This window comes from Mytilus californianus, unplaced genomic scaffold (genome assembly GCF_021869535.1).
Source record: "Mytilus californianus isolate M0D057914Y unplaced genomic scaffold, xbMytCali1.0.p SCAF_56, whole genome shotgun sequence".
Taxonomy (NCBI): Eukaryota; Metazoa; Mollusca; class Bivalvia; order Mytilida; family Mytilidae; genus Mytilus; species Mytilus californianus.
Genome location: NW_026262708.1, coordinates 1,043,558 through 1,115,646, shown reverse-complemented (window position 1 = coordinate 1,115,646; position 72,089 = coordinate 1,043,558). Strand labels below are relative to the sequence as shown.

The 72,089-nt window shown below is 35.1% G+C and overlaps 2 long non-coding RNA genes across 2 annotated transcripts; one reads left to right on the top strand and one right to left on the bottom strand.

Annotated features, from left to right (window-relative positions):
* Positions 1-4,921: 4,921 nt before the first annotated feature.
* LOC127703926 (uncharacterized) lies at positions 4,922-11,166 on the top strand. Its single transcript, XR_007983129.1, has 3 exons — positions 4,922-5,213; positions 9,298-9,389; positions 11,134-11,166. It is a non-coding gene; the product is annotated as an uncharacterized LOC127703926 (long non-coding RNA).
* Positions 11,167-42,811: 31,645 nt separating this feature from the next.
* On the bottom strand, positions 42,812-45,231 carry LOC127703925 (uncharacterized). The gene is made up of 2 exons (XR_007983128.1): positions 44,695-45,231; positions 42,812-43,098 (listed from the first exon to the last, which is right to left on the bottom strand). It is a non-coding gene; the product is annotated as an uncharacterized LOC127703925 (long non-coding RNA).
* Positions 45,232-72,089: the final 26,858 nt, after the last annotated feature.

Sequence of the window (72,089 nt, the reverse complement as noted above, 5' to 3'; positions counted from 1 at the left end):
AAACTCTTTACGAGAACAAATTAACAATAAATACAAAAGGTAGGCTCTGTAATAGGGGCGTCCGGGATAAAGGTCGGAGAAATTTAGACTGCCACGGGAAATGAGGGTATATTGGATAGAGACGGAAATTTAGCCTTGCAACAGGTCACCTACGGACCCCTCAAAGAGTTGTTGCAAGGGTTCTTAACGTGCAAAGAGCGTAGCACTATCTAAACACGAGGCATCAGATTTAACGTCCCCATTCTGACCGGACGTGGCTGCAAATTTGTACATCCCGCACAGCCAAACGGACGCCCCACTTTAGCAAGGGTTTTACTGCCGGTCGGAGGAAGACCAATGGTGACCATACTTCTATTCCCCAGTCACCCTTGGGGGTCATTTTTATTTAGGGGTCAGCTTATGCTTACCTTCAGGTGCAGGATTTCCATTCTCAATTTTATCAACAGTCTTGGGCATTTATCTATTCCAATTATTTCAAGGTGATGCTTAATGAATATATAATTTTTCTGAAATGCAAATCACTGATCAGACTTATTGAACTAGTCAAGAAACAGGTCCTGACAGTCATATGAACAATGTATGAAAGGAAAGTTAATACTATCTTCAATAATTCAAGTATAAGTATTGAGTAAAAAAAAATTACAAGTTTTTCAGGTCAATTAGAATGTTTCACCAGTCTTGTGCATTTATCTACACCATGAACACCAATTATTTTAAGTATATATACTTAATGATGAACAACTAATATCGAAGGACTAGTCTTCTAAAGGAATTTACTTAGCAGCTGTGCATATTCAAATGTCTTTTTATTATGTAAAGATAAAAGTGAAAACTCTCATGTAGAGATGTGCTGAACCAGCATGGATTGATTGATTGATTGTTGGTTGCTTAACGTCCAGTGGCAAATATTTCATGCATAAACAGAACGAGAACAAATTAACAATAGGTAGGTTTTGTAAGAGGGGCGTCCGGGATTAAGGTTGGAGAAATTTCGACTGCCACGGGAAATGAAGGTATACTGGATAGGGACAGAAATTTAGCCTTGCAACAGGTCACCTACGGACCCCTCAAAGAGTTGTTGCAAGGGTTCTTAACGTGCAAAGAGCGTGGCACTCTCTTTACACGAGGCATCGGATTTAACGTCCCCATTCTGACCGGACGTGGCTGCAAATTTGTACATCCCGCACAGCCAAACGGACGCCCCACTTTAGCAAGGGTTTTACTGCTGGTCGGAGGAAGACCAATGGTGACCATACTTCTATTCCCCAGTCACCCTTGGGGGAAACCAGCATAGAGGAAAATATAAATTTCTTATTGGCAATCAGAACTCGTTGTACATTGTATATATATAATTTACTCTATGTTTAACAAATATACGTACATGTATATATATCATGTATATTACATAATCGATAAGTTCTTTCAAGATCAGTGAAATTAAAAAAAAATGAACAGAAAGTTATGTCATGACTAGCATGACTTACCTATTTATGAAATAGTATGGATAAAAAAAAACTTAAACAAGTAAAATCCTCCTTGTGCTTACATGTATGTTCTTTATACTAGAACACTGTCAATGACTGTGATATTTTGTACTTGACTGTGTTATCAATGGTAATACAAATTTCAAACCAATTCTTATCCTTTAATAACATCTGATTTTGATAAAAAAAAAAAAAAAAATGAAATTGACATTTTTAGTTTGTATCATGAGAGAAGATACAAATGGTAAGTTAAAATAAAAGAATTGATGAATCGACATGATTGATGGTTTTTAATGCCCAGTGGCATAGTTAGGACATGTAGGACTCGACAATAATGAGATATTTTTTCTGATTCTGCTTCTAAATAGACTAACACCCTGAGCTGGGTTTTAATGTATTACAATTTTGCTGCGAAGAGCTAATTGTATCCTTGCTTTCTTGTTTTACATATCTTAACTTAGTCTGTGCCAAATTTCCTTTGGTAATTGAGACCACAAACCCCTAATTCCAGTTATAATATCTCAATATTAAGAAGTACAAGAGAGGTAAAAATAGATTAATGTTTATAAGTCCCCCTACCGACAATCGAGGGGGACCTTAGGTGTGCACTCCGTCGGTCTGTCTGTCCATCAGTCAGTCAGGCCAATCAGTTTACCACACTTTTTTTCTTTGTGCTTGTAGATATTGATTTGATATTTTCATTATGACAAGTTGCAGATCAAGTTTCAAGTGTGTTCTGGTCTGATGATTTTGGGCCTTGGACTAAGAAAATTCACTCAAATAATCAGTTTTCCACACTTTTTTGTCATGTTTGATTGATTGATTGATTGTTGGTTGCTTAACGTCCAGTGGCAAATATTTCATGCATATTCAGGACGAGAACAAATTAACAATAAATACAATAGGTAGGTTCTGTAATAGCGGCGTCAGGGATTAAGGCCGGAGAAATTTAGACTGCCACGGGAAATTAGGGTAAATTGGATAGGGACAGAAATTTAGCCTTGCAACAGGTCACCTACGGACCCCTCAAAGAGTTGTTGCAAGGGTTCTTAACGTGCAAAGAGCGTGGCATTCTCTTTACACGAGGCATCGGATTTAACGTCCCCATTCTGACCGGACGTGGCTGCAAATTTTTACATCCCGCACAGCCAAACGGACGCCCCACTTTAGCAAGGGTTTTACTGCCGGTCGGAGGAAGACCAATGGTGACCATACTTCTAATCCCCAGTCCCCTTGTCATGTTTGAAGATATTGACTTTATATTTGATATATATTTTACACCATAACAAGTTATAAATCAAATTAGCATTTTGTCCTAGGTCAACGAATTCTTAACTGGTAGGGGACTGTGCATTGCTATGCAATACTCTTAGAATGCTTGTTTTATTTTTAAAATGCATACTCCAACACTTACATGAACATGACTTAAATAATTGATTGTAGTTAGAAGAGTAGAGAATTCCTTTTGAATTTTAGGCCACAATGTTAAGTCAATAAATATATATTTGTGTTAAAAAAGTGTTTAAAACTGTCAGTGACTGTTTGAAATCAAATCTTTAAAGTTCTGCACAAAAAAATAAAAGAAAACCATATACCATAAGGTCAAAAGAAGCTTAACTGAAGGTTATTTGATTTAGATTTTGAAAGAGTAACTCTTTTTTCCCCGTTTGTTTACTAAATTGATTTCAGATCACATGTCAAAAATTACATGAGACATCAGATTTGAAAAAGTGTAAATAACATGAGAAATCCTTATTCTGTAACTCACAACATGCTCAAGAAGTAGTTACCTTATTCAGCTGCATTAAAAACTTTTTAAACATTTTTTCATATTATGCAGTTTTTTAACATTATAATGTGCAGAGTGTTTCCTTAAGTTTACAACTTTGTTTTCAGATGAATTTCCTGAATCCACTTTTTTTATCACTTCTTGCTGATCAGAATGACAATTTATTACATTAGCTACATTTGTACTACTAAGAAACATTTGCAATGTCTGCTGTTGAAAAATATCACATGAAAATATTGAAAGATATCTGTCGCCTATGTAATGGAAGCATAAACCAAAGAAAACGTTACCATAAAATAAAATTTGCTGAAGAAATCTTTGTTTTAATGAGAATAGATGTTAAAAATGAAACTGAACAAGTTCATCCACAATTCATATGTAACAATTGTTCTCGCAATTTGTATAGATATAGAGACACAAAAAGACATTAATTCAGAACTTAATTTTAGTCATAAAACATTTGTACCACATTCTGAAGAATGTGAAATATGTAATTCAAGAAAATTTCCAAACAGAGGTCGTCCTAAAAAACGGAAAACACAGGATGCTTTATTCGATCCAGTAGAAACCAGGATAAAATCAATATGCAACAAAAATGATGACATAACAAGCAGTCCAGTAGAACAACAATCTTATCAGACAAAAAATGATGTTAATTTTGCTTACCAGACCATTATACCTGATGCTATATCTCAGAATGAAAGTCATTGGACAGATGTTGAATCATTTTATCCAGCCGCTGATGTACCTAAAAATCTGAAAAGCTTATCATTGATACCAGAAGAAACGTGGTTAGCACCCCAAGCAGTAAGAGTCTAGACTTAATAATCACAGCAACAGGATAAATCAGTCAAATGATACCGATTTTGCTTACCAGACCTATATATCTGATGATCCATCTCAAGAAGTAAGTTTATGGAGTTCTTTGAAAACGTTTGAACTGCCCGTGTCAAATTTACCAACAGAGCCGATAACTTCAAGCGGTTTGATTGGAGCGGATAACTTATCCCTAATTGGTCCTGTAAATAAAAAGAAAACCACAACAAATGATAATCAACTCATTCAAAACAGTGCAACTGAAATGAAAGATCACTTTGGTCAATCCACTTTTGAATCGAAAGATCCTTACGTTGCAGAACCTTTTGGCAGTTATTTAATAGACCTGATAGAGGGGGGTGAATAAGAGAACAAGTTTGACAGCAACATATTTGAAACAGAAAATATATAACCACATATTGATGCTGGTAGTTTGAAAGTTCTAATTTTGAATACACCAAAGAGTCAAATTGAAAGTCTGCTTTTTAAATTGTTGGACATGATGCCACCGGAAACAATGACTGTACTATGCAACTGCATAGGCAGAAAACAAAAGAAGAATATTTCAGCAGACGCTGAATCATTTTCACTGCTTTATAAGGACATGATTGCAATGTCAAACTTCAGCATACTAAAATGGTTAACTCTTCGAGATAAGAGTGTTTTGTCATATTTGTTAGGTATTCTTGGAAATGAAATTTCAGAAAGCGCGCAGCGATGTTAAGGCAATTTCGATAAGATTTTGTCAGGGGCAGATAACCCCGTAAGGACCTCATTATGTATTCATATATTCATTAATGGCGAAGATTCCGTAAGCTTTGTCTATCGATGAAACTGTATGAAATCAAATTACATACATGCCTGTTAACTAAAAACGGGTATCCGTATGATGTAATTTGTTTATCGAAACACGAATATTGTATGTTTGTGCTTTAATTATTATGGCAAACAGTTGCAATAGCTGTTTTTGTTGACGAGATTGTCGGCTTGTGGACCCCGCCTCCTTTTGCAGATTAACCAATCAGTAGACGATCGCCGTCAAATAGATGTTTGTAGTTTGCAGAATGGAAAGAACCTTGCAGCGAAAATTATTTTCACTTCTATGTGAAAATCTAACCAGAAAAGTAAGTGTGAGCCTCCAAATATGTATTATTTATGAAACATACGTTGCTTGTTTTGTTAATCATTCGCTTCAGAAATCAAAAAAACTGTATACTTATAGATAAAAACGAGTTCAGTGTTGGCAAGCATGATATACACGTGGTCATGGTGGTCAAAACGAAACTAGACTGCAACAGATATCTGAAATTTGAATAATTTATCGAATCCCGTCAATAAATGAACAGAATATCGAATGAAACAAGATCCCTCCATTATACCGAGAGCCCATTCTCAACATTTATCCTGAAATTTAATAGTTTCTAATTTTCGTTTAGCCATTCGGGGAAAAGGGGGGGGGGGGGGGGGGCGTTCCACCGTTCACCTCTCTCCGGCACCCACATTGCTGGAGCCATGAACCATACTTTCAAAGCATGGAGCTCTTAATTTGTAACACAGGGCACACAAACTTGCTCAAAAGGAAACCTTGCAAGACGTCATAATTATTTGGACTACCTCCCCCCTCTTTCCAATTTCTACTCCCACCATTTAATCAGTGTGAAGTCCATACTATATTATTTTCTGCTTAGTGCTGTTGGTATAAATCAACTTTTATTTTAAAAGGGCGGTAAAGGGTTAATTTTATGCAATGTTTTCTATTTACCCAGTGTTTATATTTTATTTCACTTGTTTTCGTGTTTTGACGTTTGACCTCTCAATACATGTATCTCGTGTTTTGTTCGATGTGCGTGCTACATGTTTCCCCTTATTTATTTCCATGTTTCCTGTTGTACAATTTATTTCTCATGCTTGTCAAAAAAGTTTTACAATTCTATTGAATATTTATGGTTCATGTATGTGATAAAGAACTTCAATTCAAATTTAAATGTACTATAAATAATAATTTTTTGAAATCGGATGCAACTTAAGCTTTTGAGGAAGTTAAAAGGTGACAGCAACATGATTACATCTTTATGTCCATTAAAAATGACTACAGAAGGCTGAGTATCTGGGTAATTATTTGGAAATATCCTGGACAGTGCGTCTTTCTCTGGAAAAAGCCTGTGCACCTTGAATAAATTATCTTATTATCTGTGAACCAGTATTTTTTAAATCATTACCAAGTCAGAAATATATATATAACCAATTGCAAGTTTATGTACTTAAATTGCTGGCTAAATAGAACAATTTTTAATACATAGTCAAAATAATATTATAATTTCTTGAAAGGCTTTGTGAATGATTAACTGGGACGCCTTCCTCATGTTCCTATGACCGTCATTATTAGGAAGGAATCGCAGCAAAAAATTGAAGAAGCTTTTCATGACACAATAATATTATACAAATTAATATGTAGTTTGCTCATCAAGACTGCCCACTTTGACATAATCTTTTTATATATATGTCTTATATCTTAAAGTGCGATGGTCACGCTAAAGTGCAATGATCTACGCTAAAGTGCGATCAGATGACACGCTAAAGTGCGATGGTGTAACAGGAATGGGATTCAGGCGATGGTTTTTGTTTTTTGCTGTGTTCATATTAGTTTTTCGTTTATTGTATTGTTTCTAAATCATGTCGTTATTCTCTTTTGAATTGTTTTACACAAGTCATTTCGTGATCCTGTATAGCTTTCTATGCGACGTAAGCCAAGGCTCCACATTGAAGGTCATAACGTTAACAGGTGCATACATCAACGATATTTGGTGTTTGGTGGATATTTGTTCGTTGACAATTACACCACATCTTCTTATCTGTTTTTTTGTTTATTGTTTATTTTGTATATTAATCAGTCCGTTATCTTTCTCGTTTGAATTGTTATACACTGGTCGTTTTGATACTCTTTGGTCGTTATAGAATACTATCTGCAGGGTTAGCCATACGGTATTCTATAGTTAATTACATTAATGACATTAGCATTGGATAGCGACTTGTCGCATTGGCAATCATATTATGATACTACACCTCTGGTCGTTATGTTACTGTCTTGTTGACGAGTATCCATCTCTTTTACAGACATGACGAACCATATTTTAAAAAATTGTTTTGACAAAATAATTCAATTAGAAAGTTAAAAAGTAGCTTTTATTTCACGCAAGTAAAAAATAGAAAACAAAAGTTTAATAATTTCATGCGTCCGAAGCACTTTTCTGGATTTACCTTCATCAGGAATGCTCAATGCCAAACATTTGAAATCCGAGGATGTATAAGTACTGAAACAGTTGAAGAGCTATATGCTTTTCCAGTAAATGACATGGGACGAATTAAATACTTTGACACTTGGTGTATTTTGCCATTTTCTCTCTCTTTTATGATATACACCTTCCCCTTACTAATGTCAGTTTCAGTCTATGTTTATGAAAGTATTTTTTTTTCCAGTATACTGACAGAATCATGTTTGTCCCCGCCGACACAGCATTTGTTTGTACAAACGGCTTGTAGCGTCATAATGCGATTTAACGTTGCAAACGTCAATACTTTCGCGAACAAACGCACTTTAGCGTATCGCGGCATCAGTCTATAGCGTGTTCCATTAAATGGCACAGACTATCGCACTTTAGCGTATCAAACCATCTCACTTTAGCGTGACCATCGCGTTTCAGCGTCCCCATCTCACTTTAGAGTCCTACATATATATATATATATAAGTAAAACAGTATTTAAATTGAATAGAACACTGCATGCATCATCGTTCTAAAAATAGAGTATTACATAAAATATCTGAACTGTATCCCTGTTGGCAGGAATTAAATCCATTACTCGAAGATATATCCCCGGTAAACAGAAGGGACCCATTTATAAAATTTTCTTTGGGAGAGCACTAGTCAGAGAGGCAGAAAAAAGCCCCATTTGTAATAAAGTCGTTTATTCTGTGACAACAGACCAGTTTGTGGAATCACTAAAGTACGCAAATCACATAATCAATTTATAAAAGGAAAAGGCCACAGCTCTGTAGGAACCCATAGATTAAGGGGGGTCTTATATTCTTATTGCTCTTAAAGTAAGTCTACCACCAACTGCTGAGAAAAAAAATTACGACATGTACAAGTGTTATGGACCAACTAGCGTAACGGTTAAAATGAACCAGACACCATGAACACAAATTAAACAAAAATTGATAATCATAAATTAAATAACAGCTATCACACATATTTGAAAGAAATGTATTTTTATTTGGGGCAATGCCTTGCTGATGAATCATTCAGATGATTACTCAAAACAGCTTTCACCAATCTTCATGAAACTTTGGTGAATTGTTTAAATTTATTGACATAAGTTTCCTTTCCATTTCTATTAGATATTTTTGATACCTGGTTTTGGAGTATAGGGACTTTATTCATATTAACGGGTCGAAATTATCGCGTTTTTTGGACAATGTCTCAAAAACGCTTAAACACATTTTCATGAAACTTGCTGAAATGTAACGTAAGCTCCCTTACGATTTTTAATATATTTTAAATTTTACTTATTCCAGTTATTGGATTGTATTCATAAGAATTATTCATGAATTGTGCCACTGTGCACAAGTTTGGTTTTTTTTAATTTTTATACCCCACTTTTAGTCTTTAAAAAGTGTTGGTGGGTATACTGTTTTACTTCTGTCTGTACATCCTCAAGTCAGTCCGTCCGTCTGTCCCATGAATATTTTTCTTTGCATCTTTCTCAGGAACATTACAAGGATTTCTGAAATTTGGTTTCAGGCCATCAGGGTTTATATGTGTCAGCTATACCGTGTGATGTACCGTGTGATGCTTTTTCAGATTCATCACTCAACAACCTTTTACTTTAAGGGTATGGGGGTATATTAGTAGCTCACAGATTCACTTTTTTGTTTTAGATTTTTTTTTGGGGGGGGGGGTGGGGGCTGGCTTTTTTTTTAGCACAGCTCTTTATTTAGCATAGGATGCAGCAATTCTAGAAATCCAAGAAAAAATAGGCATTTATATATCTATGGAGGAAATCCTGATATCAAATTAGGGTTGTGTGGCAGACGTAATTTCTTTATTTTAAAAATTATATGAATCATTATACATATGTTTATGCTCCTTATTTTAAATAAAGTACCTTTATGTAATTAAATAATTACTTTCTCTTATTTTTTTTTTTTAGCTCCCCTGTCAATTACAAGATACAGTATGCCATTCCAGCTTTGATGAAATAAAGTAATGGTTTGATTTGGAGAGCTTTATTATTATAGACAGGTAAATTGTTTTATCCTGATATCAGCTAACTATTGTACAATGAGACAACTCTCCCCAAGAGTCCAAATGACACAGACATTAACAACTATGGGTCTTTGAATGGCCTTCTACAATGAGTAAAGCCCATTCTGCATATTTGGCTATTAAAGGCCCCAAAATCACAAATGTAAAACATTTCAAAGGAGAAAATTAATGGTCTAATTTATGTAATCAAAAATGAATGAAAAAGAAATATGTAACACAGCAACAAACGACAACCACTGAATTCCAGGAACATACATTGTACATACAGAATGTGGATGGGTTAAACATGTTAGCGAGCCTGGCTTTTCTTCCTGTTTTATAATTTGTGCAAATAAATTTCTGTTCTTACATCATGTACATTGTAAGAATATTGTATGATGTAAACTCAGAAATTATTGCAATGTTTTTATGAGGCAACTTTGAATATCGCAATAAAAGGAACTCACATTCCGGAATCTATACATATAACTGTACAAGTATGCAGATTTTTCTGAAATCGCAATTATAAATCTCACATTTTTGTCCATTCTTCAGAAATTGCAAAAATAAATGTACCCAATAATCATGATAATTTCTTAATTTAATCAATGTTAATGAAGTATCTGTACCAGCAACAAAATTTATTTACACAGACATGACAGATATTAATACAATAATATACTGAACTTGCTAGCAAAATTGTTTTAGCTGTGGATTACTGATATTGATATTGAAGTATTCCTGTCTTAAAAGGAGATACAAAACAAAGTAAATTAACATAAATACATCAATTTGAATATTAATTACAGAATACATCTTATAGGCACATCTGGGTTTCTGTCTCGCCTTGACGGAGTCAAAAAGCGAGACATAGGTATGCTGGCGACGGCGGCGTCAACAATGTATTGGTTTGTGATTAGGTCTAGTTCATGGTGGTAGGTCAATGATATTTGGTATGCAGTTGTATTAGCATTGGCACATCTCATTCCATGGAGATTGTTTAGCCATGTACCTTCAGTCATGGTTCATCGACTTTGAATATTTGCATAACTTACATGTTAAAGTATTGCTATTTTAATTTCAACATTTGCATTATCAAAATTACAAAAAGGCCAGACATATCTATGTGATAACAGTTTATTTTTCATTTAACTTGAAGTTTTATAAAGTACATGTAGTGCACCTTATTAAAATGTGTGTAGAAAATTAAATCCTTGTTCAAATGATGAATGAAGACATTATTGTTGTACGTTTATTTTTCCAAATTGGCAGTAGAGGTATAGGGGGAGGGTTGAGATCTCAAAAAACATGTTTAACCCCGCCGCATTTTTTGCGCCTGTCCCAAGTCAGGAGCCTCTGGCCTTTGTTAGTCTTGTATCATTTTTAATTTTAGTTTCTTGTGTATAATTTGGAGTTTAGTATGACGTCCATTATCACTGAACTAGTATACATATTTGTTTAGGGGCCAGCTGAAGGACGCCTCCGGGTGCAGGAGTTTCTAGCTGCATTGAAGACCCATTGGTGGCCTTCAGCTGTTGTCTGCTCTATGGTCGGGTTGTTGTCTCTTTGACACATTCCCCATTTCCATTTTCAATTTCATTATTAAATAAGGACAAGGAAATTATTTTGTTAGCATTTTAACAGTAACTTCTTGAAGAAATATGTTTGCACTAACTTTTGATTACTTTTCACATGTTGAAAATTTCATTTAATATATTATATTTGCTTTTTCATATTTCAGGGATGATGACCTGCAGTAGAAAGTTCCTTATAAATCATCATGGCTATTACAGCAGATCTGATTAAAATTTGTTTAGAAAGCCACCAAATATGTCCATGAAAAGTAGAAAAAAGACAGCAATTCTATATAATGTACATATATGTACTAAGCAGAAGCATTGACTGTTTCAAGACCAAATGAATTGGAATTTAGTGTTTTGATGCTGAGAGACAGAGGAAAATTAACTAGACAATTTAGCTTCTTTTTCATCATCATGTATCACTGAAGTTGATGTTTACCATCTTAAAGAGCTTTTACCTCAGTTAAAATGAATACTAAATACGGACAGTTTGGAGATTTGTGAATTTTCTTACAATTGGAGTTTCAAAAAAGGATTTCATTTAACAAAATTATATTTCATGGATGTAATTTGTCGTTTCTTTCATGAAATATTTGAAAAATCTGCAATACATTTGTATCTGACCAAGTGAGAGATCTACAAATAGACATATGATATTCAGTTGAACTGTAAAGAAGGAGATATTCATTTATAAGACTTGTATGAGTGTTTTTTTTTTTATGGCAATTACGGGGAAAAAATAGTAATTGATTTAAACATTAATCCTACCTAGATATACATGAGATATACTATCATATACATGTAGGCATACAATTCACTGATGCACCACTAATGGAGTTACATGTTATTATAAAACTAAGAATATGACATATGATTGCCAATAAATTAACAACTCTTCATCAGAGAACAAATAGTCATATTATATATTATCCACCAGCATGACCAGAGAACAAGAAGATTATATTATATCATGATTTATATTTCAATTTCATTTCATTTCATAACAGTTAACACAAAATAAAGGTATACAATAAGTTCAGAAGCATAAAAAAGTGTTTTAATTGCAGTTGTTGTTCATCTTAAAGTGACTTAGTCATATTGATGTTGGCCTTCAATACTGAGCAAGACCTCTGTAACAGCCACAGAATGTTTGAACAAAAATATTATCTATACTTATACATGTTATATATTTGTCTATACTTAGAAATCAGATTTTTTTTCATTTCTTGTCTAAATTAAAATAGGTTATACAATTGTATACGTTTGGCAAAAAAAAATATAAATTTATTTAAATGATGGTATTATTTGTATCCAGGATTTTCTGAAACTGCAATAATTAATCTCGCATTTTTAATTGTCCTTACATTGTTCAATAATTGAAATTATCTTGGGAATAAATTTACTCAGAAAATTCTGAGTCTTTTTGACATGTTTGAAGGATATATAAACTTGGAAACTTGTGATGGAATATTTTCACAGTTACTGTTTTAGAGATTCTTATATCTAGCATGTTTAGCAAAAGATGTTGGGTATACATGTATGGCAATGAGACAGCATCCCCAAAATAGACAGAAATTGCTTTGTTCTCAGTTTGAAATTGCACACATATTTTTGTATTACAGCTAGAATTTGATATATAATAAAAGATGATCTGGTATAATTGCCAATGAAGTTTTGATTTACAATTAAGTAATTTTTTTTTTACTCTTGTGACTGGTTCAGGTAAATATTAACCACTGATTGTACCCTTGTCAATGATATTTGTAGGCAGTAGTTTTATAAGCATTTACACATCATTTTAATTTCCATGCTGACTAGTTTGTCCTGTCCACTATGTCATAAATTATTCACCTGACACTTCCTGAAACTTTTGGATTGTGTATATATGTATTAATTGTGATTGAGTTAGTCATTTCTGTGTATTTTTATTAAATATGGTACATAGAATTTCTTTTATTCTGACAGAAAAGAAATACCATTCAGTTGCCTCCAATCTCAGCAGGTGATGGGAAATAAGTTTTCTGATTTTGACATGTTTGAGATGAACCTTAAAATATTATGGCACTTGATAATGAAAAAACAGTTGATTGATTGTGCTGAATGTCATGTAAGCACTTTTGGCTGTCCATTTGTATTGGTGAACACTGGTAGGCAGGGATTTAATATGAAATGAGCAGCAGAAAAAAATAGGTCACTATTTCCAACTTCATGGTATAAAATTAAATATAAACTATAAGGTTGAGAAATTGATTGATTGATTGTTGGTTGCTTAACGTCCAGTGGCAAATATTCCATGCATATTCAGGACGAGAACAAGTTAACAATAAATACAATAGGTAGGTTCTGTAATAGGGGCTTCCGGGATTAAGGTCGGAGAAATTTAAACTGCCACGGGAAATGAGGGTATATTGGATAGGGACAGAAATTTAGCCTTGCAACTGGTCACCTACGGACCCCTCAAAGAGTTGTTGCAAGGGTTCTTAACGTGCAAAGAGCGTGGCACTCTCTTTACACGAGGCATCGGATTTAACGTCCCCATTCTGACCGGACGTGACTGCGAACTTGTACATCCCGCACAGCCAAACGGACGCCCCACTTTAGCGAGGGTTTTACCGCCGGTCGGAGGAAGACCAATGGTGACCGTATTTCTATTCCCCAGTCACCCTTGGGGGGCTTTGAGAAATTGAGATGATATACATGACAAGGTTGTTGATTGAATCATTGGTACATGTGCATGTATCTGAAACTAATTGGATGTGGGTTTTTTTATACAGATGCGATTAAAATTAGTCGTGTATATATATGCATCCGATATTTGTCGAACTGGTTATCGCTTTATGATATAGTGTAAGCATAAATAATGAGAGCTCAAGGTACATTTTTTTGAAGTATGGGGTACTCAATGCTGTAGCTTTTTTTTATAAAAAAAAGCAAGCCATACAAAATACTGGCCTGGTAACTGGTGAAAATTCATATTCATTCATTGGCAAAAAAATTACTCTACCCCACCAAAATAAAATTCAAAAAGACCTCCCAATCATGATTTACAAATTGATACCAGTCACACTTGAGATACAGGAGATATTTATCTAGTAAAATGTAAATATTTATATGCAGGTAGGAGTTAATATTTATGATTTAAACATTGTCAATGACAAAGAGCAAACCAATGAATTTTGGTATAAAGTTCTGTATGAAAATGCAACTTTTTTCATTAAAATTTTAATGGTTCCCAATATGCAAGCACTAGAAGAGACTTTATAGTATACTATTAATTATACAATGAACTTGCATTTGCAAAAATGAGAACTGCACTATGAACCCAGATGCGGATTCCGGATTTTGACAAAAAAAAGGGGGGGGGGGGGGGGGGGCTGCGTGTCCCAACACTAATCGAAGTTATGGACATATAATAAGTGTATACATTAACCATAAATTGGTTGATACACAAGGGATCAGAGCCCACATGAATCCGTCTCTGCCATTTCAGCCATTTGCGGTGATATACACAAGAGGCGGAATGCAAGAAGAAGTAAATATTCTATTTTATGAAAGTCCAGCCTGTCACTATGAAAATTCCCTGAAAAAAACCAATACTGAATAGGAAGCTTTAATAAATTAAGCAAGCAATAAGAGAATATTTGAATATTTGTTTATTCGCTCCAACATGACGTTATTATTATATGAAACGCTTCACGGTGAGTACAAAAAATACACTGAGTTTTTCCGTCAGCCGATCCGACTACTCCAGGGTCATTCAAACGTTTTTCTCTCGCATTTCAAGGCGATAATGGTACTTCATGCTAAATTAATTGAAAAGGGCAGGTGCAAGAGCTATACCAACCCACTTGATTCTGGTATTGGTAGAAAGAAAAAACTAGGCACAGCACTTTTCCAGTAAAATAAGTTTTCCTGATTACAGGGAGCCAAAAACCAGGGCGATCGGATTTCATCTTGCACCTGCCCTTTTGAATTTTTTAGGAAATGTCCTTACTTTCAGTTTGAAGTCACGTGACACTAGTGTATTTATATTTTTCTATAAATAAAAGTTTGGAATGTGATTCAGAATAGACCCTTTTCCCTCTGTTTACGCTTTTGACGTGCATTTTAACCTTTAAGCAAAGAAAACTAACTTTGAGTTCAATATGATTTCTCCTGTGTATAAAAATGGGATATTTCTTGAAACGCCCTTAACGTCCCTGCACGTTCCTATTGATCTTAAAAGGTTATTTTCTTCTGATCTCTTTTTAGTTTCACGTGCATTGGAGCAATTGTATGCTTTAAGTGATAAGAAACTGATATCACCAGTTTCTTTTTTAATGAGTATATCAGCATATGCATTCACAGGGAGCAAAGTAGTTGTTGATATGATTGGTAACACAAATCCCTCAGGTCATTAAAAGACAATTGCAAATTTGCTGAAGTACCAAGGAAATCAACTACCAGTAATACCAGCCTGTGATTTAATGAATGTTTTTGATAACGAACAAGTCATTGGCAAGACCTATTCAATAAAGCCACGAAATAAGGTTGCGATATCTGTTAGTACAAACAAAGGATATGTCCAATTACTCCCCAAAGAAAATATGCAATGTAAACCAGATTTAAAACCAGAAATGATAATGAAGCCACTTTTAAGAGATACTGACCATACTGAGGAGGAACCAGGAGAAAAGACACAGGAGAATGACAAACTGAAGTCTATCATTTCAGACATGATTGACCAGGATGGTGAAGACTTCATAAAAATGGAAACAGAACACAATGAACAGTTGTATCATCATATTAACCATGCAATACAAATTGTTTTAAAAGATCAAACAGAGAATGGCGGAAATTTTACAGATTCGATAGATGATTTAGTAAAGAAGAATGAGAAACCAAAGTCAGATTTATCTCCTCATCAATCCAGATGGCGCATAGCTTAATGCGGTCCTTATCAGCTTCCTGCTGATAATCCAAGGCGTTTGTTTACAGTAATTTATACCAAGTCTGCACACATATAATATTTATTTCATTAACAATTACCCACTATTTGCTGGTGTACACATAATTATCAAGTTATTCTGTAACCATTTTTTTATTTTCATCACAATGTCTAATTATGGTTTATGGAGTCTCCCCCAATTAATAGAAGAATTAAGAATGATGAAAGCAAGAATTTCTGGATGTAAACATGAATTGATAGAAAGGTAAATATCAGATTTTATCCTTTGATTTTTTTTTATTAGAAATATTATCAGGTTTACATGTAATCTTTGAATTATTATTTTGTAAATAGAAGTATCTACTCTTTTTATTTAAATAGATATTTATAATTGTTTCATTTCTTTATGTATAAATTTACATTACATATTTTTAATACTAAACTCTCATCTAAAATCTGAATCATAAAAATCATCACCAGAGATATATTACAGTAAAAAAATATTCCCAATAAAAATATAGTTGAAAATTTCTAAACCAAAATTTTTAATTGTTTTTGTTTAGGCTTGAGGCATACGATAGAAACAAAGATTTTGGAAATCAGGATAAAGTTGGGGAGGAGTACTCAATGACACTTCCAGATTCTTTCCTTTACAAAGATTTCAACAGTGGAACTGAATTTGTTGACTTTAAAACGGAAACTATAGAAGTGTATTTAAAACCAATGGAAAAGGTTCTAGATTCAAATGCAAAAAAATTGTACAAGAGGAACCCTGTCCATCCACATATATCAGATCAAAGAACGTAGACACAAACCAACAAATTTTTCTGACTGCAGAAGATTCATTTAAGAGGCTTATATCGGTCGTTGATTGGCATGCAAGATGTTGTAAAGAAAAACTTAAACCTACAAAAATGTTGAAAAAAGCAAGTCTAAAATGTAACAATAAAGAGACACCTCATGTATTTTCTTGGTCCTCCTCTCCTTATTTGCCAACAAAGGATTACTTAGTGAACAGTAGAGTGAATCATGGGATTACATGTAGTGGAATAGTGCCTGCAGTCTACAAGAGATTTCCACAAGGATCAGGAATAGGGGTTATAAGTGATGAAAATCGTACATCATTTTTCAACGTTCACAGTTAGCACATACAATAGGAGTATAAATATTCAACTGACATAGCACTTTTACAAGAGATAGCATCTTATGAAGAACTTGATAGCAAGATAAACATTATGAAAGATGCAAGACACGGCTGGCGTAAGAATGCAAAATATACAAGTGTTGTTTGCATTGGAGAAAAAAAACACATAAAGTTATTAGTTGTGAACATGTTACGAAAACAATGAACCCTGTATCTCAAAGACATGAAAGACTTGGGACAGAGAAGATTGATTGATTGTTGGTTGCTTAACGTCCAGTGGCAAATATTTCATGCATATTCAGGACGAGACAAGTTAACAAAAAATACAATAGGTAGGTTCTGTAATAGGGGCTTCCGGGATTAAGGTCAGAGAAATTTAGACTGCCACGGGAAATGAGGGTATATTGGATAGGGACAGAAATTTAGCCTTGCAACAGGTCACCTACGGACCCCCCAAAGAGTTGTTGCAAGGGTTCTTAACGTGCATAGAGCTAGGCACTTTCTATACACGAGGCATCGGATTTAACGTCCCCATTCTGACCGGACGTGGCTGCAAATTTGTACATCCCGCACAGCCAAACGGACGCCCCACTTTGGCAAGGGTTCTACTGCCGGTCGGAGGAAGACCAATGGTGACCATACTTCTTTTCCCCAGTCACCCTTGGGGGTGGGACAGAGAAGATCTTCAACTATTTACATGAAAACGATGTAACAGTGAATGTTCATTGCCATGACAGGATTTTGTGAAATGAACAAATATGTAAGGGAAAATACAGAAGCAATCAATCAGAACGAAGTTTGGCATTGTGTTAAGTCTGCAAAATCAGCATTAAAGGTGTCAACTGGATCTTAATCTTCTGAGGGAAAAACATGGTCATTCCAGTTATCGGACATGGTTGAACCTGTGGCTACCCACATGCATTGGGCTATCCAGAACTGCAACCAAGATGAACAGAAACTGCGGAAGAGTTTATTAAATATCCTTGATCACTATAAGAATATTCACACTGACTGCCATGAGAGTGCCCGGTGTAAGGTTGATGCCAAATATGAACCGTCGCGAATTGTAATAACCTCTCCAGTTGCTGAAAAACTTATTTTAAGTGTTATACTTAATGCAACTGTATACAAATATGCAAAGGATTATGTTCTTGGAAGGGATATATTTTATGCTGAAAGTTTTAACAATGTAACAAATATTTATCAAAACAAAAGAATTGCGTTCGGTGATAGCCAATACAATGCCCGAGCCAACCTTAGTGTAATTCACTGGAATGATAATGTTGATAGAGACTTTACTTCAGTGTCAATTAAACAAAATCATAGGATGCCAAGGAGTAAGAAAAGGAAGAACCACAAAAGAGCTACATACAAATTTAGAGACAATATTTGGTCAAGATTTATGAAAAGTATTAATTAAAAAAGAAATCGTAGACAGTAGAACAAAAAAAGTGTTTTAAATGTGATGTTTCAAATAAAATTCATTTTCTGCAGTTTTCAAGACATTTGTTTTTGTATTTTATTAGAAATTATCACAGCACTATAAATTTAATACTGTGTTATAGTTTCTGTAATTTTTTGTATTTCTATTTCTTTAATTATGATTTAGGTATTTACTGTAAATTGTTAATACATTTTAATTTTCATCATTCAGTGGAATTTTAATTATATTTACAAATGTACACGTCTGTTACAAAGATACATAAAATTTGTCATTCAGATACAGCCATGTGTTATTATTGTAAACAGATAATGTGTATATTTATAAATAGGATGTTGATAACAACAAGCTCATTCTCCCCAGATAGGTTTTATTGCTTACCACCTGGTAATTTTTATGGGTCAAGTCAGGTGTTTAAAGATCCCACCATTTAGTTATTGTTCTATTATAATACCATTTTATTATTGTTCTATTATAATTTTGAAAATACTTTGAACGACAAAATTATGATACTCGCGTAGTGGTATTAACAGTATGTGGATTCTTAATAATTCTAAAGAACTTCCGGATAATTTCAAATCGCGGTCTTTTTCTGAAATTAGTTCTAACAAAAACTTTTGATTTTTCAACCCTGTATACCACCATTCCCCATGTGAAATTATAATTTTGAAAATACTTTGAACGACAAAATTATTTAATATTTCTTCCTGCGTGACGTTTACATTTTCTGGCGTCAAACACGCGACTCTGGTCTACTCTAAGAGTAGATGTGAATGCAGTCACAGGACTTTAAATATTTCAATCCTTTATGGGTTGATTTAAAATAAATATTTAAGTAAGCAATGAGTGTGGTTGTTAAATTTGATAGATGCTTTTTGAGCTTCTTTGTTAAATGTTTGTTTGTTTTGAGATTGTGACACAATGATGACTGCTGTGCCTATATTTTGACAAGGTTACCTATTATGTCTGTTTTGTTCACGCATCGTTGTAAATATAATGGAATTTGATGCGACTGTCACACAAGTTAGAGGTTTAGCGCTATAAAACCAGGTTCAATCTACCATTTTCTACCTTTGAGAATGCCTGTTCCAAGTCAGGAATAGGACAGTTGCTGTCCATTTTTTTGGTGTGTTTTATCATTTGATTTTGCCATTTGATTAGGGACTTTCCATTTTGAATTTTCCTCGGAGTTCAGTATTTTTGTGAGTTTACTTTTTAGCTGTGTGGATGGTCCGTAAAAACCGTGATATATCATTTTTGACATCAAAGATGGATTTTCTTCACAACAGTTAAGCACCTCAACAAGACGATTATATAAATTTCCCATAGTTAGGGCAGTAGAACTGTCATCTGATGATCTGTTTAAATATTGTTCCGTAATAATTTTTGATATGATGCCCAAAGCTCTGCACATTGCCAATATTCTGTCATCTTTAAGTGCAAAATATAACGGTATGTAAAATTTAGTGTAGCTTTCAAAGTACTGTACCAAGTTAGAAGCTATATAAAATGTCCCTGCTGCATTAAAAAACAAAACGTTAATTCCGTCTCCTCGAAAAATCATTACAGGATTTTATCCCTTTATCCTGCATGAAAATTGAGGCATATAAGGGATCCCCTGACCCATCTTTGTTAAAAAGTTTGTAGACCAACCTGAGCAGTTTTTGAATACGAAAAACTTAGAATCTGACGCAGCTCAAATACCAAATGTTAGTCTCAAATTTCATAATTTCTTCTTGAAAAAATGTATAAAACATATATCATGCTATATAACAAGACAGTTATAACTAAATATTAAGTAAGATAAATACTTATCAAAGGCTTATATATAATTTTTCATCTGCAGAATTCCATGAATCTTCATTAGTCTGTTCGGTGAAGATTCTTTCCAGAGCCCATTCCTTTTCATTACTTTGTAAACTCTCTGCTGTCTTGTCTAAGCTTTTGTTATCAGCTGCCATGTGCAGGAAATGAGCACGTGTCACGTTTGATTCTGCCTGCAGTAATCTGAATAGCTGTGAGAAAAAAAATTGAATGTTTAAAGAAGATATAATAAAATTAGATTAGTACTATAATTTTGAGTTGAATTAACATGGTAGCTTGGTAATATGAATCTTGGTAGCTTTGACCTGTATTTTTTGGCTAGAAACATTACTGTTTGGAAAAACCCATTGCAATCAACAGAAAGCAATATTAAATTTAATTAAAAAAAAAAAGTAATAAAAAACAAATAAAGTTAAATTTGACTACCTTCATTAAATAAACAGATTATTATTGTAATGTGATGAAGAATCATTTTAAATATTATCAATATTTTACATAAATATTTAACAAGAGTGGATACAGACCAGCATGAATAGTATTTAGCATTCTTAGAGTATTGCATAGCACTATGATTGATTGATTGTTGTTTGCTTTACGCCGCATTAGCACAGAAAGGCTATATCGCGGCGAGAGCTAATTCAAATATTATAACAATTTAAGGTATATTTTTAAAATCAGACAAAAGGTCTTTCAATAAACTAAAATTCTAGACTAAAGCAAATTGATTATTTACAAATAAAAATCAACACTAAGATAACGTGATAAAAATTAAAATCGTTTTAAATATAACAACATTTTTATATTTTATAATATATTCCAATTTCTTTTAAGAATGAAACAATATTTGTAAATGGAATATTATTAAATAAATCATACATATTATTGACATTGAAATGCTTCTTCCGAATATCAGCAAAGTCAATACCATTGATTAAAACATGTTTAATAGTATACTTGCAGTTACAAGGTATACATTGTGGTTCTACTTCATTTTTTAAAAGATATTCGTGTGTTATTCTAGTATGACCAATACGACATCTAGAAATAACACACTGATCTTTTCTGCACATAAAATTATTGAAAGGTTTACATAAATTAGGTTTAATTTCATGTAATTTATTACCATCTTTTTTACTCCATTCATTTTTCAATATATTAAAAACATATTCTCTAATATTAGATTTAAAATCGGTATATGGTATATCACAGTTAGATAAAGGGTCACCCAGGGCATTCTTTGCCTCAAAATCTACAGCTGTGTTTCCAAGGATTCCAACATGACTCGGCACCCATAGAAATAATATTTCTTTAAGAAGAATTTTTAAATTCCTCATTACATATAAAATTTTGAGAACTGTTGGGTTTTTAATTTTAGTATTTTGTATAGCTTGTAAGAATGAAAGTGAATCAGAACATATAATAAATTTGGATTTATCTGAAGAAGCAATAAATTTCAAAGCCAAAATTATTGCTTCTGCTTCAGCAGTAAAGATCGATGCTTCAGATGGCAAACGGAGCATTGGATGATATTAGTCATGTTTTGTTAAAAGACGGGCGAATGCTATCGAGTTTGCCAGCATTCTTATTTCGCTCACCCTGAGATTGTAATTTTTCGGGTGGCGGAACACTTTCGATTTCCATTTCTGATTCGTCATTAAGTGTTGAAAATCTGTTGTGTGAGGAGAGTCGTCGATCTCCAGGACCATGCGCAGCTGGTTTTACTCCGCCTCGACCCCTACCCCGCGACCTCGAATCAGAAGACTTCTGAGAGGATGTATTTGCTGGCTTCTGTGGGACATCCTTCTGTTCTGGAGAACGAAGAGGAGACGGGGCTTTAGAAGACTTTGTACTAGATGCAGAAGATAAACTAGTTTTATTAGATGCAGATGAAGGAGGACTATTGGAGATGGAAGAATCATCAATGTCACTGGGAAGATCCCAGACAGATTCACCGCCCCAACTGTCTGATTTAACTGTATCTTTTTTATTTGATTTCTTTTTTTCATTTTTTTAGATGATGACATTGAGCTCTGTAAGGAAGATTGAGTTGACTGAGTACTGGTTTTAGAAGGTGTTGGTTTTCTTGGAATTAATATTTTATCGTTAGGTTCTGTTTCAACAGGCAGCATTGTAAATGTCTCAGCATCAATTGGCCAGGTCATGCGAGTTTGTGTATGCTCGTGACTGAATGAGCGGACAACTTTGCTGGCGTACGATGGTCTGTTCGAAACAAGGAGATCATTCGAAACAGAAGCTATCTGTTTAGCTTCTGGGTAACTGATGTTTCTTTCTGTTTTTATTTTGATAATATTTTTTTCTTTAAGGTAAACAGGGCAGTCCCTAGATGATGAAAAATGGGATTCACCACAGTTTACGCATTTAGAAGATTCAGAGCTACAGGTTGTTCCCTCGTGTCCTTCGTCAGAACACTTGAAGCATCTCTGCGTACCACGACATTGTTTACTTCCATGACCAAACTTTTGACAAGTGAAGCATCGAATTGGGTTAGGGATAAACCTGTCAACTCTGATTCCGAAGCAACCTAAAGTAATAGATGGAGGAGGAGTTGGAGTTCTAAATGTCAAAAGATATGTATTTAATTTGATTATATTTCCATTCTTTTTTATTTGAAATCTAACAACATCAGTTACACCTTGGCTTGAAAGTTCCTCACAGATTTCTTCCACGGTAAGGTCACCAAGGTATTGACTTCTGTCTCGAATGATCCCCTTACAGCTGTTCAAACTGTTGTGAGGAGAGGCAGAAACAGGAAAGTTTGTAATTGTTGTCAGTGTAAGCAAATTTGTTGATTGACTTTTGTTGGAACATTCAACCAACAAATTGCCTGATCTCATTTTTGAAACTTTTTTTACAGTACCAGCAACGCTTTGAATCTGTTTGTGAATCACAAAGGGAGATATTTTGGAAATTGGTTTTTCATCTGTTCCTTTTATTACAATAAATCTGGGCCAACTGTCATCTTCCTGACAGGGCACTGAATCATCACATTTTCTTTTTTTATGTATTAAAGCTGATTTAGGGGGTTGGTTTTGTTGTGCCATAGGAAATGAGAAAGATTCACCATTCTTGTCATCCACCCACCTCGGAGTGCCTACAAGGGCGATGCTGTGTTTCCGTGGCGAGCCGGGGTCAAGTGCTAATGCTGAAAACGAGCTCCAAGTATAACATGTATAACGTAGCTGGTCCCCAAAATTAGCACCCAAGATCCACTGCGGAAAGCACCAGATGTTCCAAGAATGGTATACTCAAGCAGAGCGTATCCATCAAGCGAAATAGAAAGCGTACCACTTGATTGACCCATGAGCCATCGCCTTCTTCAGTTATCCGAAATATAAATAGCTTTATTTAAAACACATGTGTATATCATGAAAATTGTTACATGAAAGCTTATTGTTGAGGATTAACTGAAGGGCTCGACATGACCAGCCGATCGATCGAACCGGGTCCATCCGACCTATGAGTCAACTCACTATCTAAAGGATACCCCACATCAAATATTTGACAATATTTCAATAATCTACCTTGAAATATTGAAGACCAGGATTATTTCCCTTTATGCATATTCCTAGGTTGTGTACTACACTTGTGTAAAGTTTCATCAATAATGATCAAGCTGTTAAGGAGAAGTTGCTCTTACAAGACATGTTGTAACATATTGCAATTTTTAACTAAGTTAGTAAAATTATCTCCTTAGAAATATTTCAGACCAGGATTATTTTTCTTCATGCACATTCTCAAGTTGTGGACTACAACTGTGTAATATTTTCATTAATATTGATCAAGTCGTAAGGGTGGAGTTACGCTAACCTATTGCCACATTTTTATGCTCCTCCTTCGATAGTAGGGGGGCATTATGTTTTCTGGTCTGTGCGTCGTTCGTTCGTCCGTCTGTCCCGTGTCAGGTTAAAGTTTTAGGTCAAGGTAGATTTTGATGAAGTTCCAAGTCCAATCAACTTGAAACTTAGTACACATGTTCCCTATGATATGATCTTTCTATATTTAATGCCAAATTAAGAGTTTTGACCCCAATTTCACGGTCCACTAAACATAGAAATATAGTGCTAGTGGGGCATCCGTGTTCTATGGAAACATTCTTGTTTTTAATATTAATTAAGTTTAATTACCTCCCTTGAAATATTTCGAACTTGGATTATATTCCTTTAAGAACATCCTCATGTGTACTGCAACTGTGTCAAGTATTATCAGTATTGGTCAAGACATTGCTTACAAAAGGACAGACATCTAAACTGATGAATGAACAGGTTGATACCTATATAACCCCTCCCCCCCATTATTGGGATATCAAAAATTTAGACTCCTCCCTTCCTAGACCCTTGCTTTTTGCTGCTTGCTTTTCCTTAAAGCATTAAGGAGTAAAAGTAAAAAACAGTTGGCTGCTAGAGTTTGAATAACGTATGTGTAGGGTAATTTGTCTTTCTGTCAAATGTAACCTTGTGAACGACCTGTATTATTACCATTGTATTTATGAATACAATTAGAAAAAAAATAGAATTAAACAAAAAGGGAATGTATGTGTCAATGTAACATATAACATTATAAAGGGGCATAATTTATAGGTTTTATATCATTTGAATAAGGCAAACTAAAGTTAGAGAACGGAAAAAAAATTAAACAATTTTTCCATTGATAAAGGGGCACATCTGAAGAACGGTAAAAGTGACGTCATCCAAATTGGAACTTGATCTTGTGTTATGTGGTAATAAAAGCATTTTGTATAAGTTTCATTACATTTGGTTGAGACTAACTAAAGTTGGAGAATGGAGTCCAATTTTGGTACGTATAAACAGATATGGGTAAACTTACTGCTTCCTGACCAAGCAGTGGGGGCATAACTAGAATACTGAGAATTATAATGGGCCCTGGTGCAAATATATCATTGAAAGGGACATAAAACCATTTCAAGTGAATGATAGGTGAATTGTCAACTTACAATTTCCACATAATTTTGGGAAAAAAATATACAAAAATTTTGCACACCAGACACATTATTTCTTTCACCAGTGATGATCGAACCTAAAAAGTTACATAGCCAAAACAAGTATAAAAGTTGAACAGCATTGCATGTGGCCCAATAATTCCAAAAAGACTTTTATATACAGTGTACATGTATACATGCTGATGCTTGTGGAATCTTTCTGTTTGCGTTGAGATTAATTTCTTAATACAGAATATCTTAGCACATAATTCCCCAAGGGTGACTGGGGAATAGAAGTATGGTCACCATTGGTCTTCCTCCGACCGGCGGTAAAACCCTCGTCAAAGTGGGGCGTCCGTTTGGCTGTGCGGGATGTACAAATTTGCAGCCACGTCCGGTCAGAATGGGGACGTTAAATCCGATGCCTCGTGTAAAGAGAGTGCCACGCTCTTTGCACGTTGAGAACCCTTGCAACAACTCTTTGAGGGGTCCGTAGGTGACCTGTTGCAAGGCTAAATTTCTGTCCCTATCCAATATACCCTCATTTCCCGTGGCAGTCTAAATTTCTCCGACCTTAACCCCTTAATCTATTACAGAACCTACCTATTGTATTTATTGTGAACTTGTTCTCGTCCTGAATATGCATGAAATATTTGCCACTGGACGTTAAGCAACCAACAATCAATCAATCAATCGAATGATCCCCTTACAGCTGTTCAAACTGTTGTGAGGAGAGGCAGAAACAGGAAAGTTTGTAATTGTTGTCAGTGTAAGCAAATTTGTTGATTGACTTTTGTTGGAACATTCAACCAACAAATTGCCTGATCTCATTTTTGAAACTTTTTTTACAGTACCAGCAACGCTTTGAATCTGTTTGTGAATCACAAAGGGAGATATTTTGGAAATTGGTTTTTCATCTGTTCCTTTTATTACAGTAAATCTGGGCCAACTGTCATCTTCCTGACAGGGCACTGAATCATCACATTTTCTTTTTTTATGTATTAAAGCTGATTTAGGGGGTTGGTTTTGTTGTGCCATAGGAAATGAGAAAGATTCACCATTCTTGTCATCCACCCACCTCGGAGTGCCTACAAGGGCGATGCTGTGTTTCCGTGGCGAGCCGGGGTCAAGTGCTAATGCTGAAAACGAGCTCCAAGTATAACATGTATAACGTAGCTGGTCCCCAAAATTAGCACCCAAGATCCACTGCGGAAAGCACCAGATGTTCCAAGAATGGTATACTCAAGCAGAGCGTATCCATCAAGCGAAATAGAAAGCGTACCACTTGATTGACCCATGAGCCATCGCCTTCTTCAGTTATCCGAAATATAAATAGCTTTATTTAAAACACATGTGTATATCATGAAAATTGTTACATGAAAGCTTATTGTTGAGGATTAACTGAAGGGCTCGACATGACCAGCCGATCGATCGAACCGGGTCCATCCGACCTATGAGTCAACTCACTATCTAAAGGATACCCCACATCAAATATTTGACAATATTTCAATAATCTACCTTGAAATATTGAAGACCAGGATTATTTCCCTTTATGCATATTCCTAGGTTGTGTACTACACTTGTGTAAAGTTTCATCAATAATGATCAAGCTGTTAAGGAGAAGTTGCTCTTACAAGACATGTTGTAACATATTGCAATTTTTAACTAAGTTAGTAAAATTATCTCCTTAGAAATATTTCAGACCAGGATTATTTTTCTTCATGCACATTCTCAAGTTGTGGACTACAACTGTGTAATATTTTCATTAATATTGATCAAGTCGTAAGGGTGGAGTTACGCTAACCTATTGCCACATTTTTATGCTCCTCCTTCGATAGTAGGGGGGCATTATGTTTTCTGGTCTGTGCGTCGTTCGTTCGTCCGTCTGTCCCGTGTCAGGTTAAAGTTTTAGGTCAAGGTAGATTTTGATGAAGTTCCAAGTCCAATCAACTTGAAACTTAGTACACATGTTCCCTATGATATGATCTTTCTATATTTAATGCCAAATTAGAGTTTTGACCCCAATTTCACGGTCCACTAAACATAGAAATATAGTGCTAGTGGGGCATCCGTGTTCTATGGAAACATTCTTGTTTTTAATATTAATTAAGTTTAATTACCTCCCTTGAAATATTTCGAACTTGGATTATATTCCTTTAAGAACATCCTCATGTGTACTGCAACTGTGTCAAGTATTATCAGTATTGGTCAAGACATTGCTTACAAAAGGACAGACATCTAAACTGATGAATGAACAGGTTGATACCTATATAACCCCTCCCCCCCATTATTGGGATATCAAAAATTTAGACTCCTCCCTTCCTAGACCCTTGCTTTTTGCTGCTTGCTTTTCCTTAAAGCATTAAGGAGTAAAAGTAAAAAACAGTTGGCTGCTAGAGTTTGAATAACGTATGTGTAGGGTAATTTGTCTTTCTGTCAAATGTAACCTTGTGAACGACCTGTATTATTACCATTGTATTTATGAATACAATTAGAAAAAAAATAGAATTAAACAAAAAGGGAATGTATGTGTCAATGTAACATATAACATTATAAAGGGGCATAATTTATAGGTTTTATATCATTTGAATAAGGCAAACTAAAGTTAGAGAACGGAAAAAAAATTAAACAATTTTTCCATTGATAAAGGGGCACATCTGAAGAACGGTAAAAGTGACGTCATCCAAATTGGAACTTGATCTTGTGTTATGTGGTAATAAAAGCATTTTGTATAAGTTTCATTACATTTGGTTGAGACTAACTAAAGTTGGAGAATGGAGTCCAATTTTGGTACGTATAAACAGATATGGGTAAACTTACTGCTTCCTGACCAAGCAGTGGGGGCATAACTAGAATACTGAGAATTATAATGGGCCCTGGTGCAAATATATCATTGAAAGGGACATAAAACCATTTCAAGTGAATGATAGGTGAATTGTCAACTTACAATTTCCACATAATTTTGGGAAAAAAATATACAAAAATTTTGCACACCAGACACATTATTTCTTTCACCAGTGATGATCGAACCTAAAAAGTTACATAGCCAAAACAAGTATAAAAGTTGAACAGCATTGCATGTGGCCCAATAATTCCAAAAAGACTTTTATATACAGTGTACATGTATACATGCTGATGCTTGTGGAATCTTTCTGTTTGCGTTGAGATTAATTTCTTAACACAGAATATCTTAGCACATAATTCCCCAAGGGTGACTGGGGAATAGAAGTATGGTCACCATTGGTCTTCCTCCGACCGGCGGTAAAACCCTCGTCAAAGTGGGGCGTCCGTTTGGCTGTGCGGGATGTACAAATTTGCAGCCACGTCCGGTCAGAATGGGGACGTTAAATCCGATGCCTCGTGTAAAGAGAGTGCCACGCTCTTTGCACGTTGAGAACCCTTGCAACAACTCTTTGAGGGGTCCGTAGGTGACCTGTTGCAAGGCTAAATTTCTGTCCCTATCCAATATACCCTCATTTCCCGTGGCAGTCTAAATTTTTCCGACCTTAACCCCTTAATCTATTACAGAACCTACCTATTGTATTTATTGTGAACTTGTTCTCGTCCTGAATATGCATGAAATATTTGCCACTGGACGTTAAGCAACCAACAATCAATCAATCAATCGAATGATCCCCTTACAGCTGTTCAAACTGTTGTGAGGAGAGGCAGAAACAGGAAAGTTTGTAATTGTTGTCAGTGTAAGCAAATTTGTTGATTGACTTTTGTTGGAACATTCAACCAACAAATTGCCTGATCTCATTTTTGAAACTTTTTTTACAGTACCAGCAACGCTTTGAATCTGTTTGTGAATCACAAAGGGAGATATTTTGGAAATTGGTTTTTCATCTGTTCCTTTTATTACAGTAAATCTGGGCCAACTGTCATCTTCCTGACAGGGCACTGAATCATCACATTTTCTTTTTTTATGTATTAAAGCTGATTTAGGGGGTTGGTTTTGTTGTGCCATAGGAAATGAGAAAGATTCACCATTCTTGTCATCCACCCACCTCGGAGTGCCTACAAGGGCGATGCTGTGTTTCCGTGGCGAGCCGGGGTCAAGTGCTAATGCTGAAAACGAGCTCCAAGTATAACATGTATAACGTAGCTGGTCCCCAAAATTAGCACCCAAGATCCACTGCGGAAAGCACCAGATGTTCCAAGAATGGTATACTCAAGCAGAGCGTATCCATCAAGCGAAATAGAAAGCGTACCACTTGATTGACCCATGAGCCATCGCCTTCTTCAGTTATCCGAAATATAAATAGCTTTATTTAAAACACATGTGTATATCATGAAAATTGTTACATGAAAGCTTATTGTTGAGGATTAACTGAAGGGCTCGACATGACCAGCCGATCGATCGAACCGGGTCCATCCGACCTATGAGTCAACTCACTATCTAAAGGATACCCCACATCAAATATTTGACAATATTTCAATAATCTACCTTGAAATATTGAAGACCAGGATTATTTCCCTTTATGCATATTCCTAGGTTGTGTACTACACTTGTGTAAAGTTTCATCAATAATGATCAAGCTGTTAAGGAGAAGTTGCTCTTACAAGACATGTTGTAACATATTGCAATTTTTAACTAAGTTAGTAAAATTATCTCCTTAGAAATATTTCAGACCAGGATTATTTTTCTTCATGCACATTCTCAAGTTGTGGACTACAACTGTGTAATATTTTCATTAATATTGATCAAGTCGTAAGGGTGGAGTTACGCTAACCTATTGCCACATTTTTATGCTCCTCCTTCGATAGTAGGGGGGCATTATGTTTTCTGGTCTGTGCGTCGTTCGTTCGTCCGTCTGTCCCGTGTCAGGTTAAAGTTTTAGGTCAAGGTAGATTTTGATGAAGTTCCAAGTCCAATCAACTTGAAACTTAGTACACATGTTCCCTATGATATGATCTTTCTATATTTAATGCCAAATTAGAGTTTTGACCCCAATTTCACGGTCCACTAAACATAGAAATATAGTGCTAGTGGGGCATCCGTGTTCTATGGAAACATTCTTGTTTTTAATATTAATTAAGTTTAATTACCTCCCTTGAAATATTTCGAACTTGGATTATATTCCTTTAAGAACATCCTCATGTGTACTGCAACTGTGTCAAGTATTATCAGTATTGGTCAAGACATTGCTTACAAAAGGACAGACATCTAAACTGATGAATGAACAGGTTGATACCTATATAACCCCTCCCCCCCATTATTGGGATATCAAAAATTTAGACTCCTCCCTTCCTAGACCCTTGCTTTTTGCTGCTTGCTTTTCCTTAAAGCATTAAGGAGTAAAAGTAAAAAACAGTTGGCTGCTAGAGTTTGAATAACGTATGTGTAGGGTAATTTGTCTTTCTGTCAAATGTAACCTTGTGAACGACCTGTATTATTACCATTGTATTTATGAATACAATTAGAAAAAAAATAGAATTAAACAAAAAGGGAATGTATGTGTCAATGTAACATATAACATTATAAAGGGGCATAATTTATAGGTTTTATATCATTTGAATAAGGCAAACTAAAGTTAGAGAACGGAAAAAAAATTAAACAATTTTTCCATTGATAAAGGGGCACATCTGAAGAACGGTAAAAGTGACGTCATCCAAATTGGAACTTGATCTTGTGTTATGTGGTAATAAAAGCATTTTGTATAAGTTTCATTACATTTGGTTGAGACTAACTAAAGTTGGAGAATGGAGTCCAATTTTGGTACGTATAAACAGATATGGGTAAACTTACTGCTTCCTGACCAAGCAGTGGGGGCATAACTAGAATACTGAGAATTATAATGGGCCCTGGTGCAAATATATCATTGAAAGGGACATAAAACCATTTCAAGTGAATGATAGGTGAATTGTCAACTTACAATTTCCACATAATTTTGGGAAAAAAATATACAAAAATTTTGCTCACCAGACACATTATTTCTTTCACCAGTGATGATCGAACCTAAAAAGTTACATAGCCAAAACAAGTATAAAAGTTGAAAAGCATTGCATGTGGCCCAATAATTCCAAAAAGACTTTTATATACAGTGTACATGTATACATGCTGATGCTTGTGGAATCTTTCTGTTTGCGTTGAGATTAATTTCTTAACACAGAATATCTTAGCACATAATTCCCCAAGGGTGACTGGGGAATAGAAGTATGGTCACCATTGGTCTTCCTCCGACCGGCGGTAAAACCCTCGTCAAAGTGGGGCGTCCGTTTGGCTGTGCGGGATGTACAAATTTGCAGCCACGTCCGGTCAGAATGGGGACGTTAAATCCGATGCCTCGTGTAAAGAGAGTGCCACGCTCTTTGCACGTTGAGAACCCTTGCAACAACTCTTTGAGGGGTCCGTAGGTGACCTGTTGCAAGGCTAAATTTCTGTCCCTATCCAATATACCCTCATTATCCGTGGCAGTCTAAATTTCTCCGACCTTAATCCCTTAATCTATTACAGAACCTACCTATTGTATTTATTGTGAACTTGTTCTCGTCCTGAATATGCATGAAATATTTGCCACTGGACGTTAAGCAACCAACAATCAATCAATCAATCTTAGCACATAATTGAACTGAATTGTCATTAGATGCAGAGGAAAAAATATTTTAAAGTTTTCAATGGAAAGAGGACAGTAGATGGATGCCATCTGTTTTTATTAATTATTTACTTTCATTTCAATTTGGCTAAGGACCTCCTTCATTTTGTTGTTTATATCTTCCTGGCCTTCTAAGTGGCACTGATGTGCCAACTTTTTTTTATCCTGTGCAAAGAAAGCAATTATAAAAGTAAATCATTTGTGTATTAAATTATAGTTTGCAATAATAGATTAATATTCAGTATATTTTTTTTAATATTTAGGTACAATGGTTACTCTCCATGTTGGAGCACAGTGGTTTCTTGGAACCACTGAAGAGGGCAGTCAAATGTGTGGAGAGCAGTCTGTATCCCGGTCGACACAAACCAGTGACACGTCATACCTCTCCAGAGGAATTAATGGGAATACATGCCTACTTCAAGGAGAGACCTGTTTCCCTACTGACCACAACATTCCACCATGCCAGAACACCCAAAGGAAGTTACCGGGATACGTCCATCGAGAGTGAAACACAAAAGGAAAGAGGGTCAATGGTCCTTATTTAATAACTGTGTTGGATCAATTTCGCTCTTTTTTAGTTGTAGTGGTGAGGATCTTGCATTCATTAGCTGGTTTGGTTACCAAAACTTTGATACTAGTTCCAGGTGTTATTTCGTCAAAAACAGCAAGAACTTTCCAAATTGTGTTATCCCTGTGAAAGATGTTTCAGTCCCACTGTTGTATGGAGAGGAAAATGGGGTCATTTGGATTCCAAAACCTCCAGACTTGTAAATAAAATGTATGCCTTGTGTCTTGACATTCGTCAGTTACTGATTTATTTATGTTGTTTTTGTTTATCATTTTATTTGTGAATAATGGATTTTATAAATTTCAACTTAAATATTAAGAATTCGACATATTTATGTCAATTAAAAAGACAATTTAAAAACATTACTTTCGTGGTCTATAAATCACCTCGATGTAGATTATTAAATCAGAATTTTGTTAATTCGGGATGAAAATATAGATTGACTCGTGTAAATAATTTAATGTCCATTTGAATAGATGGAAATAAATCATCATAGTTAAAAATGTCAAATCTAACTTTTAATTAACTTGTGCTTTTGCTGGTCCTTGAATTTTACGATTGCATACCATGCATATATTATAATAAAACCAAGGTGTTCAATTGACACAAGTTGTCGATCCCAACATAATTAATTTTATGACCGGATGTAGAACAAAAACATCGTAGTATTGTAATCCTATAATAAATAGGTGAATTTCTTTTCAATAACAATGTGTACCGGTAATGTTTGCGATGTTGCAAAAAGTCGCTGGAATTGTGCTTCTGATCAAAATAATAGTTATATTAATATATTGCACATGTTTTGTATCGTTTTCTTTGTAAATTTAAAACCAGAATTTAATTGGCCTTTTTTGTATTGGTTTTTTTTCTCGGAAATACAATAAAATTGTGAATGGAAATGGGGAATGTGTCAAAGAGACAACAACCCGACCACAGAACAGACAACAACAGAAGGTCACCAATAGGTTGTTTGAATAATTTTATTGTGGTTTTCGATTGAATCGACTCAAAATGCAGAATGGTAGGAATATCTTAGCACATAATTCCCCAAGGGTGACTGGGGAATAGAAGTATGGTCACCATTGGTCTTCCTCCGACCGGCGGTAAAACCCTCGTCAAAGTGGGGCGTCCGTTTGGCTGTGCGGGATGTACAAATTTGCAGCCACGTCCGGTCAGAATGGGGACGTTAAATCCGATGCCTCGTGTAAAGAGAGTGCAACGCTCTTTGCACGTTGAGAACCCTTGCAACAACTCTTTGAGGGGTCCGTAGGTGACCTGTTGCAAGGCTAAATTTCTGTCCCTATCCAATATACCCTCATTATCCGTGGCAGTCTAAATTTCTCCGACCTTAATCCCTTAATCTATTACAGAACCTACCTATTGTATTTATTGTGAACTTGTTCTCGTCCTGAATATGCATGAAATATTTGCCACTGGACGTTAAGCAACCAACAATCAATCAATCAATCTTAGCACATAATTGAACTGAATTGTCATTAGATGCAGAGGAAAAAATATTTTAAAGTTTTCAATGGAAAGAGGACAGTAGATGGATGCCATCTGTTTTTATTAATTATTTACTTTCATTTCAATTTGGCTAAGGACCTCCTTCATTTTGTTGTTTATATCTTCCTGGCCTTCTAAGTGGCACTGATGTGCCAACTTTTTTTTATCCTGTGCAAAGAAAGCAATTATAAAAGTAAATCATTTGTGTATTAAATTATAGTTTGCAATAATAGATTAATATTCAGTATATTTTTTTTAATATTTAGGTACAATGGTTACTCTCCATGTTGGAGCACAGTGGTTTCTTGGAACCACTGAAGAGGGCAGTCAAATGTGTGGAGAGCAGTCTGTATCCCGGTCGACACAAACCAGTGACACGTCATACCTCTCCAGAGGAATTAATGGGAATACATGCCTACTTCAAGGAGAGACCTGTTTCCCTACTGACCACAACATTCCACCATGCCAGAACACCCAAAGGAAGTTACCGGGATACGTCCATCGAGAGTGAAACACAAAAGGAAAGAGGGTCAATGGTCCTTATTTAATAACTGTGTTGGATCAATTTCGCTCTTTTTTAGTTGTAGTGGTGAGGATCTTGCATTCATTAGCTGGTTTGGTTACCAAATCTTTGATACTAGTTCCAGGTGTTATTTCGTCAAAAAACAGCAAGAACTTTCCAAATTGTGTTATCCCTGTGAAAGATGTTTCAGTCCCACTGTTGTATGGAGAGGAAAATGGGGTCATTTGGATTCCAAAACCTCCAGACTTGTAAATAAAATGTATGCCTTGTGTCTTGACATTCGTTAGTTACTGATTTATTTATGTTGTTTTTGTTTATCATTTTATTTGTGAATAATGGATTTTATAAATTTCAACTTAAATATTAAGAATTCGACATATTTATGTCAATTAAAAAGACAACTTAAAAACATTACTTTCGTGGTCTATAAATCACCTCGATGTAGATTATTAAATCAGAATTTTGTTAATTCGGGATGAAAATATAGATTGACTCGTGTAAATAATTTAATGTCCATTTGAATAGATGGAAATAAATCATCATAGTTAAAAATGTCAAATCTAACTTTTAATTAACTTGTGCTTTTGCTGGTCCTTGAATTTTACGATTGCATACCATGCATATATTATAATAAAACCAAGGTGTTCAATTGACACAAGTTGTCGATCCCAACATAATTAATTTTATGACCGGATGTAGAACAAAAACATCGTAGTATTGTAATCCTATAATAAATAGGTGAATTTCTTTTCAATAACAATGTGTACCGGTAATGTTTGCGATGTTGCAAAAAGTCGCTGGAATTGTGCTTCTGATCAAAATAATAGTTATATTAATATATTGCACATGTTTTGTATCGTTTTCTTTGTAAATTTAAAACCAGAATTTAATTGGCCTTTTTTGTATTGGTTTTTTTTCTCGGAAATACAATAAAATTGTGAATGGAAATGGGGAATGTGTCAAAGAGACAACAACCCGACCACAGAACAGACAACAACAGAAGGTCACCAATAGGTTGTTTGAATAATTTTATTGTGGTTTTCGATTGAATCGACTCAAAATGCAGAATGGTAGGAATATCTTAGCACATAATTCCCCAAGGGTGACTGGGGAATAGAAGTATGGTCACCATTGGTCTTCCTCCGACCGGCGGTAAAACCCTCGTCAAAGTGGGGCGTCCGTTTGGCTGTGCGGGATGTACAAATTTGCAGCCACGTCCGGTCAGAATGGGGACGTTAAATCCGATGCCTCGTGTAAAGAGAGTGCAACGCTCTTTGCACGTTGAGAACCCTTGCAACAACTCTTTGAGGGGTCCGTAGGTGACCTGTTGCAAGGCTAAATTTCTGTCCCTATCCAATATACCCTCATTATCCGTGGCAGTCTAAATTTCTCCGACCTTAATCCCTTAATCTATTACAGAACCTACCTATTGTATTTATTGTGAACTTGTTCTCGTCCTGAATATGCATGAAATATTTGCCACTGGACGTTAAGCAACCAACAATCAATCAATCAATCTTAGCACATAATTGAACTGAATTGTCATTAGATGCAGAGGAAAAAATATTTTAAAGTTTTCAATGGAAAGAGGACAGTAGATGGATGCCATCTGTTTTTATTAATTATTTACTTTCATTTCAATTTGGCTAAGGACCTCCTTCATTTTGTTGTTTATATCTTCCTGGCCTTCTAAGTGGCACTGATGTGCCAACTTTTTTTTATCCTGTGCAAAGAAAGCAATTATAAAAGTAAATCATTTGTGTATTAAATTATAGTTTGCAATAATAGATTAATATTCAGTATATTTTTTTTAATATTTAGGTACAATGGTTACTCTCCATGTTGGAGCACAGTGGTTTCTTGGAACCACTGAAGAGGGCAGTCAAATGTGTGGAGAGCAGTCTGTATCCCGGTCGACACAAACCAGTGACACGTCATACCTCTCCAGAGGAATTAATGGGAATACATGCCTACTTCAAGGAGAGACCTGTTTCCCTACTGACCACAACATTCCACCATGCCAGAACACCCAAAGGAAGTTACCGGGATACGTCCATCGAGAGTGAAACACAAAAGGAAAGAGGGTCAATGGTCCTTATTTAATAACTGTGTTGGATCAATTTCGCTCTTTTTTAGTTGTAGTGGTGAGGATCTTGCATTCATTAGCTGGTTTGGTTACCAAAACTTTGATACTAGTTCCAGGTGTTATTTCGTCAAAAAACAGCAAGAACTTTCCAAATTGTGTTATCCCTGTGAAAGATGTTTCAGTCCCACTGTTGTATGGAGAGGAAAATGGGGTCATTTGGATTCCAAAACCTCCAGACTTGTAAATAAAATGTATGCCTTGTGTCTTGACATTCGTCAGTTACTGATTTATTTATGTTGTTTTTGTTTATCATTTTATTTGTGAATAATGGATTTTATAAATTTCAACTTAAATATTAAGAATTCGACATATTTATGTCAATTAAAAAGACAACTTAAAAACATTACTTTCGTGGTCTATAAATCACCTCGATGTAGATTATTAAATCAGAATTTTGTTAATTCGGGATGAAAATATAGATTGACTCGTGTAAATAATTTAATGTCCATTTGAATAGATGGAAATAAATCATCATAGTTAAAAATGTCAAATCTAACTTTTAATTAACTTGTGCTTTTGCTGGTCCTTGAATTTTACGATTGCATACCATGCATATATTATAATAAAACCAAGGTGTTCAATTGACACAAGTTGTCGATCCCAACATAATTAATTTTATGACCGGATGTAGAACAAAAACATCGTAGTATTGTAATCCTATAATAAATAGGTGAATTTCTTTTCAATAACAATGTGTACCGGTAATGTTTGCGATGTTGCAAAAAGTCGCTGGAATTGTGCTTCTGATCAAAATAATAGTCATATTAATATATTGCACATGTTTTGTATCGTTTTCTTTGTAAATTTAAAACCAGAATTTAATTGGCCTTTTTTGTATTGGTTTTTTTTCTCGGAAATACAATAAAATTGTGAATGGAAATGGGGAATGTGTCAAAGAGACAACAACCCGACCACAGAACAGACAACAACAGAAGGTCACCAATAGGTTGTTTGAATAATTTTATTGTGGTTTTCGATTGAATCGACTCAAAATGCAGAATGGTAGGAATATCTTAGCACATAATTCCCCAAGGGTGACTGGGGAATAGAAGTATGGTCACCATTGGTCTTCCTCCGACCGGCGGTAAAACCCTCGTCAAAGTGGGGCGTCCGTTTGGCTGTGCGGGATGTACAAATTTGCAGCCACGTCCGGTCAGAATGGGGACGTTAAATCCGATGCCTCGTGTAAAGAGAGTGCAACGCTCTTTGCACGTTGAGAACCCTTGCAACAACTCTTTGAGGGGTCCGTAGGTGACCTGTTGCAAGGCTAAATTTCTGTCCCTATCCAATATACCCTCATTATCCGTGGCAGTCTAAATTTCTCCGACCTTAATCCCTTAATCTATTACAGAACCTACCTATTGTATTTATTGTGAACTTGTTCTCGTCCTGAATATGCATGAAATATTTGCCACTGGACGTTAAGCAACCAACAATCAATCAATCAATCTTAGCACATAATTGAACTGAATTGTCATTAGATGCAGAGGAAAAAATATTTTAAAGTTTTCAATGGAAAGAGGACAGTAGATGGATGCCATCTGTTTTTATTAATTATTTACTTTCATTTCAATTTGGCTAAGGACCTCCTTCATTTTGTTGTTTATATCTTCCTGGCCTTCTAAGTGGCACTGATGTGCCAACTTTTTTTTATCCTGTGCAAAGAAAGCAATTATAAAAGTAAATCATTTGTGTATTAAATTATAGTTTGCAATAATAGATTAATATTCAGTATATTTTTTTTAATATTTAGGTACAATGGTTACTCTCCATGTTGGAGCACAGTGGTTTCTTGGAACCACTGAAGAGGGCAGTCAAATGTGTGGAGAGCAGTCTGTATCCCGGTCGACACAAACCAGTGACACGTCATACCTCTCCAGAGGAATTAATGGGAATACATGCCTACTTCAAGGAGAGACCTGTTTCCCTACTGACCACAACATTCCACCATGCCAGAACACCCAAAGGAAGTTACCGGGATACGTCCATCGAGAGTGAAACACAAAAGGAAAGAGGGTCAATGGTCCTTATTTAATAACTGTGTTGGATCAATTTCGCTCTTTTTTAGTTGTAGTGGTGAGGATCTTGCATTCATTAGCTGGTTTGGTTACCAAAACTTTGATACTAGTTCCAGGTGTTATTTCGTCAAAAAACAGCAAGAACTTTCCAAATTGTGTTATCCCTGTGAAAGATGTTTCAGTCCCACTGTTGTATGGAGAGGAAAATGGGGTCATTTGGATTCCAAAACCTCCAGACTTGTAAATAAAATGTATGCCTTGTGTCTTGACATTCGTCAGTTACTGATTTATTTATGTTGTTTTTGTTTATCATTTTATTTGTGAATAATGGATTTTATAAATTTCAACTTAAATATTAAGAATTCGACATATTTATGTCAATTAAAAAGACAACTTAAAAACATTACTTTCGTGGTCTATAAATCACCTCGATGTAGATTATTAAATCAGAATTTTGTTAATTCGGGATGAAAATATAGATTGACTCGTGTAAATAATTTAATGTCCATTTGAATAGATGGAAATAAATCATCATAGTTAAAAATGTCAAATCTAACTTTTAATTAACTTGTGCTTTTGCTGGTCCTTGAATTTTACGATTGCATACCATGCATATATTATAATAAAACCAAGGTGTTCAATTGACACAAGTTGTCGATCCCAACATAATTAATTTTATGACCGGATGTAGAACAAAAACATCGTAGTATTGTAATCCTATAATAAATAGGTGAATTTCTTTTCAATAACAATGTGTACCGGTAATGTTTGCGATGTTGCAAAAAGTCGCTGGAATTGTGCTTCTGATCAAAATAATAGTCATATTAATATATTGCACATGTTTTGTATCGTTTTCTTTGTAAATTTAAAACCAGAATTTAATTGGCCTTTTTTGTATTGGTTTTTTTTCTCGGAAATACAATAAAATTGTGAATGGAAATGGGGAATGTGTCAAAGAGACAACAACCCGACCACAGAACAGACAACAACAGAAGGTCACCAATAGGTTGTTTGAATAATTTTATTGTGGTTTTCGATTGAATCGACTCAAAATGCAGAATGGTAGGAATATGGATGAGAATATGATTTTTTCCACCAAAATTCGTAATCAAAACCAACTGAAAAAGCTTAATTATCAACACCAACAATAAAGAGATTGAAACTTGTCCTGAATATACGAAACTTGCCACTGGACGTCAAACAATCATCTATCCATTAACAAAGTCTATATTTTTATTAACTAGAAAAAAACGATGTATGGTTATATCATAATTTATTTTACCTCTAAAAATCAAATATTTAATCATCAATATTAAAATTACACAATAAAAAATCATCAATTGTCATCAATACACAAATGTCATTTACTTCTTCTGTTGGATGGGCCTACGAAGAAACTGGTTGATTTTCTCAATCACCATAGCGGTGTATGCTGATTCCGAAGTCACACTTGGGTAGAATGCAGTTACATAGCGTCGTAGATATTGTTTTCTTGTGTCGTCTAGTGGTCTTTTGCTCAACTTTCCACCGCCTCTATAGGAAAAATACACCCTAAGGTTGTCTGTAGTAAAGAGTTCTTGAAACAAATACTTCAATAACGAAACGGCAAAAGCTCCAGGTGTGGTCGAGCTGCTTGGTTCAGGTCATTTTCTGACACACGAACTCCATCTGGAATGTCCGCGAATAGGTGCATAGGTACAGATCTTATTGTTGTAGGTGCTGTTGGAGTTGTAGGCAGAATTAAAGGCATTACTGGTGGAATTGACGGAGTAACTGGTGTATCTGGCCTTTCATCTCTGGTAGGAGTATCAAAGTCTGGGAGCTTGCGTTGATGGCAAGTTGGAGTTCTTGGCGTAGTTGGAGTTGGAGGTGCCGTCAAACGGAATGATTGCTGTCTTTGCATGGCCACCAGGTAGTCGATTTTCTGTTGTTGAGAAAGAATAATACGTTCCATCTCTGTTTGCCTTGCGTTGTTTATCTCCAACTGTTTATAAATTGCGGCCATAGTTTTCTGTATTGTAAATGCAGTTGGTTCAGTTTCTGTTGGACTAGTCTGATTGCATTTGATTGTTGGTTGCTTAACGTCCAGTGGCAAATATTTCATGCATATTCAGGACGAGAACAAGTTCACAATAAATACAATAGGTAGGTTCGGTAATAGATTAAGGGATTAAGGTTGGAGAAATTTAGACTGCCACGGGAAATGAGGGTATATTGGATAGGGACAGAAATTTAGCCTTGCAACAGGTCACCTACGGACCCCCTCAAAGAGTTGTTGCAAGGGTTCTTAACGTGCAAAGAGCGTGGCACTCTCTTTACACGAGGCATCGGATTTAACGTCCCCATTCTGACCGGACGTCTGATTGCATTTGTCATTTGGAGATGGTGTTGGTACAATTGGTGACGGCGCTTCTAGGTGCAACGTGGTAACCATGTGCTGTAAGCAGACACGGCGAGGAGGCTGCGAACAATCATTTTCCAGTCCAAACGGATGATTAGCAGCCGTGAATAGTAATGATAGACAATAATACTAATACAAGGCTAGTATTTAAACACATTTTGACTTTTCTTTTTCGTCTTGTTTTATGTTTGTTTTGTTTTGTTTCTTTGGAAAAAGGGGGGGTGGGGGGATATTTTTTTTTCAACACATTTTACAAAACCTGAACCATTCTAATTTTACGTCGCTTGTATTGCATATTTTGTTTGAATTCAATTATAATAGTATATTTTTCTTTAAAGGAAAGTATTAATTGGTTGAGTAAATAAATTATTTATACTTAACTCTTACTATATTGCATTACAATTTTTATTAAGTTATGTGAATTCAAGTGTACAGAATATCCTGCACAGTACCTCAAACTATTTTTTATAAACAAAGGGAATTAACCCTTATCAGGTATCTATAATGATCTATAATGACAATATTTCATGAAGTTAGTTTTCGAGCGAATCTGTGTCGTATTTGTGCAAGTAAATATGTATTCGAATTTATAGTCTGATTAATTGACAACAATGGATCGTGAATAACGCAACCATTACGTTCGTCAGTGTAAATTTTTAAGCAGAAATTGAAAGTTTAACTGACTGCATGATGATGTGAACAGTGAATAAATCTAACGATAGGGCGCTTGGTTCATTTAATGCTGGACCTTGCCGCCTTTGACGCACTGGCGCCTCGTCAATTCGTAACACATTTACATAAACTGGACATTGTTGTAAAGATAATATGTTGTAGATATCGGGGAGCGATGGATCCTTGAAAAATATGTGAACATGGGGTATCTTTTCCGGGGGAAACTCAAATTTTGTTGATTTTCTTCAAAATTAGACACCTTTTTGACGAAATTGGATTAGGATACCTACAAAATTTTACTGTTCTCAACTTCAGGATGATGCATGCTAAATTTTGATGTCTGTTTACGTTAAATAGCTATAGGTACCGATAAAATATTAAATTGTTGCATATGATAACGTTATGGATAATATTACCGATTTTCACATTGTTATGAATATAGATACAAAAAGGTAAAGTTCATAACTTTTAGCCTAGTTTGAAGAACTAAAATTCAAGTTTCCTGTGATATTTTATTTTTAGCTGACATTGAATGAAAAAGGTTTTTTTTGTAATTTTTACCAACGTCGATAACAACAATTATGCATTACGGCAGATATGAGTTTATTGACGTGACGTTCCCACAGAGTCCCTACATATGTGTCAAGTATGTAGTTGTCAGCTTTTTTTTGTAGCACATACTGCTCTATGCCAGTTGATTCCCCTTTTGCCAAACCAATCTGTTTGGCCCTCCCTAAGTTCCCGAGGGAGAAACTTTATGGCCCAGTCTGCAACCAAAAACATTTCTCCTTCCCTCAGATTTGCTGTGATATCTGCTCGAGCACTGTCTTGAACTTTTGCTCGCAATATATGGGGCAATATGCGTAATAGATTCTACATAGGCGGTAATGTTAACGTTTTCTTCTGTTGCTCAGGCCATATCGTAAACTTGGATATTTATGATGGCTCATTTTGAAGCTGAGACACTTGCACATGTGTGGTGCGATTTTCGGGGTGGCAAGTGTGATTCGTTTTCCCGTCAAGTGCCCAACCCCGAACGATAGTGAAAAATGTCACTCTCCTCAGGAAATAATCCCTAAATTCTGACCATAAAAATCATTAAAAAATATGTCCTTTGTAATTATTTGTTCAGGTTTATTTTTTTATACTTTTTTTCACATCACATCGGCTCTATAAAACACCAGTCCTAGTTCATTTATGTCAATTTTTAAAATCACATCTTCCACGATTGTATGGCGGACTAATTTTTTAATGAGAGTCATAAATCTGTGTTCCTCATCTCAAGGTCCATTAGGGATATTGACCCATATTAGATCAGCTTATGTCAGATTCCACTTATATTGCAGTTTGTATCCCTTTAGTACACATTTCTGAACAATTCTGTGAAGTTTTAGCCATATCTGAAATAAAATAAGCTTATTTTAATACTTTTAGGTAGCAATGTTTATAACTGTTCAATATCCTTTTTAAGGAAGAAAAAAACACAATAAGCATATGTTATAAATTTACATTTTAAACATTTGTTTTAACTTTTATTGGTATAACTGCAATTCATAAGCCTCTTCTACCTTACAGACTTTCTACAAATCCTCATTTTTTGTTGATAAATCATGTAAATATAGTGTTTTTCACTTAAAAACTATCAGATTTAAGAAATTTGTCCATCCTGATAGTCTTGTTTTCTATTATATTTTTTGTTTATTGAATAAATATCTCTAATATATGTTCATTACTGTAAAGATTAGTCACAGACCTTTCCAAAACTAGTCTTGTTTTCAAAATCCATCAAGGAATAAGAATTTTAGAGGTTTTTTTTGTATGTGTGTTGAAAGCGGGATAATGGGTTATTTCTTTGGTGAAGAGTACATTGTGTCGTCATTGTTTTTGTGACGTCATTGCATTATGACATCATAATTTAGAGTTGTACACATCTTACAGAGTGTATTGACATTGAAACATACCACACACAGCATCATACATGCAAATTAACACACATGTATTGCATAAAAATTTATTTTTCCTATCATGCACACATTCATTGATACAATATACAAGGAAATAAAATAAAATAAAATCATGTCCATATTTACTTCCATTTGCAACTATTTCAGTTCTGTTAGCTTTTTATTTTACTTTTGATATCCTAATTTTATAATTTTGTAGTTTTTGTTTGATTTGTTTGGTTTTTATATTGAAGATTTCTTTTAAAGCATGCTTACTTTAGTTGGTTCATGTGGTTTGAATGTCCCAATTTCCTGACACAGTTAAAAATACATTTGTAAACAACAAGAGTTACTCCCCCTCCTATGTCAATAAAAGGTAAACACTCGTGAAACAAGCCGTAAAATGTGTTACCTCAGGTTAATATAAACATGCATGTTTGTTTCAGTGTCTTGGAGGGTGAGAGGGAGGGCGTTTATCCCATTTTCATTTTTTTACTAATTTAGCAGTGTAAGAAACTTGTATTTGAGTAAATGATTCATGCATAGTGAAGTGTGCAATATGTCACCTCGGAGACTTAAATTTTAGAATTAAAAATAGAACAAACCACAGTTTAAGATGCAACATGCAGTTAGGATATGTTGTGCCATGCAGTTCATGAGTGGTGCATTTTTGTGAAGTTACACAGACCTTACGGTGGTTATTTAAATCATGGGGCTCAAAAATTATATGGTCAGCATTAACACACAAGGCATTATGGCAGAGGTGCGAGGCATCTAAATTTCTATCAATGTCAATTGTTTTTAACTGTAACATTTTTGCCAAGCGTGCAACATTCATTTTTGTCCTTTTTCCATTTGGATAAGCCACATTTAGCATCCCTAAAATATAATTTCTCTTCCTCTGAATGGCCCCTGTCCAGATTTTACATGACCCATTTTCTGCATCAATGCTATTTAACAACAAAAAATTAGTATACTTTTGATAAAAATCACAAGTTTGGGAAGCCATTTTGTATTGTTTTGATTAATTAGCACTAAAAAAGTGTAACTGACCTTGATTTCAGCAGCTATCATCCTAAATTGTGGTCACTGAGCCATGAAACACTCCATCACCTTTGAAATTCAAGGCCACAATTTGGGGCAATATGCGTAATAGATTCTACATAGGCGGTAATGTTAACGTTTTCTTCTGTTGCTCAGGCCATATCGTAAACTTGGATATTTATGATGGCTCATTTTGAAGCTGAGACACTTGCACATGTGTGGTGCGATTTTCGGGGTGGCAAGTGTGATTCGTTTTCCCGTCAAGTGCCCAACCCCGAACGATAGTGAAAAATGTCACTCTCCTCAGGAAATAATCCCTAAATTCTGACCATAAAAATCATTAAAAAATATGTCCTTTGTAATTATTTGTTCAGGTTTATTTTTTTATACTTTTTTTCACATCACATCAGCTCTATAAAACACCAGTCCTAGTTCATTTATGTCAATTTTTAAAATCACATCTTCCACGATTGTATGGCGGACTAATTTTTTAATGAGAGTCATAAATCTGTGTTCCTCATCTCAAGGTCCATTAGGGATATTGACCCATATGGGACGTCAACTCCTTAATTGCATTCACAGATTTCTCAACTCAAAAATATAAACAGAATTTTCATTCAAAAAGCATTTTAAAACTGTAAACATTACAAAAATTAATTGTAGATTTCTCTTTCACAAATTGATTAAACATAGTGGTCCATACATAAATTCATGATAACACTCTTGATTTAAATATATTTATGATAACACTCTTAAACAAAACAATTATTTTCATTCTAGTACAACACTGATCATTTTGGTTTATACATGTTATATACATCATGCTGTAACAGGTATGCCACTTCTTGTATTATTTAAGAATGTGTTGCCTTTGTTAACATCCAGTGTTATCTTTCTTACAGACAGTTTGTCATCAAGTCATCAATGTTGATTATGAACTGTTGAGTATATATAGAGATATAAACAATCCTATTTTAGTCTGGTGTAGAAATGTGACATAATTTTTCTGTCACGATTTACTAATACTTAAGTATGATTCATAAACACGGGATATATTTCTAAACATAAACAAACAATAATATAAAAAGAATCAATATAAACATAATATTATTCTAAGCACCTTCCTACAGCGATATTTCTTTCATACTTTTGATGATAAATTCAATATTAAGTCTTACATTTGCTAGACGTGCTGGAGTAAATAACACAACCTTTGGACAACTCTTTAGACTGCTAGATGATAGCGATATCAATGCAGGACTGACAAATCGTGAATTAAATATTCAACAATATCTTTCATTTCTAATTGGGATTCTAATGTTTGCATCGTTGTTCATGTTCATAGATTTGGGATGACATGACGTCATATTTACCATAGATTTGGACTCTGCCGTAGATCTGGGACCCACCATAGATTTGAGTCCTACATATAAATTAATTTTATATAACTTTGCACTCTTGTTTCTGGATGAGTGAGAAACATTATATTCATATTTATCACATGAATTCTTTTTGAGATTAAAGTCAGATGAGAAATCCATTCTATATTAATGGCACTTGGTTTTAAATATTCCACATCTTTTCTTTATCAACGTACTCATGATTATCCTGCACAAAGGGTGACTTGTGAATGCCTCTTTCCCCTTTTGCCCCTTTAAACTGTATTTGGCCCATAACTGATTGGTGCCACACTTTTTCATCATCCTTCTTATACAGTCTGAATGGCTGTGACCACCTTGTGACACCAAATACTGGACCTACAAAATCACTTTGTTATTTATTTATTTTCCGTGAAATTAAATATTTGGGACCAATTAAATTTTCTAAGATAACTTACACAACTGTACATAAACAGACTCTTTCAATTTGTATCTCCAATTATGCTCTATGATTGATTGATTGATTGTTGGTTGCTTAACGTCCAGTGGCAAATATTTCATGCATATTCAGGACGACAACAAATTAACAATAAATACAATAGGTAGGTTCTGTAATAGAGATGTCTGGGATTGAGGTCGGAGAAATTTAGACTGCCACGGGAAATGAGGGTATATTGGATAGGGACAGAAATTTAGCCTTGCAACAGGTCACCTACGGACCCCTCAAAGAGTTGTTGCAAGGGTTCTTAACGTGCAAAGAGCGTGGCACTCTCTTTACACGAGGCATCGGATTTAACGTCCCCATTCTGACCGGACGTGGCTGCAAATTTGTACATCCCGCACAGCCAAACGGACGCCCCACTTTAGCACGGGTTTTACTGCCGGTCGGAGGAAGACCAATGGTGACCATACTTCTATTCCCCAGTCATCCTTGGGGACATCTAATATTAGAGAATATGTTTTTAATATTTTGAAAAATGAATGGAGTAAGAGTGATGGTAACAAATTACATGAAATTAAACCTAATTTAGGTAAACCTTTTAATAATATTATGTGCAGAAAAGTTCAATGTGTTATTTCTAGATGCCGAATTGGTCATACTAGAGTGACACACGAGTTTCTTTTAAAAAATGATGATGAACCACAATGTGTACCTTGTAACTGCAAGTATACTATTAAATATGTTTTAATTAATTGTAATGACTTTGCTGGTATTTGTAACAAGCATTTCAATGTCAATAATATGTATGATTTATTTAATAATGTTCCATTTACAAATATTGTTTCATTTTTAAAAGAAATTGGAATATATTATAAAATATAATAAATGTTGTTATATTTAAAACGATTTTAATTTTTTATCACGTATCTCAGTGTTGATTTTTATTTGTAAATAATCAATTTGCTTTAGTCTAGAATTTTAGTTTGTTGAAAGACCTTTTGGTCTGATTTTAAAAATATACCTTAAATGGTTCTAATATTCGAATAAGCTCTCGCCGCGATATAGCTTATGTGTGCTAATACGGCGTAAAGCAAACAATAATCAATAAAATAGTTTCACCAGTTAAGTACGGCATCTTCGAATATTTCAGCTCAATCAATTCTAGAAAAATATGCTAATCTGTATGTTACAAAGGCAAATATACTAGTAAATGCATGGCAATTATGTTCCTGGCAAAGTATTAAAATAAAAAATTAAAATTGCATCCTTTTTTATAGTCCATTTCAGGTAAGTTCAAAGTTCCCTCCAGCACTTCATTGTATGAATTTCGAAAAATATCAAACACCTAGCATTGATTGTAAGATACTATTTTGTCGCGTACAAATGCCGTGGAAATCTCACTCATTCTGATTACAAAATGTTGGCAGCCCTGAAAAATACACAGTTTACATCTTGCAGCCGAAGGGAGAGGGAATTAAAAAGTGAAATTAAGCAACGGAGTTTTACTCTTTACACTGTAATGGCTCTTCATGTTAACGAATGGAGTAGGGTTCAACTTTCCAAAGTTCCAAATAAGATATAAGCTGATAAAACTCCTATTGCATCCTGGTGAAGGCTAAAACAAAGGTAAAAACCTTATTATTCTTTCCATAGACCACAGAAATCATTTATTTTTTTTTTAATTCAAAAAATTACTAGCCAAAAAAATTAACATAAGTGCATTGTATATTAAAAATATACAAACCTCCTTTCGATTAAATCCCCTTGCCATAAAATGGTTGAATTCATTTCTGCTATATAGTTCTGAATTAAGATTCTTAAATGCTTCTACGCAATAAATTTATAACCATATCAACAATTTTCTTAAATATGGACAGCTATCAGAGGTTATTCATCTACATGGATAGACCGTTTATCAGACAAATGAACAAAACTATAACCAATACATTCATTTGAAGTGCTTGCTGTTGCTCTCCGACGTTATGATTGCGATCATTTTCCAGTGGGAACTTAAAATTAAACATGCATTATAGTGGGCATAGAAAGGTAATAATATGATTTGGGGAGTCTATTTGGAACTTTAGTTAGTCATTTGAACGTATGTACCTTGTCTTACATTACAATGAATAAAACACAAATATTCCATAACAAATGAACTGATATGCAGCCTGACTTGTGTGAATGCACTATTTAAGCCAGATAATGATACCACAGAACCTGCACATGAACAGAACATCGCAGATCATGATGCGAAGGAAGATATCATTGAAGACCATATTGTGAAGGATATGAAGAACATGAGGTGATAAATCATGCCCTATACTTCTGATGTTAAGTTTTTTGAAAAATATCAAACCCTTCATTTTTAGATTTTAAAGATAAAAACAAGGAATTTCATTTTTTCAATATCTAATGATTTGTAGAATTAGTAGTAGTGAATTCTTGAAATTGCTTGGTTACTGAATATTTTTTTCCCAAAAATACAATTTATATCTTTCAGCTGAAGGAAGAGAGGGAACATAAAAGTAAAATTAAGCAACAAAGTTTTCTCTTTACACTGTAATGGCCGTTAATGTTAACTAAGGGCGTAGAGTTCAAATTTCCTCATATCAGGAATTTGAAATGAAACCTTACCGTGTGTATAAGATAAAAGCTGATAACAACACCTATTGTATCCTGGTGAATGCAAAATCAAAGGTAAAAACCTTATTATTCTTTCCATAATAAGGTATTTACAGTAGTAACTACTTAGAACACTCGGCCACCGAGACCCAAAGGAGACACGAACAGTAAATAACTTTGACCAATAACAGAAAGCTAAATTATCTCAAGAAAACAGTAGAACGATCGAAACGGACAATATCTTTGAAATTCTTAGTCAGTTCACACGAACATGCCGCTATACTACACGACCCCAGTTCAAATTCAATGTATGCAGGACATCCGACAAACTTGATCTTCAATATTTAATCAAACAAAACCTGATAGGATGTATAGCTACCTGGGTGTGTACCAGTTGCTAAGACTTTGCTAAGGAGAGTCGATCTAAATATTTAGACTACGTTGAAGAACCGTCTAAGTCTGAGGACGTAAAATCACCAAAAGTATCAGAAAGTGAACTAGGGTCTGATGACGAATCCATGAAGTACAACGAAAAATAATAATTCAAACAAATCATGCAAACGACATATGAAGGAAGTACAATTGAATGATAAGTCAGAACGTATTTAATGTTTAATTTGTCTTTAAACATTAAAAAGGAAAAGCCATCTGAGGATACAAGAAAAGAGACAATCTAAAAGTAACAATTCAGAATGAAAGCTGTCATATTCATGAACAATAAATGATGGAAGAAGTATGCGTCAATATTCAATGAAAAGCCGGATTTTCCCCAAGGACATTTTATTGAATGAATTATTTCCAGGACCCAAATTCGAGGTCTTGGAACTTAATGAAAATCTGAAATTCGACATATAAAGAAAAAAAAATATGCCCGCTTTTTATATTGCTTGCTGGTTGCTGAACGTGCTATTTAAGTTTTGAAGGGTCTTTAAAATGCTTGGAATAACATAACAAATATTAATTCTTTAAAGCGTCTTTGAGACCGATCACTAAAACGCTTTAAATCAAGACTATTTTATATAATATCTCAAGCATAATAACAACATTGACGGTTTTTTTTAATATGTGGCGATTCATGGAAGGAGTCCAAGAACCTGCCAAAAAAATTAAACTGAACGTTGATGAAATACAATGGGACGCCAGTTACGACCAAAAAAGAGTGAGAAACTTTCAACTATCATGGAAAACAGGAAGACCTTGGTTACAGTTTAATGAATTGACTAATGTAATGAACTGTAGTTTCTGCACAAATTTGGCAAAAGAATGAAACGAGATCGACCTGATGTTAGTAGTAAAACAATTTATTCCTAGGAAGTTACAGGAGATGTGGATGACCCTAAGAGTTCACAGTACGTGCAAACCTGCTGACGGAAACAATAGAGTTCTTTGACGCCAAATTGGCTAGTGTCACTGGTGAAATAATAAAAATAAAATGCTCCGCAGGGCGCAGCTTGATACGCCCGCAGAGGTCGAACCCTGAACAGTTGGGGCAAGTATGGACACAACATTCAAGCTTGATACAGCTTTGCATTTGGATTGTGATTAAATATTTGACACAGCATAGGTTTCTGACACAGAATGAATGTGGTCTAAGAACTTAAAAATTTTAAATTGGACATTCACCTATTATGGTCCAATATCCAAAATCTAAATACATGGTTAGATTCAGCATATCAAAGAACCCCAAGAATTCAATTTTTGATGAAATCAAACAAAGTTTAATTTGGACCCTTTTGACCTCAATGTGGACAAAGTTGATAACGGGGCCCAAAAATCAAAAATCTAAATACATGGTTAGATTCAGCATATCAAAGAACCCCATATATTCAATTTTTGTTGAAATCAAACAAAGTTTAATTTTGGACCCCGATTTGGACCAACTTGAAAACTGGGCCCATAATCAAAAATCTAAATACATGTTTAGATTCAGCATATCAAAGAACCCTTAGAATTCAATTTTTGTTAAAATCAAACTAAGTTTAATTTTGGACCTTTTGGACCTTAATGTAGACCAATTTGAAAACGGAACCAAAAATTAAGAATCTAAATACACGGTTTGATTCGGCATATCAAAGAACCCCAATAAATCAATTTTTGATGAAATCAAACAAAGTTTAATTTTGGACCCTTTGGACCTCAATGTGGACCAATTTAAAAACGGGATCCAAAAACTAAATACAAGGTTAGATTCAGCATATTAAAGAACCCCAAGAATTCAAGAATAAAACCCCATTGAAATTGGTCAAGAAATAAGCAATTTATATGAAGTATCTTCTTTTGCACAATACTGTGCAATTAAATATTTCTTGCTATGCGCAATACTGTACAATTGACAATTTCTTGCTATTGCGCAATATTGTGCTATTGGATATTTCTTGCTATTGCGCAATACTGTGCAATTGAAGATTTCTTGCTATGGCGCAATACTGTGCAATTGAAGATTTCTTGCTATTGTGCAATACTGTGTAATTGAAAATTTCTTGCTATTGCACAATACTTTGGTGTGTATCTCCTACCATATCATTATTATTTGCTTTTAAATATAAATCAGAAATAACCAACTTAAAATGCAAAATTTTAAAAGAAAAAAAAAAAAAATCCCCCCCAAATTCAATCCCAGCCTTCCCTTTGTGGTATGGTACCTTGCAGTACAATTTCAGAGAGATCCATACACTTGAACACAAGTTATTGTCTGGAAACTAGAAAAATGTGTTTTTTGGCCCCTTTTTGGCCCCAAATTTCTAAATATTTAGGGCAATTACCCCAAAACTCAAACCCAGCTTTCCCTTTGTGATATGGAACCTTGTAGTACAATTTCAGAAAGATCCATACACTTACACACAAGTTATTGTCCTGAAACTAGAAAAATGCTTGTTTTTTGCCCCTTTTTGGCCCCTAATTCCTAAAATTTTGAGCCAATTACCCCCAAAATCAATCCCAGCATTCCTTTTGTGATATGGAACCTTGTGGTACAATGTCAGAGAGATCCATACACTAACACACAAGTTATGTCTGGAAGTTACAAAAATGCTTATTTTTGGCCATTTTTGGCCCCTAATTCCTTTACTGTTGGTACCATAACCCCCAAAATCAATCCCAACCTTCCTTTTGTGGTATTGAACCTTGTGATAAAATTTCATAGAGATCCATTCACTTAAACTAAAGTTAGAGTGCGAAAACCAATGTGTCTTCGGACGACGACGACGACGACGCCAACGTCATACCAATATACGACCACAAACATTTTTTTGCGGTCGTATAAAAACTTAAGATAATTCACAAGAAGTTATAGGTATCACGATCAAAAGTGCAGGTCGAACCGCGTAGAAAGTTTGATAAACGATTTCCGGAAATGAAGGAACACCAAGAAAAAAACACTCCTTGAGTTCAAAACTCAACATTAGTTCTCGAAATAGTACAGAGCCAAAATGGAAAAAGGGTGCTATTAGGAAGAATTTTAGAAGAAACAGACCACCTCAGAGAATAAACACATTTTAGCATACCGAAAACTTCACATCTTTTTAGATCTATGTTTTAATGAACGATAAATATTTTATTGTTTTCATAAATAATGTATGGAATATAAATTTCAGTCATAATTATAGGTATGTCCGATAAGATCAGTTTTGAAATAAAAATGGACAAAATGCAAACTGAGATTGATGAAGAAAATAAAATGAAAAAAAAAATGATTTCGGACCTTTAAATTGAGGTCAACCGGAAGTAACCTTGTGTAAAACGGAAGTGGATATTTTTTGTACTTATTGCTGCTTGCATGTGAAATATTAAATAACAATGTATAATTGAAAGCAGTGTCAAATGAATATTCAAATAATACGGGAAGTGACATTCAGACGGGAAGTAACAAATTACCTCCCTTATTTCATACAAAATTGTATAGAAACCATATTGTTTTTGCAATCGGCAAACAATGGGTTATCATTTGACACTGGCAATTACATTTTAAACCGATTTTTAATACTTTTGGATCAAAGTAAATTGTAAGAAGTGGAAAGACTTTCAATTGTTTCATTGTTCTCTAAACAAATGGTTTTTGATTTTTAACTTATTATATTTCTAAAACCATATTAGATCGCGGTGAATGCCACCGGGTCTTCTAGGCCTATACCTTTTATGTTTATTTAATTTTCCCATGTTTAAGTTGTCCTTGTTTTTTTTAGGTGTGCCTTTAGTTACTGTCATCTAAGATGGTGGTTAGAGCAAACGCTCTCATAAGCACGCGTTAGGTGTGATTATAGGTGCAGAGACCCAAAGACTTATTTAACATTTAGGGGTACGAAACAAATATTGCTATATTTACATTAGGGGAAACAATCTAAAAATTCATGCTAAGGAACATAAGTGTTTAAAAAATAGAGACAAATTCGGTCAGGTTATGGAGGCAGACATAATTGTCGAGGGATGTTTGAAAGCTAATGAACATGGTGCTCGATATATGCATCTCATTGGTGATGTGGACTCGAATGTCCGATCAGATAATTCAAAATGTTCTAGTTTGGGAAAAACATGTAAAAATGTGTGCAAATGTCTGCATACAAATCTTGTCAATGAAAAACCAGAGTATAAAGGGAAAGGAAAATTAACTGAACAAACTAGAATCAGAAAAGTGAGCTCGGTCAGATGTGCAATAAGAATGAGAACAGTAGAAAATGACAAAAATAAAATCTGTAAAAAATTTAGAGCATGACATAAATTGTATAAGCCATATTTTTTCTTGAACTTTATTCAAGCATATTTTTCTCTACCTGCAGTTCTTTTCTATTTAGTTTACAATTATCAAGTTTAAACTCAATTTTGTAATTGCTTTTATCAAGACATTCATTTTGTTTAAGGTCGAGCGGAAACAATCAGCGCTTTCACCGGTACCGGTTTTAAATCGCGATCTTTGTTTCGATTTAAAACATCGCTGACACCAGGATTTTCGTAAAATTTTCTATATTTGGCCTAGCACAACCTTTCAATCTAAAACAATAGCCATCAACTAGAGAAAATTATTTTTGGCATTTAAATACGAGCATAAAACTTGCTGGGGGTTTCTCCAATTTTATCTCTGAGAGTCGTACGAAGTAAGCAAAGTTGACAAAATCACGGAATTTGACCATCAGCGATGTAAAATATCACTTACTGTTTTCGAGAAATAGTCATTTGAAAATTAAAAAAAAAACCATAGGGCTCTACAGTTCACCCCTTACTTCTTTATGCCCCCTCAAATTACCCCCAAATAGTCCCCAATGCACAAACGAAAGATTGATGGCTCCGCTAGACATGTTAGTTTTACATTTTATGAAACCCTAAGTAAATCTGACAAGCGGTCCCAGTAAACTTGGTCCGACTTGTCTCTGGGACGAGTTGTTCCGCATTTCTTAAACATCGACCTATTATTCCCTACAATTTAGAACGTATGTAAAAGAGGGACGAAAGATACCAGAGGAACAGGAAAAACTCATGGATCGAAAACAAACTGACAACGCCATGGCCAAAAATAAAAAGACAGACAAATAATAGTACATATGACACAACATAGAAAACTACAGACTAAGCAACACGAACCCCACCAAAAACCGGGGGTGATCTCAGGTGCTTCGGAAGGGTAAGCAGATCCTGCTCCACATGTGGAACCAGTCGTGTTGCTTATGTTATTACAAATCCGGTAAATAGTCTAATTCGGTAGGTCACATTCGTGAAAAGGGAAGGGTATTGTAGTTACGACATAAAGAACATATCCGATATCATCTGTGAAACGGTTATTCCATAACGGTCAACCAACTCGTGATGGCGTCCGTAAAATTTACGAAGGGATGACTTCAACTTCACCATTTGGAACTCTTGGTTTAATAGCTTCCTTGTGAGTAGCAATCCTCTATCTATAAGGAAATCATGATAGGAAATACAAGCCCGGGAATATCGTATCAATTGGAAGATATATACTCTATATGCAGGCGCTGCTGGAATGTTGCTACATAGAAATGGAAAGTTCACAATTTGTCGTAAAGTTTTGTTGTCAATTTCTAGATGTAAGTCAAGATATAAGGCAGACTTAACTGTATCTGTAGTATCCTTTATCTCTAGTTCGATGGGATAGATTCGTTCAACATAGTCACCAAATTTTGTATTATTTAGTGAGAGAACATCATCTATATAGCGGAACGTAAAGTTAAAGGATATTGCTAACTTCTTGTTCCTGTATGAAGTCAGCCTCATAATAATAAAGAAACAAGTCGGCAAGAAGAGGGTCACAATTGGTTTCCATTGGAATTCCGACAGTCTGTTGAAAAACACGTCCTCCAAACGTAACAAATATGTTGTCAATCAAGAAATCAAGCATCTTGATAATGTCAGTTTCAGAGAATTTTTTGTTTGAATCAGAGTGATTCTTTACAAAGTAGGATTTATCCCTCCCCAAGACAAGATACTTGTATCTACGTTCGCCATTCTTTTTAATGAAACAAAGTAATACCAACTCTTTCAATTTGTCTTTTAGTTTGGAATGGGGAATACTTGTGTAAAGTGTAGAAAAGTCAAATGTTTTAATACTATTGCAAAATGAGAGAGTCTCAGATTGTATGTACTCTAAAAGATCTTTGGAATTTTTTAGTATCCACATCTGATTCACGCCACCTCTAGAATAGGCAGATTCACAATAACTTTGGAGCCCGGCTTTGAATGCTGATAAAATAGATGTTAATAATTTAGAAAGAGGTTTCGTGGATAACTTGGAAGACCCAGAAATATACCGTTGTTTGTAAGGACACTTATGTAGTTTAGGTATCCAATACAGTGATGGAAGATCCAGTTCTTCATCTTTGGTTGAAATTCCATAGGATTGATTGATTGATTGTTGGTTGCTTAACGTCCAGTGGCAAATATTTCATGCATATTCAGGACGAGAACAAGTTCACAATAAATACAATAGGTAGGTTCTGTAATAGATTATGGGATTAAGGTCGGAGAAATTTAGACTGCCACTGGAAATGAGGGTATATTGGATAGGGACAGAAATTTAGCCTTGCAACAGGTCACCTACGGACCCCTCAAAGAGTTGTTGCAAGGGTTCTTAACGTGCAAATAGCGTGGCACTCTCATTACACGAGGCATCGGATTTAACGTCCCCATTCTGACCGGACGTGGCTGCAAATTTGTACATCCCGCACAGCCTTTGGTTGAAATTCCAAAGGAACATAGAACAGACCTATGATTATCTAGGATTTCATCTTTGGTAAGTGTCGTGAGGGTATATGTTGAGTTTCCAAATGAATTGTCAATACCTAATTCATTTAACAAGCAGTTTATGTAATGATATTCACATACAAAAACGATGTTTTTTGGGGCTTTATCTGCGGGGACAACAACATATTTGTCATGGAGGTAGGACAAGTGTTTTGCAACATTTGGGTCTTTAAAAATTGACGTAGCGTGGGTATTGATAGATCAATTTAGTTTCTTAATTCGGATTTGTATCAACGACCTCACAGCCTTAATCCATTCGGAAAGAGTATCTACATCTTCTTTCTCGCGTTTAGCCCATTGCCTGGCATAATCCTCGACTGAATCCATCAGTATTTTGAAGTTGTATTTCCAATTGATGAGTTTAGGCTCACGATATTTCGGACCTTTAGATAACAAATTTCGCAGGGAAGTTGTATTGACAATTTTGAGGTCTCCGGTAATAACGTGGCCAGCCGGATTATATGTGAATTGGGAACTAGCACAGGTGCAATCAGGAGGTTTAGACTTCAAGTCGTCAATGTTGAGATCCTGCAAAACGTGTTTGTAATTGAAAATTTTAGTTGCAATTGGTTTGGTGTAGGAATAAGATTGATTGATTGATGGTTGCTTAACGTCCAGTGGCAAATATTTCATGCATATTCAGGACGAGAACAAATTAACGATAAATACAATAAGGAGGTTCTGTAATAGAGGCGTCCGGGATAAAGGTCGGGGAAATTTGGACTGCCACAGGAAATGAGGGTAAATCTGATAGGGACAGAAATTTAGCCTTGCAACAGGTCGCCTAAGGACCCCTCAAAGAGTTGTTGCAAGGGTTCTTAACGTGCATAGAGCGTGGCACTCTCTTTACACGAGGCATCGGATTTTTACGTCCTCATTCTGACCGGACGTGGCTGCAAATTTGTACATCCCGCACAGCCAAACGGACGTCCCACTTTAGCAAGGGTTTTACTGCCGGTCGGAGGAAGACCAATGGTGACCATACTTCTATTCCCCAGTCACCCTCGGGGGTATAGGTATAAGAAATTATTGGTACAGACTGATCTTTTAAATAAGGAGGTATTTTCGACTGAACTAATTTATGATGAAGGATATTGCCTAAGTTGACGCCATCTAGACCTTTGTTGGCAAAGGAAAGTTCAAGAAAAGATCTTTTCTCTTTTTCATCTCTTCCAATGCGAACTGGTTTGAAAAGTCTGTGACTTGCAATATCCAAAATGATAGAAGTAGCCCTACTCTGACACAAAATAGTGCTTTTGATGTCATTGTTTACTTAAACTAACCAACAAATTTGCAGAAATGAAACTTTTGGTGAAAGAAAAATATATTAAGACAATTTAACTTTTGGTGAAAGAGAAATATATTAAGACAATTTTGAGCCAAAATTCACTTGTCTATGAGTTTGCATTAAACATTCTGGATTAATGCGCTGCATAGTATATTAATTTAAGATTTCCAGAAAACCAGGGGTTATTTTTGGAGAAGTTATTTTCCCAAAGGCAATTCTTTCTTGGAGGATTTTAAACATGAGTTGAAAATTGGCATGTAGAAAGGTGATACATGTACAATTCAGAATATACCTGGTTTCGATGAAATTAAACTTAAGGTATAATATTTAGAAAGCTGTGAAAATTGCAAAATTTGGTTAAACAGATAGGATTTTTTAATTGGTGGTCTGACACCTATACATCGATTTCCGTTTTTTTCATTCATAAAATAACATCAGAATCAAACGAACTTACGTTTCGTGTAAGACTCATACCTGCAAACATTCACGATTTAGGCGTGAACTACACGATATTGACCCTCTGTTCCGATTACACGATCGTGTTCGTGAAAATAGCCCCAAAACACGATTCTATGAAAGTTTACACGCAAATTATTTTTGTCCCCGATTTTAAACGTTTCCCAAGGGAGACAACTCGTGTTTAACAGATTTCATCAAATCAAAAGTCAATGATCACGCATTTGTCAGTTGATTAATGTCGGCATAGTAAACAATCAAAGAATCGAAGTTTGTTTGGTATTTTGAGTTGTTTGTTGGGGCTTGGGTGTAAGAATGATAAAAATCGGAATCACGAAGGGCGAGCTATCACTTGCAAAATGGTTCTTTCGCCGCCTAAGAAGAAAAAGCGTGTTGCTTCGTGCAAATACCTAGAGGTTTGAGGTTTTTCTGGTCATATTTTTTGTATTCCAGAATTAAAAGTATGAAAAAAATACCCAATTAGTTATAAAAAACATATTGGCCTGCTAGATTAACAATGGCACTTTTTTCAACATTCGTTGGGAATAACACAAATCAAGGGTGCTAGCATAAGGCAGCTTAACTGCCTAAAAATATAAATTTTACCGCTTCTATTCAGCAGAATGTATTGATTCCTGATATTTTAGCCGTCTTTAGAATATAACAAACAACTCTAAATGTGTTTTCATATCTTTTATCAAGCTTCAACCTAGATTTCGTAATTCATTAAGTGACCATTTCATAATTTTTTCAACATGTCAAGGTAAAGAATCTTACATCTAATAAAAATAATTAAGCATATATTCTTCTTTTTGTGGTTTAAAGTTTCTTTAAAAAAGGTAGATGCTGAACAATTATAATTTACAGATATAAACAATACCAAATTTTCACATTAATTTTTCAAAATGGTCACAAAGCCACACATTTGCAAATTCTTTAATGAAAAATAAAATGTGCAAAAAAAAAAAAAAAAAAACCATAACACTTCGGTTTTGTACATTACATGAGCGGAAGGTGATATAATACATTCAAATACGAACTTATAACCCTATCAAAGTATCATGCTTTACATGAATTTTAATCAAATCAACCAAAAACTGACAAGAAAAGACTAATTTTTGCGGAGTTAGCTTCCCTTTGCAATGTTAATTTCCATAGGCGGGGTTAAACATGTTTTATGAGATCTCAACCCTCCCCCTATACCTCTAGCCAATGTAGAATAAAGAAAGACATAGCAATACGCACAGTAAAACTAAGTTTAAATGAAGTCCGAGTCCGATGTCAGAATAGGTAACAAAAGAAACTAAGCAAAATGACAATGATACATAAATGAACAAAGGACTACTAGCAGTTACTGACATGCCAGCTCCAGACCTCAATTAAACTGATTGAAAGATTATATCTTCATCATATGAAAATCAAGTACAATCCCTCCCGTTAGGTGTTTAGTATCATACCATCATAAAATATATGAAAAGAACATTACCCGTATCATGCCAACAACTGGTTTTAGAATAAAAGTGTTTATTTCCGATGCAAAGACCCTATGAGTGAATCAATATTAATACCAAAATATGCAATCCTTAATGACTTGCTAACAGTATCGTAACTATATCCTTTCCGAATTAGTCTGTTTAAAGGTTTTGTTAGCTTTTGAGGTGAATGCCGACATTTTAGTGCTTTGTAAAGAATATTACCATAACATATTGGATGTGAAATACCTGAACGTATAAGATGTCTGCATGTTGTTAATAAATATTAATAATGATCAAATAATTGTTATGTAAACAAAATGTGACGGTTTTGTCAAAGTGGATTGGTTCTTAAATGGCTTCATTTTGCCAATAAATATATCCTTTCAATTATCAAGGTTTATGATTGATTGATTGTTGGTTGCTTAACGTCCAGTGGCAAATATTTCATGCATATTCAGGACGAGAACAAGTTCACAATAAATACAATAGGTAGGTTCTGTAATAGATTAAGGGATTAGGGTCGGAGAAATTTAGACTGCCACGGGAAATGAGGGTATATTGGATAGGGACAGAAATTTAGCCTTGCAACAGGTCACCTACGGACCCCTCAAAGAGTTGTTGCAAGGGTTCTTAACGTGCAAAGAGCGTGGCACTCTCTTTACACGAGGCATCGGATTTAACGTCCCCATTCTGACCGGACGTGGCTGCAAATTTGTACATCCCGCACAGCCAAACGGACGCCCCACTTTAGCACGGGTTTTACTGCCGGTCGGAGGAAGGCCAATGGTGACCATACTTCTATTCCCCAGTCACCCTTGGGGGGATCAAGGTTTATGAGGAATTTCCTTAACTTAAAAATGAATATGTGTAATAAAAAGAAAATATTTCTATACATATTTAAACAATTGTCAAAAAATTATTTGTGACTTTTTGTCCTATCATATTTGTGACTTGATGTCCTGTGACTTTTTGTCCTGTGACTTTCTGTCCGTTTACCTATTTTTCATTTAGAAATCGTGTAACTGCACCTCTTCATACTATAAACGACAAATATATTTTTCAATATCTGTGTGACGTACAAAAAATAATTGTGACTCGATGTCCTACATTATTTCGACAGGTATAATCACACAATATTGTCCACCAGTAGCGTGGACGTTGGCGAAGTTGTAGCAATGTTATACACAATACAAAATTCGTCGGCGGGTTTATAGCCCGTCGTCAGTTAGCCAAAGTGACATTAAGTCATTTATCTAGCTGTACATCAAAAACATCTGACGCAAGACAGGTTCATCATAACAAATGGACAGATATGCCTGTATTTACACATCTAAAACTACTCTCGAGACTACCCTATATAGTTGAAAAATTGCTAGGCCCTGGCATCCACATATATAAAAGTTAAATGCATTTAGTGGTTCAGAAAGATCAATTCTTTTCTGGATTTTGAAGGGCATTAGTTTCGTTCATGCTGAAGGTGTAAAAATAAACTGGACTGGGGGAGGGGTGGACTTCAACGCATCTCACTCCTCTCCCACATTTCAGCATTTTGCGGGAGAGCCTCGCACTATGCATGGAACATCTTTGGCAATTGGTTTGCATAGCAAGACCAATGCATGTCAGTATAATAGCACAACGAAAGACCACGAGAATGGTACCGGCCATCTTTTCTGTTTCTTCAAACTTGGTTTCGAGCGGGGTCGGTTTCGCGCCGGCCACGGGTAATAACAAAAGGACACTCTTCTTTCCAATCTTTTTATCCTTCCTGGGTCGGTCTCTTTCATTATACGTGATTTAACTTCTTTGTCGTTAAAATTATCTTGAAACAAAAAATACAGACGAGATACCAGAGGGACAGTCAGACGCATAGATCCAAAATAAACTGACAACGCCATGACTTAAAAAGAAAAAGACAACAATGTTTACATCAGACTGTGTGTAAGATGAAGTTCACTGACATCAATAATTATGTTTTACCTTATGTGTAGATCTTCAACATTCTAAGCAAAATCCCCCCCCCCCTTTAAATGTAGTAACAGATAAGGGTTTATCATGTTTTGAAGTGAGAAATAGAGTTATCTTGCGTTGTGCCCGAATGAAGCACCTACATGGTTACTGTAGTAGCAAGCAAACTACAGTGAAATGTAACTATCATTAATGTTTTCCTAATTCCTTGTTTAATGACCATCCTGAAACTTTAAAGGAGTGTGTTGTTGGTATTAATGACTGATGAAAGTTAATTAAGGATTGAACGATCTAAAAGTCTCATATTTTCTAGACCCCCCAAGAGTGACTGGGGAATAGAAATATGGTCACCATTGGTCTTCCTCCGACCGGCGGTAAAACCCTCACTAAAGTGGGGCGTCCGTTTGGCTGTGCGGGATGTACAAGTTCGCAGTCACGTCCGGTCAGAATGGGGACGTTAAATCCGATGCCTCGTGTAAAGAGAGTGCCACGCTCTTTGCACGTTAAGAACCCTTGCAACAACTCTTTGAGGGGTCCGTAGGTGGCCTGTTGGAAGGCTAAATTTCTGTCCCTATCCAAATTACCCTCATTTCCCGTGGCAGTCAAAATTTCTCCGACCTTAATCCCGGAAGCCCCTATTACAGAACCTTCCTATTGTATTTATTGTTAACTTGTTCTCGTCCTGAATATGCATGAAATATTTGCCACTGGACGTTAAGCAACCAACAACCAATCAATCAATCATATTTTCTAGATAATAATACGAGTCAATGTTGTTTGGCTTATTGATTCATCAAATAGCCAATTTTTCAGAGAAAAGTCTAGCCAGGAAGATGTGTGAACATGGCAGATTCATCAAATTATTAAAATTACAGTTATGTCATTCAGTGCAAAGTTCTATCTCATCATCCATTAATCTGCAATCAGTTGATGTACCATTAAGAATCGTATTCTGTTTGGCTTTGGAATGTTGTTGGAGAACTATAACAAGCATAACTAGTCAAATAATTTGAAGGGTGACTAGGGAATAGAAATATGGTCACTACAGGTCTTCTTCCGACCGGCAGTAAAACCCTTGCCAAAGTGGGGCGTCCGTTTGGTTTGTGCGGGATGTATCAAGTACGCAGACACGTCCGGTCAGAATGTGGACGTTAAATCCGATGCCTCGTGTAGAGAGAGTTTCACGCTTTCTGCACGTTAAGAACCCTTGCAACAACTCTTTGAGGGGTCCGTAGGTGGCCTGTTGCAAGGCTAAATTTCTGTCCCTATCCAATATACCCTCATTTTCCCGTGACGGTCCAAAATTTTCCCGACCTGCAACCCAGTTGACCCCTCTTACCGGACCTACCTAACTGTATTTATTGTTAATTTGTTCTCGTCCTGAATATGCATTTAAGATCCATCGCATAACTTTAGTCCTAACACCCATTTTTCAGAATTTTCCCGACCTGCAACCCAGTTGACCCCTCTTACCGGACCTACCTAATTGTATTTATTGTTAATTTTTTCTCGTCCTGAATATGCATTTAAAATCCATCGCATAACTTTAGTCCTAACACCCATTCATGTCTTATTTTAAGCCAATTGATAATGATTAATTAATCTGCCTTGACCATTTACGTTTAACTTCTTCCAAGGATGCTTCATATTTTCTCTCTGATTTACTATAAATTAATTTCTACAAGAGTTCTAAGGCTGCATGTTTCTGAGCTGTAAATATCCCCATGTTTTTCGGTAGTGATTTCTCTATTGAATCCCAGAGAGTGGATCTTAACTCCTTCTTCAGCATTCTTCTGAAATATGGCCCTGATAACAGCTTGCGTTTAATCAAATCTGAGATGCATTGAACCATCTGTATTACAGAGTCTGTGACAAGTACTTTACGCTCAGATGAACAGATATATGTTGGTCCAGGTCTTTTACACCAAAAGGTTGCAATAAATCTAACCAACTTTTTGGTGTTTTTACTTGCTGCCAACTTTTGCTTCATTAGATTATCAACACACTGAAAACGTATTCTCATAACAGAACGATTTTGTTCTTTAGCTTTTGCATCTTGAACTCTTAATTGACGTATAACATAACATTGGATTTTGAAAAAGAATTTCTTTCCACAGAAGGTTTTTGACCAATGCTTTCTTCATGCGACTACAGCTGCCTTGATGGATGGGTTTTTTTTTAAAAATAATCCCTTTGTGAACAAAAGCCTTTGTTGTAAATTGTGATACATCAAATAACTCGCAAATTTTGCACATGCAGCCATTTTTATTTGACCACTTTTGAAACAGAACTTTTACTGACAAGAGCTGTAGCAGTCTCCGAGAGAAAGCTATGGGTGCAGAAACTTTCTCAATTGTAGAATGATTATTGTAAACATAACTGTCATTAGTTTCATTACAAACTTCCTTTATTATGTATTCTATAGCTTGTTTGATTGATCATTGACTCGAATAACCTTTTTGGAAACACATCTTCGATATTTTGTTGACCTTAATGTAACGTTAATTCGACGACTTTGTTAATTGTAGATTTACCATACTTTACCAATAAAAATCGACCACATAATTAAAATAGTATAGCCTTGTTTGTTACATGTATGGGAAAGATCTAAAGTACATGCATTTATATATAAGTTTGGCAAGGATTTAATTAGTTGTCTCTTTTATAAGGTATCCAACGTCTGAAATTTGTGTTGATGGGTTGATAATGGAATACCCATTTTTTTTGACATATGATGGACCACCTCCTTCATCAGCCAGAGTAATTGCCACACACTTAAATTTACCATTTTTGAGAATATTGAAAATGAAACCAGATAAATTCAAACTTGGTTGGTGATGTCTTAAAATTAGCATTAAGAATGTATTTACGTGAATGTAAATGAATCAAGAATTTAAAATTGATACTTTCAGTCAGAAGTGCTTTGATTACGGAAAAAATATCAGGAAAAGGCTGACTCAGACTTTTACATTAAATTTGCTGAGGTATAATTACTTGAGGAAAATAAATCTAGAAACTACTAATATTTTTGTAAATGATCTTTTATAAAGTCTTATATAAAAAGAAAATGGGTGTTCTGGGACGAAATATTTTCCCCTGTATCATCACTATAGATAAAACCAAGGAGTCCAAACAACCAGACTAAAATTCCCAAACCCCCAAGGGTGACTGGGGAATAGAAGTATGGTCACCATTGGTCTTCCTCCGACCGGCAGTAAAACCCGTGCTAAAGTGGGGCGTCCGTTTGGCTGTGCGGGATGTACAAATTTGCAGCCACGTCCGGTCAGAATGGGGACGTTAAATCCGATGCCTCGTGTAAAGAGAGTGCCACGCTCTTTGCACGTTAAGAACCCTTGCAACAACTCTTTGAGGGGTCCGTAGGTGACCTGTTGCAAGGCTACATTTCTGTCCCTATCCAATATACCCTCATTTCCCGTGGCAGTCTAAATTTCTCACCCCAAGGGTGACTGGGGAATAGAAGTATGGTCACCATTGGTCTTCCTCCGACCGGCAGTAAAACCCTTGCTAAAGTGGGGCGTCCGTTTGGCTGTGCGGGATGTACAAATTTGCAGCCACGTCCGGTCAGAATGGGGACGTTAAATCCGATGCCTCGTGTAAAGAGAATGCCATGCTCTTTGCACGTTAAGAACCCTTGCAACAACTCTTTGAGGGGTCCGTAGGTGACCTGTTGCAAGGCTAAATTTCTGTCCCTATCCAATATACCCTCATTTCCCGTGGCAGTCTAAATTTCTCCGACCTTAATCCCGGACGCCCCTTTTACAGAACCTACCTATTGTATTTATTGTTAATTTGTTCTCGTCCTGAATATGCATGAAATATTTGCCACTGGACGTTAAGCAACCAACAATCAATCAATCAATCTAAATTTCTCCGACCTTAATCCCTTAATCTATTACAGAACCTACCTATTGTATTTATTGTGAAATTGTTCTCGTCCTGAATATGCATGAAATATTTGCCACTGGACGTTAAGCAACCAACAATCAATCAATCAATAAAATTCCCAAATCGTAGATATAACTAAAAAAAGTGATTTCTGGATTACCTATTCCAGTTGCAACACAATTTCAATTCACCAATGTGAGTATGATTAGTTTGAGATATAACGATTTGATCATACACATTATTAACAATACCAGTTTTTGATATCTTTAAGCGTTTTTCCTTTTCCAACAAAAAAAAAAAAGAAATTACTATACAAAACATAAGATTAATGGATGTGAGCAAAAGTATTTTAGTAGAAATTCATGTTTGAAGAGCGAAAGAATACAGCAAAATCACTGAAATAAGTAACATTTAAACTTGCGTAATAATATCCCTGACTGTTTACTGAAAAAAGTAATAGAAAAAAAAAACACTCGTCAAGTTTCATTAAGAAATTGCGGCCCGTTATAATTGTTTCATTTTGCTCCAGTTGTCTCACTGTTTGGTTTCTAGACACCAGAAATGTCAGCATTTTCCGGCCACACTTTGTAGTTTTTAGTGCCAGAATCTTTGTAAACTGCACCGTTAGGTCCTGGTTGATAATTTCTACTATCTTAAAGAAAAATAAATATATTCTTTGCTGACAAGTATAAAATGAGAATATTTCTCTTTGTGAACTGCATCATCGTTTTCAAGGAAGTTGATTTTCTAAACATGCTAATATATACACAATGTGACAAAAGACTGATAACAGAGAACAGTACAATATGAACATAACTAACCAATAATATCAGATAAAGCTAAATTTCTGTTCCTATACAATATACCCTCATTTCCCGATCTTAATTCCGGACGCCCCTATTACAGAACCTACCTATTGTATTTATTGTTAATTTGTTCTCGTCCTAAATATGCATGAAATATTTGCCATTGGACGTTAAGCAACCAACAATCAATCTTAACGTGCAAAGAGCCTGGCACTCTCTTTACAGGAGGCATCGGATTTAACGTCCCCATTCTGACCGGACGTGACTGCAAATTTGTACATCCCGCACAGCCAAACGGACGCCGTACTTTAGCAAGGGTTTTACTGCCGGTCGGAGGAAGACCAATGGTGACCATACTTCTATTCCCCAGTCACCCTTGGGGTGGTTATTAAGAGTTGGTTGGTTGGTACAAAAATGTCTAAAATAATATCTTACCTGGTATGAAAATCTAATACCTGATCCAAACCTAGATTGTTTTGGGTATCTAAAAAGATTTCGTTCATTTCCGTGGGGTACATTTAGCCCTCTATTGGTATTGATGACCAATTTATATATCCCCCCACCTTTTCCTTTTTATTTTCCCTTTATATTTTCCAAACTTTTTGTGTTCAGTTCTATTAGGTTTTCACCTTGAACTTTAAGGTTTTGTAGTTTTTTTTTGTGTAGCTCCTAAGCCAGGCACAAGTGATATCTGGGCTGGTCCCTTCGATGTGGAAGGTTTTACAGACTGGCTTTTTATTTCTGCAACAAGCAGTTTGTTTAACACTGACTGCCTTCTTGTCTCAATTATATTGTTTTTAAATTCCAATAAGGGCTTATCGTTTATGAAATTCCTTTTCAGGTCATCAGTTGCTGAAAAATGAACTTCTCCATTTTCCCTCTGCATCACTCAAAAGTATGATAGACCTTCCTCAGCAACTGAAGCCTTCGCAAATTTCTAAACATGCTAATATATACACAATGTGACAAAAGACTGATAACAGAGAACAGTACAATAAGAACATAACTAACCAATAATATCAGATAAAGCTAAATTTCTGTTCCTATACAATATACCCTCATTTCCCGATCTTAATTCCGGACGCCCCTATTACAGAACCTACCTATTGTATTTATTGTTAATTTGTTCTCGTCCTAAATATGCATGAAATATTTGCCACTGGACGTTAAGCAACCAACAATCAATCAATCAACATATTGTTACTTTTTAGCAAATGAAAATTGTTTTATTTGTATAACATATCATTTTTAAACTTAGATTATCAGCATTGTAAGTACATACATGGAGACATAACAACTGTGCCTTGTTCCGTCATTGGACAATCAGGTCACTGTTCTCGGTCTCCATCAATCATTTGTTCAGTGTCTTCTATGTTTTCATTTTCCATATAAACAAATAAATCATAAAACCAAACATTATGGGGACTTTTCCCCTTTATATCACTTCCTTTACCAGAACCTCGAATGTGCTCCATTTATAAGCATACATCTCCATTATCTACACCATGATCACATCTGATCCAAGATGGTAAACCATATTCACTGTTGGCATCTATAAATTTATCAAACACTGTTGTTTGTGCTCGAAATTAGGAATGTCACCATTTTACTAAATCCATCTATTCCTCCATGAATGTCTAGACCTTGTCTGAAAGAAAACGAAATAACTGGTTTATTGATTTTCAACCTTTAATCCTATATACTATAAAGAAAATATCAACTAATTTGACCTGCAACACATATCAATGTGAGGTATTGAACTCACTTAGTGTTAGTCGTTGTGGGTGAAAGCAGCTCCTTAGGATAGGAAATTATTACATATTTCGTCTGTAGATCCTGACTAAAGGTACTGGCTATTAGTTATTTATATGCCCGATGTGTCTATTGTTAGTGACACTAGAATCAAAATAATTAAAAACTTGAATTTTGACTGGTGATAATTGAATAGTGGATTACTGCCACATTTGTAAAAATCAGTATAAAATATTTGTCAAACTTGCTGCGAATAAAGTATGTACTTATTGCAAAATACCCTGCACAATATAATTCTTATTTCTTTTTCTATACATTCCCCCTACCTTACAATACTGTTTATAACTAATATCATTTTCACAATACAATAATGCAGGTACATAAAGATTTTTTCAATGAAATCAAGCTTTAATTTAATTTTCCATTTTACACTGAATCAAAAACCTTAGAGAATGAATCACTCAGATAAATATCAAATTCTTGAGATAAGTTTTCATTAGAAAAGTACATTCTACTTATTTGTGATGTTACTGCACAGGTTTTCGCTATTGGTCTTCTTTGTAGTCCTTCTGTTGAATTAAAGGAAACCTTCCAACTGGTCAATACCAAAAGTATCTGCTGAGGTCCAGAATCTCAATAGTGCACTAATCTGTGATTTATTCAATTGCAGTATATAATGTTCAAAATAATGTTTGGCATGTTCCTCGAGTAAGTTCAGTGTTGGTTCAGTGGTTGTAACGTATTTTGTTGATTATTTTATCTGCAGTTGGATGGTATTGCTCTAATAATTTCACAATAACTGTCTCTGATGCACCCTGCGAGAGCAATGGATAGCAGTCCATACATATCTTTAAGCAAGATAATGGATAAAGGGGAGCAGCAATCAGTGTGGTCCTTGCTATCTCTGTAATGACCCTTTTAAAGTTGGCTGTTGTTGGCCCCTTCCTCCCTCCATGTGATGATACTTAGTTAAAAAGTGTTTCTTGCATAACGAAGTTAGTAGCTGACATCAAATGTTTGATCAAGTTGTTTTTCTGCTTCATTCACATGTTGCATGAAAGATGTTAACAAAAGTGCATCTGAAACACATCCTGTACCTGCCAAGATGTAGACAACAGGGGATAAAGTTGTGGGAATATAATTTCATAAGACAAAGGCATTGCTGATGATCTTCCCGATTACCTCAAAAGTCCTGTTAAATAAATGACGATTGTTTATATTTTGTGGCAGTGTCCAAAAAAAGAGTTTCACAATCATTGCATAAAAGAAGCAGGAAAACATCTGCCTTGTCACACCTTGCACATCTAAGGCAGCCTCCTTTCCTTCAAAAACAACCTCCAGACGGTGGTGAACTGTGTCTGGATGTAGTCTCTATTGGTCCATTATGTCTTCAACAATGGTTTATGTCTTTACAGTAATTTTCTTTGAAGGAAGTAGAGCGGACTGGACTCTTTTTCTTCTCTCCTCTAAGTGTGCAATATATGAAAGGTAAAAAACGTATTATTGTTTAAAGTGGAAAAGTTTTATTTATTTTTTTAAACTAATAAATCATCCAAAAACAAAAAAAAAAGATCTTTCACTTTGCTCCATTTCTTTTTACCGATTAAAATTTATCACTGACAATCACATCACATCAACTAACTTTATTTGCATATAATAAATGTTAATGAAAATTTCACACAAAATAAGTTCTATATAATGACATGACGTCTAAACACGTTAACCCTATGTAGCACATGTTTAATCGTAGTGATTTACCGGGGAGAGGTCAGAGTCGAGGTCTTCACGATAATGTTTGGCCCAATTACCCACTGTATAACAGTTTAATTCACAACTAAAATGAATTTTAATTTACTTTTGAAATGTAATATCGTGTTATCATTTGCAGGGCCCAAATAAGGATTTATGCTCAAGTATTAAAAATTCCCTGGAAAAATTTCCTCACCGGCTGTTGATTTCATTGAAATCTGTAAAGAAGTGAGATGGATAACAGTCAGGTTTCCACTCTTTGTTAATCCCCAGTGACTCTGCAAGGCAATCCTAAGCACAGACGAAAGTACCACAGATTTCAAAGCCAATATTTGTCTGGACACAAATGAAGAACAGTAGGAGGTAGTAGTTTTAAAAGTTGCATCTAGTAAACACAACTCTTGGTCATGCATTGCGTGGATGCATTTGGAATTTTGTGCGTTCTTACCAAATGGTCCCTCAGCCTTTCGAGTATTAACCTTCTCATTCAAGTCGCTTAATATGAAAAATTTTCAGAAAAAAAATAATTAGAGCTTAATTCATGAAAAAAGCGATAATATTAAATGCAACCGTAGTTTATGATATGAGGTAAAGTTTTGATACATATCATACCTTGAAGAATCAGCTTTAGGTTTTAATTTATCACTGCTGCCGCAAAATAAACTCTCACATGTAATTAATTCTTTACGGAAAGCTACAGATGTAGCATCCATGACTTCAGTGTCTTGGTCTGGCCTACAGATACATTCATGTAGTCTACATCTAATAAATGCAGGAATGAGTACCATGATTCTTTAAAATCCTGGAAACTCATTCTTTCTCAGAAATTCTGGTATCCTGAATCTGTAAAAATAGTTGTCCGGAAAATTAAAACCTATTCAAAATATTTCAATGCGATACCTTTGTCATTAATTTTGTCAGTAGTAATGATGTTTTGTGCTTGATTTTCAATCTGTATGCATAAAGCTTACCAATTGGATCAAAGGTCTGGTTCATTATAAAAAGGCTAGCTTTATTGGTTTGTTCCTTCTCTACTAGATGTGAACCACAACTGTCACAAACTTCTGCATCAGGTTTTAGGAATTGGTCGAGGTTTGAATGTAAGGCACAAACTAAGGGAATATTTTTACTGAATGTTATCAAATTAATTTATTTTTTTAGTTGAAATATAAATCAATTGATTTAGATATACTGGTAAAATGTCATGTCAGTGGTCGAGTCTTGATTATTTTCAGTTTTAATGTTTGAATTAGAGAAAAATGAAAATAGTGTTTACGTAGTTGCTTTAATTTGTTTCTTGTTCTATCTCATAAGGCATTGTGAAATGCCTAAACAACTAGGTTACATACTACAGGAAGCCGACACAAAGCTGCAAGTCAGCAAAGTATGACTAATGAAGGAAACTTCTTAAGGCGGCATAGGAGTTAATTGAAAACTCCAAGAGCTGTAAAGACTCTCTAGCTAGGAAATATATTACTGTCACTTGGCAGTAAATAAACTCGGCAATTTCTATTCCTAATATTTGACCTGGTAAAATTAGACTAAATACATGGAATAGCAGGCGGCGCTGGAAATAATATTGTTCTGGGCCGCAAATATCGGTGAGACCTTAAAAAATGCAAAGAATTCAAACTCAAGCTGCTGTTTTTGCCACAGCAAAAGGCTGTAAAAGTACTTATATATTAGCTCATCTTCCTGACCACAATAGGCTACATGAAAGTCAGCCTGATGCATGTCATACAATAAAAGATGTTATAAAAAGTGTTGTAAATTTAATTAACTGTATTGGATAAAACAATTACTTTATGCTCAATTTATATTCCTCCTCATTCTGTAATTGATAAAGCAAAACTTAAAATTTAACTGACCAGTTACCCTCACCTTATAGTCTGATGGGGGATTTCAATGCCCATAATCCAATGTGGGGTAGCAAATCTTTGAATGATAAAGGCAAAATTATAGAAGACGTTGTGTCTCAAGAAGGCTTGTGTATTTTTAATAATGGATCCGATACTTATCTTCATCCCGGAAACTGTGCTTATTCTTCTATTGATTTAACTATATGCGATCCTTCTCTTCTACTAGATTTTTCGTGGCGTGTACACGATGACCTTTGTGGAAGTCACCACTTTCCACTAATTCTTGAACATCTCTTTACTTCAGCTCAACAAAGAATCCCTCGTTGGAAACTGGACAAGGCTGATTGGCTTTTATTTGAAACTCTTTGCAGAGAGGAATTACAGTCGAAGATGTTTCAGACTGTTGAAGATCCAATTTTAACTTTTAATACAGTTTTAACATCAATTGCTGACAGAA